Raw genomic sequence first — 72,089 nt, 5'->3', positions numbered from 1 at the left:
GCCTGGTGCATGGGTGGGGGCCAATTGGACTGCCCTAAAGGGGGCCCAGGATTGGGGTAGAGGTCCCCACTGGAGGGAAGGGCCTGCAGGGGTAAGGGGCCATGGGATTTGCAGGCTGTCCCCACCTTGATCAGTGTGGGGATCCTCATTGGGGATGGGGCTGGCCTGGGTGAGGGGCTTCTGGCAATTTTCAGGTCATCCCTGCCCCCAATCAAGATGGGGGTCCCTGTTGGGGGCGGGTCCAGCCTGGGAAGGGGCCACCAGGGATTTTCAGGTTGGCCATACCCCCATCTGGGTGGTGGTACTTGCTAGAGGGGTGGGGTTGGCCTGGGTGAGGGGCTACTGAAGGTTTGCAGGCTGGCCATGCCCCTGATCATGGTGGGGGTCCCCACAGGAGGCCAGCCTGGGCAAGGGGCCACTTGGGGTTTGCAGGTTGGCCACACCCCTGATTATGTTTGGGGTTTCCTCTGGGGGGCGAGGTTGGCCTGAACTTGGAGCTTCATGTGGTTTTCAGGCCAGTCACACCACCAGCTTTGTCAAGTAGGACATCCAGAAGATGTGTGTTCTATCTGGTCTAATTAGTAAATTACCCTTTTATTGGTATAGATAAAAGGTTCAGTCTCTCAGGTCTCCTGGGCTGGGTGTTATAGGGAAGCCCCCTTCTTGAGATATTTGGATTCTCCTGATGTAGTTGGGTCTTGAATATTATTGTCCCATTTGTGGATGGAGTCTCCTCTCAGGGTTTCTGATTATGTGGCTTGCTCTCTACCATGTTGTGCCAGCTATTGTGGAGGTCCTGACAGAACAGCACAAAATTCAATAAGACCTGACACAGAAAGAACAGAACACAAATATACACAAGACCCTTACAACCCCAACAAAAGTGACCACCAGAGGAAAGAGAATTAGGAAAGAGAAATGATATTATGAATTATAGAAAAAAAAGAAGGAAAAAATATGGGGAGAAAACTTAACAAAAAAACAAATGAAACTAAAAGCACAAATAAAAAAACACCTAGAAAGGGGTGGAGCAGAGTATGTTAATATAGAGCTTAGAAAAAAATAAGGTTAAGGAATTGGAGGAATAGGAAGGGCCACAATTTAGAATAGAAGTCAGAGAAAATAAATCAGAAGACAATGCTGAAATCAGTTTGGTTCAGTGGACTCAAGGGTCCCAGGTTTGATTCTGGTCAGGGGCATGTACCTTGGTTGTGGGCATGTCCCCAGTGGGGGGTGTGCAGGAGGCAGCTGATCAATGTTTCTCTCTCATCAGTGTTTCTAGCTCTCTATCCGTCTCTCTTCCTCTATGTAAAAAAAATCAATAAAGTATATTAAAAAAAAAAAGAAATTAGAAGACAAAAATTTTTTCTCAAAAAGAATAGAGGAGAGAGCAGATAGGCCTAAATTTACCAAATGAATCAAGTTAAAAAATCAGAAAAAGAAAACAGCAGGATAAAAGTGAAAAAAAAATTGAGTAGTGAAGAAAAAGAAAAGAGAATGGGTAATTGAGTAGAAGCAAGGAAGAGGAAATTAGATATAAGACTAGAGACTAGAATTATAACAAATCAATAAAGTAGATAGATGATGAAAATCAATTTTTTAATAAGTGAGAAAAATGAAAGGAAAGAGAAGAACTAAAAAGGAGAATGAAGAAGGAGAAAAATGGGAGAGGAAAAAAAAAAGAGTAGAAGAAAAAAATGCAAGAAATAAATAAAAGATGAAAAAATAAGGTGCTCTGCCGGAAACCAATCACTGTCTCACTAATAGAAAGAGGCTGTTCAACCTTGAAGCTCTGAAAGGTCAGAGCCAACCACACCCTATCTAATTGAGACAATAGTAACTGAGGCAACTTCCCCATCTTGTAATCATGTAAATTCTTACTGATATGATAATCCACTTATTACCTGCCTAAGGGCTATGGGTCTATCCCATAGCAGCCTCAATAAAAGGGATAGCAAGGCCAGAGCCTAGAGAGTCTTCCCACTAGAGGTTGAGTCCCGCCTGGCCCCCCATTTGTCCCAAATTAACTCTTTCCTAGTCTCTTCATTTTAGTGTGTGGCCTCCTCCAGAAACTGGACCCTGAGTGGGCCCTAATCATGCAGGTCGTGTTAAGGGTTCCCACATCTGGCGCCTTCAACACGGGACTTCTGGAGGAGAAGGTATTTTTCGCCTAAGAGCGAAGAAAAGAAAAAAAAATACACCAAGAAAAGGTGTGGAAAAATACACCAATAAAAGGTGCGGAAAATTCACCGGAAAAAGGTGAGAGAAATTGATCGCACTCAAAGCCCATGGCCAGCTGCAAAATCTTGAACTGTAAGTAGGGTGGGAACGTCTTTTTTAGCCAGGCTAATGGGGAAGAATTAGGTTATAAATATAAAGTAAATTTTATTATTAGAATTTTCAGAAAGTATTCTTTTATAATTTTTAACATAACCGTTGGTTTTAGATCTTGAGTATTTGGCAAAAAGTTGGTAAAAACAAAAAAAAAACTGTTTCACCATGGGGAACATAATCGTGAGTTTGCTAGAGCCTTTTAAAGAGGCTGAGGAGGAGCTTCCTCCCCTGGTTCCCTCCGCTCCTCTCAGAGAGAAGCAGGAAGAAAAATTGAAGGAATGGCCTTTATGGACCCCTCCATCTCCATGTCTTAATCCTGAAACATTTAATTCACCAAGAGAATCCTCTCTTCAAAAAGTCATCAGAGAAGGAATAAAGGACATGTCGGTGGAAGAAAGGCTTGCTTTTCTTATTATACAAGTAGCTGACTCACAGAACCCAAATCAGATAATAAGAAGCCATGAAAAAATTGATTTTAAAATGATAAAAACTTTAAGAGAAAGTGTTTTTCAAAATGGTCCAAAGGCTCCTTTTACAGGAGAAATCATGAATAATATTTCTGATGCATTCTTAACTCCTTCTGATTGCTATACTCTGGCTCATGCAACTCTGGATGGAGGAGATTATTTACTTTTGAAAGGAGAATACTTGGAGAAATGTCAAGAGCAAGCCCACACAAACCGAGGGCCGAATGCTCAAATAACTTATGAAATGCTGGCAGGACTGGGACAGTATATGGATGTAAAAAATCAATTACATATGTGCAACAGGCATATGAGCAAATAAGACTTTGTGGAAAGAAAGCCTGGTATGCTTTACCAACAAAAGGGGACCCACAGGGAGCTTTTAGTAAATGTATGCAGGGACCTACAGAGTCATTTTCTGATTTTGTAGCTAGTCTCACTCCAGCAGTGAGATGACAGATTCAACATGAGGTAGTAGGAGATATTTTAATTCAGCAATTAGCTTATGAGAATGCCAATGCTGATTGTAAAATATGCCTGACGCCTCTGAGAAGAAATAGTACCATTACAGAGATGATTCAAGCATGTCAAAATGTGGGCTCAGGGACTTTTCAAGCAAATTTACTCACTGTTGCGGTAACAGGTAGAAATAAGAGGTGTTATAAGTGTGGAAAAATAGGACATTTCCAAAAGGAATGTAGGCATTTCCAAAAGGAATGTAGGCATGAACACTCTGCCTCAAGATTTAAGCATTTCTCGATGTCCTAGATGTCAGAAAGGGAACCACCGGGCCAGTTCTTGTAAATCAAAATTTCATAGAAATGGGCAGCTGGAGAAACCAAGATGGCGGCATAGGGTAGACACCCGAATGCAGCCTACCACAACAAATTTGAATTTAGAACTGAAAAACAGGGGAGGCATTGCCCTGAAGCACCAGACGGCTGGCTGAGAGGAGACTCTGCCATCTGGGAAGGAGAGAGAAGGCACGCTGAACCTCAGGAACTGTGAAGGTACGGAGAACTGTGTGTGCGAAAAGGCGCTGGCTTAATCCCGGTGTGGAGAGGGCGGGCCGGGCTGAGTTCGCTACTGGCTTACTCCTGGCGCGGAGAGGGAGAACAGCTAACGCGGCTGGCTTTCTTGTCCAAGAGAAAAACAGAATCACCCTATTGCTCTGATAAATGGCCCCAGACAGGGAGAAGTCAGACTGTCAGGCAGTGGGCAGAGATCTCTTGGAGGTGTGTGAAGCCAGAGGCCATTACTGCGGGACTTGGGGAGGAGCCGAAGAGAAAACAAAGTTTGTCTGCACCAACCCGAGACTCCGCCCTACCTGTGGCTGAGCACAGAAGCTCTCCCAGGGGCTGGCTTTCTCTAGGGAAGGACTTGCAGGAGTCCGGGGCTTGTCTGCACCTTTACCAAAGAGGTGCGTGCGCGCCTGCAACCAATCTTCCAAAACTCTCCGCAAACAGGACTTTTCTAAGGCAAGACTGACAGGGAACCAAAGATTGTCTGCGCCACCCCGAGACCCCGCCCTATTCAAGCAGAGTATAGAAACCCTCCTAGCTGAGACACTGCTGATCCTCACAGCCAACTGGGTTGGAGATCAACACTTCCCAGTGATACCAACAATAAGCAAGGCTTAACAACAAGACTGCACACACAGCCCACAAAGGGCTACACCAAGACTGTCCACCGCAGGTAACTGGGAAGGCTGTGCTACTGGGCTCTACCAGAACACCTAGCACACAAAGCTATTCCATCAAATCAGGGAAACAACTAAAATGCAGACAAGAAGAAGGACACAAAGGAAGGAGATGGAGGAAAAGAAAAGATTGGACATTGAGTTCAAAACTACAGTTATAAGGTTATTCAACAATATCCTAAAAAAGGCCGATAAAATAAATGAGACCTATGAGGATATGAAAAGGGAGCAACTAGAAACAATAAGGGATCAACAAGAAATGAAGAAAACATTGTCTGAAATAAAAAATATTATACAAAGTCCTAAAAATAGACTGGAAGATCGCAAGAATCAAGACAAAGATTTAGAACACAAAGAGCCAGAGGACACTCCTCTGCAGAAGGGAGAAGATAAGAGAATCCAGAAAGTTGAAGATAGTGTAAGAAACCTCTGGGACAATTTCAAGCGAACCAACATCAGAATTATGGGGATTCCAGAAGAGAGAGAACAAGATACCGAAAGGGTACTAGAAGAAATAGTGACAGAAAACTTCCCCCACCTGGGGAAAGAAATAGACTTACAAGTCCAGGAAGCCCGCAGAACCCCAAACAAAAGGAATCCAAGGAGGACCACACCAAGACATATCATAATTAAAATTCCAAGAGCAAAAGACAAAGCCAGAATATTAAAAGAAGCAAGAGAAAAGCAGGTAGTGACCTATAAAGGAGCACCCATAAGATTGTCAGCTGATTTCTCAACAGAAACCATGCAGGCCAGACGGGAATGGCAAGAAATATTCAAGGTGATGAATAACAAGAACCTACAGCCAAAAATAATCTACCCAGCAAAGCTATCACTCAGAATCAAAAGACAGATAAAGAGCTTCACAAATAAAAAAAAGCTAAAAGAGTTCATCACCACCAAACCAGAATTATATGAATTGCTGAAGGAGGTTATTTAGGAAGAGGAAGAAGATAAAGATAAAAATTATGATCAACAAATACGTAGCTATCAACAAGTGAATCTAAAAACCAAGGGAATTTAAAAATCTGATGAACAATATTAACGGGTGAATATAATAGAATCAGAGGTATGGAAGGGGAGTGGACTGACGATTCTCAGGGAAAAGGGGAGTGGGGGTGCGGGAAGAGACTGAACAAAAACTGTGCACCTATGGATGAGGACAATGGGGGATGGGGAAAGGACAGAGGGTGGGGTGGGAACCTGGTGAAGGGGAGCAATTGAGGGGGGAAGAGGATCACATTTGTAATAATCTGAACAATGAAGATTTATTAAAAAAAAAAAAAAGAAATGGGCAGCTGCTAGATCCAGATAGATGGCATGGTCAGTTGCAGGGAAACGGCCAAAGGGGTACCCCCCAGCCCTTTCATCAATAGGGGAAATCTGCCCTCCAAGGCCCACAATGGATTCTCTCATCCCAGCAACTCTAGGAAGCGCGGGCCTGGATCTTAACAGCACTATAGCAGTCACCTTGACCCCCGATATGGCTTGGCAAGGAATTTGGGGACCAGTGCCACTAGGAACTTTAGGATTAATCTTAGGGAGGAGTGGAAACACTCTAAAAGGATTAACTGTTCTGCCTGGAGTCATCGATTCAGACTATGAGGAGAAGTTAAAGTTATACTAGAATGTAATCATATTACCGTATGCAAATTACTTCAGGACAAAGAATTGCTCAGATACTACTTCTACCTTATGTTCAGCAAGATGAGGCTATAAATAGAAAAAGAAGGATGCAAAGATTTGGAAGCTCAGACATCTATTGGATACATGAAATTAGCAAAACCCATCCCATGATTAATTTAAGAATAGAGAAAAAACAATTTAGGGGTCTAGTGGACACTGGAGTGAATGTTAGTGTTATAAATAAAGAATTATGGCCTCCAAATTGGTGCATGGTAGAAGCTATAGGCTCAGTTAAAGGGGTAGGAGTTCCTGATAATACACAACGTACTGCTGCAGTGTTAAGGTGGCAAGATGAGGAAGGACAGACAGGATAGTTTCAGCCCTATGTCATCTCTGGAATTACAGTCAACTTATGGGGCCGGGATGTTTTAGAAGGTTTACAGGCACGTATTGTTACCGGCAAAGGAAAGCAGTTAACAACTCAGATTGGACATCAACCTTTCTTAGGAGTGGCTACTGCTCAGTCTCCACACCTTCATGCTGATCTTATACAATGGAAAGATGATAAACCTGTATGGGTGGATCAGTGGCCATTAACCAAGGAGAAATTAAGTCATATTCATGAATTAATACAAGAGAAAATAGAGGCTGGCCACATAGAACCTTCCAATAGTCCCTGGAATACACCTATTTTTACAATCCCTAAAAAGACCACAGGAAAATGGCGATTGTTACATGATCTTAGAGCAGTTAATGCTACTATGCATACCATGGGAGCTTTACAACCTAGACTTCCAGCACTTTCACAAATCCCTTTAAATTGGTAGATCTTAAGGATTGTTTTTTCACCATTCCCTTGGCACCTCAAGATAAAAAGAGATTTGCATTTTCAGTGCCATCTATTAATAATATAGAGTCTATGAAAAGATATCAGTGGAAGGTTTTACCTCAAGAAATGGCTAATACTTTGTGTCAAAAATATGTGGCTCAAGCTGTTCAGCCTTTAAGGGACAAAGATTCCCAATGTTACATTATTATTACATGGATGACTTGCTCTTAGCAAGCCCACGGGAAGAACAGACCTTGGCCATGTTTTTCCAATCACTCAACAACAGGCAAAACAGATTATTAAGGAATGTCCAACTTGCATGTTACATCTACCTCAAGGGTCTAACACAGGAGTCAACCCCAGAGGTTTGCTAAAAGACCATATCTGGCAAATGGATGTAACGCATTATAATTCCTTTGGACTCCTTGGGGCATTACATGTCTCCGTAGATACCTTTTCAAAAGTCCTATGGGCTACTGCATCTACAGGAGAAATGGCAAAACAGGTCATTAATCATTGCCTAGCTGCTTTTGCTGTCATGGGAATTCCAAAAATTATTAAAACTGATAATGGGCCTGCTTACACAAGCTGTCAATTCCAGGAATTTTGTAAAAGGTGGAAAATTCAGCATATTACAGAAATACCATATAATTCACAAGGACCGGCCATTATTGAACGACAGCAGCAGCGGCTAAAATCCCAACTTGAAAAGCAAAAAGTGGATGATGGAGAAATCACCTGTGGGTAGGCTGCACCAAGCCTAATTACTTTAAATTTTTTCACTTGTGATGATGAAGGAAATACATTGGCATCAGAATAAAACAAAAGAAAATGGTCTAGTTAAATGGAAGGATCCCAAATCTGGTTTATGGATGGGACCTGATCCATTATTAACCTTTGGCAGAAGATATGCTTGTATATTCCCAGAAAAATTTTCCAAACCTGTGTGGATTCCTGCTAGAAATATTAAACTGCAACAGGGACTCAAGAGAGAAACTAACCAGACTAATGAGGACCTTGTGCCTGGAACCACACCATGCAGTTGCTCCTTTATGTGTGAAAATTAAATAGAGGTTTCTGGCTTGCACCAAAGTTAGAGGAATATCGTTACTTACTCCTCGGAGAGGTGCAGAGAATGTACAGTTTGAATTTGAATTGCCATTGGATTAGAACAAAGAATAGCCCTATATGGTATTTTTCCTGGTTTATATGCTAAAGAATGTGGTTTCTTGTTTAAATTAAAATCTTAGTTTGTATTTAGAATTTAAAATCTGTAATAAGGAATGAAACTTCACTCCTGAAAGAGCCTCTGGTGCGGAGAAATTCAAAGGTGGCAGGAGAGGGCAAGGCTATCTGCTCTCCTGCAATGAGATTACTTAAAGTTTTCTTTAAAAATTATAAAAGAATTAGCAGGGAAATTCTGATCTTGGCTAAATTGGGTGCTAGTTATTCCTTAAAAAAAAATTGAGATAAATTGAGATCTGTCTTTATCTATTAAGCATGAAAAAATGTGTGGCCAATTTTGTTGCTAAAACTTCTCCCAAAATAAGCAGGATGTGGGATAAGGGAGAGACAAGTGGCGATCCAATATGGACGCCTCTCCTCAAGAAAGCCACCATAAGAGGCCTCATATTCGCCATCTTTCCTTTTTCCAGCTAATGACTTAAAGCTTTTACAAATTCATGATGCATCGGGGACTTCTGTGCTCATGTAAAGCAAAAAGACCAGTTTAAAAACAAGTGTGCATAGTTTTTGAGCTGGGCTTGACACTTTTCTGTGTACAGAATAAAAACCTTGGAGATTTTTAGCTTTAAAGATGGCAAAGATGAACTGGAGACAAATTAAAGCTAATTTCCCATGGCATTTTAAGCAGTCCCTTTTGAAATTCCCACCCTGAGGCAAGTAACCAGCAGAAAGTAGATAACAAGCTTGCATATGAATGGCTGATGCAAAAACTTAGTAAATCATATATGGATATAGATATTTGTTTGATGGTTTTTTCCATGTTAAAATTTTAAGGCCTTAACAGAGATGATTTTTTAAAAGCTCCAAGGGCCCGGAGTAATACAATAAATTTATTCTCTCTTCTTAAAGGAAAACTTTTTGAAACAGATATAATATACTTGAAATTGCATGGTATTATTCTACAATGTCATTATTATTTTTGATATTTTACAACAGCATATTGTACAATTATTCCAAACAAACTTAAAAATCTATTTTTTTTAATGTTTGGCAGCAATTTAAAAGGACATGAAAGGATTTAATTCCTTCCACTGTGTGGAAAGCCTCACTAGGAAGGCACTTGAGCATTCTATATTGGCCCTTCTTGCATTATTTGCAAAGAAGAACCCTCTTCTCACAATTCAATTGCCCACAACTGTTGCTTGAGTTTTCAGTTCATGCTGAGGTTGAATCCTCATGGTGAATGGTACCATGGATCTGTCTCTCGCACAATGGCGTGAGCTGGGCCTTCCCTGGGAAAACAAAAACAAATACAAAACAACAACAATAACAAAACAAAATAAAAACAACAACAACAACAAAACCTGGGTTCCCCAAGATATGTGATCTGTGCCAGGGCCCTGCCAGCAGGCAAAGGGATCACAAGGCAGGTGCTGGACATGGAGGCCATAGGGGCATAGGCTACCAAGGAGATAGAACTGAACCTCACATCATCCTGCTTGGCCCTGGAGGATGGCTGGTTAGTCAATGACGGGTAAGACTCCTCAAGGGAGGGGCAACCTAAGACAGGCACAGTCGCAGGGGGCCATCAGGAGAGAACTTGGGGGTCAACAGAGGTGGGACACAGATCCTCACCCCCCAACATTGCAGAGGCTTGAACACTCACCCCTTCTGAGGGAGGTCTCCTGCCCCAGGGCTGCTTCACATGTCCAGCTCAGATTGAGACCCAGCTACAAACGAGAGACTTAATCCAGCTCATATTGAGACCCAAGCAAGAGAGAAGTGGCTGATGGCGACTATCCTTTATCTATTCTAGCCTAAATCCAGGAATGCTCAGGGTTTTCTCAAGGATGCATATAATCCTTTCCATTAATTTTTACAGAGTAAACTAAAATTGTTGTTAAAGTATTAAATTTGAGTAAAATAGTCAAGTTTTCAGATAAGTTGATATTCAAGAAAATTTAATTGTACAAAAGGCTGTTTCTAAAGTATTAACCAAAATATCTATTGGTAGTTCATTTCATGGTAAAATTGCTTAACATGCAACGAACCCTAAAGCAGCCATAGTTTTTGTGCAAAAACTTAAAATTTAAAAGCTATCAAAACTGCATTATATATTTAAAAAAATTCCAAAAGCCTCCTAATTAAATAAGAAAAAGGGGGATAGTGGAAAAATATCATGTAAAGAAAAAAATGTCCTGTAAGTAAATTACATCTAAAAAAAATTTTTTTTTTCATTTGAAAACCAATTTTCATTTGAAATGCTATCAGCAAGACAGCCATGAAAAACACACATGGTATCAAATAAGTCAAAGAAAAATTGTTTGGGAAAAAAATTAAAAGGATCCCAAGTAAAATTTATAGAAAAGATTCCTTTATTAATTTTGGTCTTCAGATAAACAACTCCAAGGCCATATGGATTCCTGCAACAGAGAGGAATTAGCAGGAAATACTCCACATAATTGAAGAAAAGAGGAGGAAGTCCAGACATCAAAGATGCTGACGCTGACGATGCCTTGCCATGCCAGCAGTCAGCGGCTATGCGACACTGCAGATTGCCTAGGACCAAAAAAGAGACAGTCGGACCTGCATCGCCACCATCCAGATATTATTGCAGACATGCACATATGAAGAACTTTTGGACTCAGAACTTTTGGACAATGAAACTTGGACTTAGAACTCTTAGACTTTGAAATTTGGACTCAAACATTTTATTGTTCTTATATGTTTATTTCTGGTTTGCAAGATTTTTTAAAAGAAAGAAACGGAGGAAATGCCGGAAACCAATCATTGTCTCACTAATAGAAAGAGGCTGGTCAACCTTGAAGCTCTGGAAGGTCAGAGCCAACCACACCCTATCTAATTGAGACAATAGTAACTGAGGCAACTTCCCATCTTGTAATCATGTAAATCCTTACTGATATGATAATCCGCTTATTACCTTTGGTGTTTCCCAAAGCTGTTTAAGGGTAATGTGTGTATCCCATAGCAGCCTCAATAAAAGGGATAGCAAGGCCAGAGCCTAGAGAGTCTTCCCACTAGAGGTTGACTCCCGCCTGGCCCCCCATTTGTCCCAAATTAACTCTTTTCTAGTTTCTTCATTTTAGTGTGTGGCCTCCTCCAGAAACCAGACCCTGGGTGGGCCCTAATCACTTGGGTCGTGTTAAGGGTTCCCACGGTGCTCTTTGCTTCAGTCAAGTTTTAATGTCACATAGTAGTTGGCTTAGAACCCCAGTCTTCTGTTCTATTTGCCAATTATGGGCTTCCTGTTTTGTACTTAGGTGCTAACCACTGTCAGGCATTGTCTTTTGCCTTTTAGCACCCTGCTTGAAGTTCCAAGGGATCCACTGGTCCACTGCTTGTCTCAATAGGCCTTGGTTACAAGCAGGGGTGGCCAATCTGTTCTCTTTGCCTGTCCTCCAGCTGTCAATCATAAGCACTCAAGAGTCTGTTTCTGACAGGGTTTTAAGTGGAGTTAGTGCTGTTTTGCTTTCAGGGAATATGATGGGTGTGTTTTCTTGTCCCAAAGCTACTCCTCTGCAAATAGCCCAAAATATTACTCTGTCTTTGGTTGGACTGAGATCCTTGAATGGAGACCAATGGTGTCATCTGGGACACTGAAAATTTTATCAGTTTGCTTCCCAGTCCAGTCAAGGAGGGCTCCTTGAGACTGTCAAACCCTTGGACTCTGCCTTTGTTTCCTCTGTAAAGCTCAAAATGCAGGGTGTGGCAGGCTGTGTCACCTGCCCTGAGGCTACTGTTAGGGGCTAGCTGCTCTAGGGAGAAACGGGCCCTTATGTGCTTAGGTTTGGAAGCCTTAAGAATGTCCCAATGCAAGACTCCTGGCTACTGCTTTTCCATGTCTCCTTGCCCTGCTTCTCCTCAGTCACCTCAAGTGTGGGCCTCCCTCCCTGAAAAGCCTTGGGTGAGTGGTTGCAACTAAAAAGTCCTGTGTTTTGGGCTTAGAGAATAAAAACAAAATGAATGAAACTGAAGCTTTCTCTCCCACCAGCACTGCATTGCTTTTCCCTTTCTTTCTTTTTAAAGAATATATTTTATTGATTTTTTACAGAGAGGAAGGGAGAGGAATAGAGAGTTAGAAACATTGATCAGGATTTGCCTGCAACCAAGGTACATGCCCTTGATTGGAATTTAGCCTGGGACCTTTCAGTCCATAGGCCCACGCTCTATCCACTGAACCAAACTGGTTAGGGCTGCTTTCCCTTTTCATGGCGCAGTCTTTTGTGGCTGTTGTCTCAGGTCCAGACTCCCCAGCAGCCATCAGCCCTTATGGCTTTTCTTTTTCACAGTTGGATGTTATGCCTGCCACTGTGGGATGCGGCTGTGTTGCTCAGCCTGGGACGGGCTATTTTTCTGAGCGAACAGATACTCCTGTAATTGTTGAATGGAGCAGAGACCACCCAAGAGGCAGAGACCCCTACCCGGGAAACAACTACAACTAGCCAATTGTGGAGTCAAATAACAAATTTTATTACAGATTCGAATCTGGGCTGCCGCAGCCAGGATGGAGCAGGCAGCAAACAGCAGCCAGCAGTTACAAATCCAGCTTTTTATGCACATTTCAAAAAAAAAAGGGGGTGGAGGTCGTTTCTATGGTTGCATGCATTGGCCAGATGGCCTAATCTCCCTTCTTGGTTTGTCCTGTTCTTTTAGCCTTGACTAACAGTCTGCTGATTTGGCCTTCAGCCTTATCTACCCCAGACTGTTGATTTGGCCTTCAGGTCCAGGAGGGGTTAGTAGCAACTTTCTACCCTCCAGGCAAGGTCAGTTAGTTTCCATTCCTCATTCCCCACTGCTTTTAGTTCCTTAGCAGAGGTCAAATCCTTGGCCTCTTTTCTTTGTAAGCAAGCAAGTTTACAAAAGCAAGAAATCAGCAGTTAGCTAAACAGCTGTCTCTTCAGTTTGCACGATTCGGCTGTATTGGGTGGTTCCATCGGTTGTGCGAACCAACACCCACCTAGATTGGAGGGGAACACTTGCTCTTCCCCAGCCTACAATCAAAATCAGGGGTACTGTCCTGACCCACCATCCCGAGTCAATTTGACTTTTAAGGGGTCTGAAGTAGTCTCTACCCGCCATGTCCCATTGTCGTCCTGAGGCGGTGCTTTCTTCAACCGGGTGTGGTGAATCCAGGCAGTCTTTCCCGCCACTCGAGCTGCTGTTGGTGTGCTGATGATAACCTGGTAGGGTCCCTCCCAGCGGGGTGTCAGCTGCACTGGGTTAATCTTCTTCACGTAGACCAGGTCACCAGGAGTAAAAAGCTGCTTCTCCGCTGTGGCTGAGTCTGGATTTGGTCGAGTCTCGTTCACTGCTGCTCGACTCTGGGTTCGGGATGCCTGCAAAGCCTGCAAAGACTTGAACAAAGTTCGCTGTTTAATGCCAGACAGGTGCTCTAGCCCCAGGCGGGGTACAACGGGTGGCTTCAGCCCGTATAAAACTTCAAAAGGGGAGTACCCTTCCCTGCCCGGAGTGCATCTTACCCGGAGGAGGGCTTGAGGAAGCAAACTCACCCAGTCACCACCAGTCTCTACTTTCATTTTAGTAATTGTTTCCTTTATAGTCCTGTTTACTCTCTCTACCTGTCCTGAACTCTGAGGGCGATAGGCACAGTGGATTTTCCACGTTATTCTTAATGCCTCAGCCAACATCTGAGTTAATTTAGCTATAAAGGCAGGACCATTATCTGAGCCTAATCGGAGGTATAGTCCGAATCTGGGAATTATTTCATTAAATAAGTGCTTTAAGACTACCTGGGCTGTCTCTCCCCTCGTAGGGAAAGCCTCTACCCATCCTGAGAAGGTGTCAATGAATACCAGGAGGTACTTGTAACCTCCTCTGGCTGGATTCATTTCAGTGAAGTCAACTTCCCAGTGTTCTCCTGGCTGCTCACCCCTCAGGCGGACACAGCCTCCTTCAATCCGAGGGCTAGGGTTCGCATTCACTGTGGCACAAACGGTTACGTCTTGTGCCATTTTGTATATACCTCGGATCAAGTAGTGCTTCCTTATCAGTTCAGCCAGCTTGTTCTCTCCTAAGTGGGTGGCATGATGCGTTTGCTCCACTATCTGCCTCCTCACTGCTTTTGGGAGTAGCACTCTCCCTTTTGGCAACTGATACCAGCCGTTTGAGGACTTAGTCCCCCCCTAGCTTCCTAGCCAGTTCATCATCTTCCTTTGAATATGAAGGGACTATGGCTGGCTGGTCTTCCTTGACCGGGGAGGGGGTGACCGATAATGCATGTGCCTGCCCCTCCTGGGCCACAGCTCTCACTGTTTCATCCGCAAACTGGTTCCCTTTTGCCTCCAAGGAATCACCTCGTTGGTGGCCCTTACAGTGTATAACGGCCACCTTGCGGGGTTTTCATACGGCCGCTAGGAGAGATAATATTGTATTTCTGCTGCATGTTTAATGTCCTTCCCTCCGGCCGTGAGGAGGCCTCTCTCCTTATAGATGGCCCCGTGCACATGAAGAGTGGCAAAAGCATACCTGCTATCAGTGTAGATCACAAGTGTCAAACACAAGGCCCGCGGGCCAAATCCGTCCCGCCAGGCCTTGCAATGTGGCCCGCACCCCGCTGTCATCACTGCATTCCGCTGCGTTTCCATCACAATGACAGTTTATGACTGTTCAGTAAACCATTCGGCCCGTGATTTAGGCTGGATTTTAGATTTTGGCCCCTTCTCTGATTGAGTTCGACACCCCTAGTCTAGATGTTGAGAGCTTTTCCTTCTCCCCACTCCAAGGCTTGAGTGAGGGCTATTAACTTGGCCTTCTGGGCGGAGATACCTCGTGGTAGTGCCTGAGCCCAGATCACAGTGTCCAAAGTGACAACGGCTGCACCGGCCACTCTCTCTCCGCGCAGGAGGTAGCTGCTGCCATCTGTGAAAAGAGTTACCTCGGCATCCACTAGGGGTTGGTCCTTCAGGTCCGGGCGGGCAGTGGTTAGAGTGTCCAGATAATCTCCACAGTGGTGGAGAGGCAACGTCCCGTCCGTCTCCGGCAACAAGGTGGCAGGATTGAGCGCTGATGTCTGGCGGAATTGAATGCGGGGAGGGTCTAACAACAGTACCTGATACTGTGTGATCCGGGCATTCGTCATCCACCTGTCCGGAGGGATGCGGAGCAGCCCCTCAAGGTTGTGGGCTGAAGTCACCTCCAGGTTCTGGCCAAACGTCAACTTGGTGGCTTCTCGCACAAGGAGGGCGGCTGCTGCAACAGTTCGTAGGCACCCCGGCCAGCCAGCGGCAACAGGATCCAGTCTCTTAGACAAGTAAGCCACTGGCCTTTTCCAGGGTCCTAGAGTTTGGGTGAGCACCCCCTTTGCCACTCCCTGTCCTTTGCCACAAAAAGCTGAAAGGGCTTCTCCAGGTCAGGTAGGCTGAGAGCCGGGGCTTGAAGGAGGGCCTGCTTAAGAGTTTGGAAGGCCTCTTCCTCCTTCTCTGTCCAAATTAAAGGTCCTGCTCCCCCAGCCGTAGCTGCGTGGAGGGGCTTAGCCATTTCTGCAAAGCCTGGTATCCACAGGCGACAATAGCCCACAGTCCCTAGGAATTCCCGGACCTGCCGCTTAGTCTTCGGGACTGGTATCTGGAGGACTGCTTGGACTCTGCTCTCTGCTAAGGACCGAGCCCCTTCCTTTATTCGAAAACCCAGATAAGTAACTTCCTTGCTGCACAATTGGGCCTTGTGGGCGGAGACACGGTATCCTTGTTCACCCAAGGTCCTTAACAAATCCTTAGTCACCCTAATGCACTTGCTTTCTTCCTTGGTTGCCACTAGGAGGTCATCTATTAATACATACTGAAGGAGTGTGGCTTCAGGGTGCCTGGCACGGAACTCTTGCAAATCTCGACTCAGAGCCTCATCAAACAAAGTGGGGGAGTTCTTGAACCCTTGGGGTAGTCGGGTCCAGGTCAGTTGGCCCGAGTGCCCTTCCTCAGGGTCTGTCCACTCAAAAGCAAATAGCAACTGACTCTGAGGGTTCAAAGGAAGGCAGAAAAAGGCATCCTTCAGGTCCAGGACACTGTACCACGTACGGTCTGGTGGTAAAAGGCTTAAGAGAGTGTACGGGTTAGGCACGATGGGATGGATGGTTTCCACCCTCTTATTTACTTCTCTCAAGTCCTGAACCATCCTGTACTCTCCTGTACCCGGCTTCTTAACAGGCAGGAGAGGGGTATTCCAGGGGGACTGTACTGGCACAAGTATCCCTGCTGCTTTAAACTTCTAGATGTTTTTCTTCACTCCTCTTCTTGCTTCCAGGGACATGGGGTACTGTTTTACCCTCACTGGCTGGGCGGTGCTGATAAGCTGGACCTGAATGGGGGGCTGGCCCTTGGCCAACCCGGGGGGGTTTGTCTCTGCCCAGACCTCTGGTATTTCTTTTTGCCATCGGGCTAAGGGGTTTTTCCCCCAGGGGGCTTCTTCCTCAAATAGAAGGTATTCCTCCTCTGCAGGAACAGTAATTAGGAGTTTGCCCCCGTTCAGCTCCACCTGAGGCTCGTTCCTCTCATCAAAGGTGATAGTGGCCCTTAATTTGTGGAGAAGGTCTCTTCCAAGAAGGGGGTCCGGGCACTCTGGCATTACAAGGAAGGGATGGGTTACTAGGCCTTTTCTCAAGTCCATAATTCTTCCCTCCGACAAGGGATAACTCTTGGTAGTGCCGGTAGCCCCTACTACCCGCACTTTCTTGGAGGTGTAGGGGCCCACTGGGGCCTGTACTACAGAATGTGTGGCCCCGGTATCCACAAGAAAGTCAATGAGTTGCCCTCCTACCGAGAGTTTTAGCCTGGGCTCCCGGAGGGCGGAGGGGCCCCAAGACCCCTAGTCCACCTCCTCCACTAAAATGGGGACAGGGCCTTTTGTCTTCTTTTCCTTTAGCTGGGGGCAGTCTTTCTTCCAATGTCCCTCTTCCTTGCAATAGGCACATTGGTTCTTGCCTAACGATTTCTGCCCGTAGCCCTTGCCTTTTCTAGGTCCCCCTTTCCGGTCCTTGCCTTCTTTGGCAAGTAGGACCTTGGCCATTTTCTGAGATAACTCTTGGGTAGTTTTTACTGGGTCTTCCCTCTGATCGTATACCTTCTGGGCTATGGCCACCAACTCAGAGAGAGACTTGCCCTGGAAGCCATCTAACTTCTATAACTTCTTCCTCATATCTGGTGCTGACTGGGAAACAAACTGGAGTACCACAGCAGGTTGGTTCTCCGGAGCCCGAGGGTCAATGGGCGTCCAGGTCCGGTAGGCCTGGAGGAGCCTCTCAAGGTAGGCCGTCGGGCTCTCATTAGGGCCCTGCCGTATGTCAGTTACTTTAGTAAGATTCGTGGGCTTGCGAGCTGCCGCCCGGAGCCTCCTCAAGAAAACCTGGCAATACTGGTGGAGAGCTTCCTCTCCTCCCCGGGCATTTGGATCCCACGCAGGCCTGTTTGAGGGAAATTGTCTCTCAATTTCCAGCTCATTCGCCGTGACCTCCCCTCTCTGGTCCCGCACCTGTTTTCTAGCTTCAGCTCGGATTCTTTCTCTCTCTCCTCCGTGGTGAAGAGGGTGCGGAGGAGTTGTTGGCAATCATCCCAAGTGGGCTGATGTGTATAAAACACGGATCCCAGGAGGGTGATAACTTCCTCTGGAGCCTCAGAGAAGGATGGATTCTGATTTTTTCAATTATAGAGGTCTGAGGTGGTGAAGGGCACATAGGTACGAATTGGCCGTCCTATCTCGTCTCTCTCACCAGTCTCCCTCAGTGGAAACACACCCACGGGAGTTTCAGGAGCCCCGAACCCCACCCCACTCCTCGTGTGGTGGGGACTGCTGATAGTGGAATCGGTTCTCTCTCTCTCCTCCCGCGGGGCCTCCTGGGGAGGGGCTGTCGGGTCTCTCTCCTCCCGCGGGGCTTCCCGAGGGGCCTCCCGGGGAGGGGCTGTTGGGACTGGAGGCACCCGATATGGCGGCGGGTTCTCACCACTTCTGACCCGCTGGGGACTCTCAGGGGGCGTCTGAAGGACCGGGACATTCTTTCCTCCACCAGCTCCCTTTGCCAAAAACACCCGGGCAGTCTCTCTCTTCCCTCTTTTCCTTCGGCAACCACAGTCCTTCAGGTACGAGGGCTGATCCACAATGATGTCTATCCAGGTGTCTATGTAAGGGATCTGGTCAGGGTGCCCGGGGTTTCCATAGCACACTGTTCGGACCCTAGCTGCAATTGACATTTCAAATGTCCCTACATCTGGCCATCCAACACCAAAAGTGGGCCACTCTAACTCACAAAATTTTCCAAGATCATAAACATTCACTGTGACCCCGTAGCTTCCAGCTCTTTTCTTAAAGTCAGCAAAATTCTTCATCAAACACTCAAGAGGGCTCAAGGGGCCCTTTGAATTTTCCTGTCCCATCTTGGCCGTGAGGGAGAGGACAATTAGGATTCCAGTGACCAGAGACCCAACGAAGGTCAGGGGTCCCATGCAAGCACGGTCGCGGGCGCAAAGGTGATCTTCACTGCCTTTCGGGGTCCCAGCAGGGTAAGAACAGGCGTCCCCCAGGGACCAACCGAGAGTCGTGGCGCAATTCACACACAACAACAATAATAACAACAAACAGCATTCCTAGAAGTACCAACAACCAGACATACCACAACATTCTCTCAGTTTCACCCACTCAAACAACAAGAAACCAAGACCGCAGGTGGGGCGTCCCCCACTCCGGCCGGATTTGAGAACTTCTGGCAGCATCTCGCCGTTCTCTGATCCCAAGCGCTCGCGAGCAACCAAGAACAAGAAACACAAGGAACGATTGAGGCCTCTACTTACCGGCGCCGTTCAAGTAGTCCGGACGACGAGAATGGGGCATCTGCCCGTCTGGGGGTCTCTATATCCCGGACGAGCCCCCAAAATGTTGAATGGAGCAGAGACCACCCAAGAGGCAGAGACCCCTACCTGGGAAACAACTCCAACTAGCCAATTGTGGAGTCAAATAACAAATTTTATTACAGATTCGAATCTGGGCTGCCGCAGCCAGGATGGAGCAGGCAGCAAACAGCAGCCAGCAGTTACAAATCCAGCTTTTTATGCACATTTCAAAAAAAGGGGGTGGAGGTCGTTTCTATGGTTGCATGCATCGGCCAGATGGCCTAATCTCCCTTCTTGGTTTGTCCTGTTCTTTTAGCCTTGACTAACAGTCTGCTGATTTGGCCTTCAGCCTTATCTACCCCAGACTGTTGATTTGGCCTTCAGGTCCAGGAGGGGTTAGTAGCAACTTTCTACCCTCCAGGCAAGGTCAGTTAGTTTCCATTCCTCAGTAATGTAGCTTCCTCCTCTCCCTTTTAGCCTTACAGCCTGCCACCCCTCCAGAGACCTCACCACCCTTCCTTGTAACCCTTCCTTCTGGTCTTTCAGTGTCTTCAGTCCTTCATTGCTAGAAGTTGCCTCTTCAGCTGAGCCTCACTTGTTAATTCTGGGTGGATGTTCTCCAATTTAGTTGTATTTCCAGTCTGGCCCTGGGACAAGGTGCATGACAGGTCTGCCTATTTGGCTGCCATTTTAGCAGGACCCTGTGGTCTTATTCTTATCACATGCTCTCCTCTTCTATCATTCTTAGTTTATAATTTTTATGTAAGTCTAGGACAAGGTTAGGCATTCTATGGTCCTTGGGGAACATCATGAGATAAGGTTGCTAAAATTCTACTGGACCTAGCTATTCATGGGCAAAATTAGTGCCTCATTTCCAGTCTTCTTGAAATTTCTATCATTTTCTGATGGGAAATATAAGGACAAGCTTCTGTGAATTGTTTTGAAAATGAATCATGATTGTGAAATCAGATGACAATATACTGGCTTTTAAAAAAATATTTTTTTATTGATTTCAGAAAGGAAGGAAGAGGGAGAGAGTGGTAGAAACATCAACGATGAGAGAATCATTTGATCGGCTGCCTCCTGCAGGTCCCTCACTGAGGATTGAGCCCACAATCTGGGCATGTACCCTTGACCAGAATCGAACCTGGGACCTTTCAGTTTGCAGGCCGATGCTTAGCCAAACCAACTAAGATGACAATATACTTTCTATTGATTGCATGGATTAGCACTGTGGGAAGTCTTATAGGAAAGAACATGGGATTAGACTAAATGTGAGCCCAAATACACACAATGCATATCCAGCACTTTGCCTTGAACTACCAGATGGATAAAAATCTGTTCAGGGATGTTTTTCTGTGTGGGCTATTTAAAAGGATATAAAAGATTACTGACCCAAGCTTTGACTGTGGGGAAGTTGTAGGCATGTGTTCAGTTATTAAACACATATTTCTAAGGGCTTCCTGTAGACTTTCAGTAAGCAAGTGCCTGCTTATGTGATATGGAAGTTTCATAAAGGCCATAAAAATTCAAAATGATGGTCAAGATAGTTGGTCAAATCCAGCTGTTTATAGAAATACAATAATACCATTTAGCCAAGTCATACCAAATGGTACCATCTCTCCTGGGTTCTTCTCCAACATGGCATGCCAAGCAGAAAAGCAAAATTTGAGACATGGACACCCAAAGTATCAGATCTGATGATACCAGTAAAAATTCTACAATATGTGAAGATGTGTTCTCCACATCATGGACAGAATTAAATGGGCCAGGGAATTAAAGCTTCCAGAACAGTGTCATGTATATGAATTGTGCACAAAGAAGGAGCCACATATTAAACCCGACAAACTCTGGGGAGGCCTGCTTGGCAGTCTTACAAACTCAAGAACATAAAGTAACCACATAGAATGATCAGAAATTGAAACTCCCTAACTAAAAGCAAATCATTGTCAGTAGTTGTATTCTAGGTTGGTATATTCTTTAACAAAGGTCCATCATAAATTGAGCCTGTCTATTGTGTTTTTGCATCTACAATAACCTATCTTTGTAATGTCAGAGTGATCCCTTTTTCCTAGGCTCCTCAGAGCACAATCTCTCACCAGGGCACAGAACAAAGAACCCCCTCATTGTTATCTTGTTCTTCCACATACCATCTCTATGTTCTGTAAATGTTAATTGTTAACTGTCCTGAATCCACCAATGTAAAAGAAGTGTGTGTCTCTTTTTTACTTTTTATCCAATCCCAGAGGTTTCTCCACTTTGCTTTCTCCCACCATTTTTACTATCTTATCATCAGTGGATTTCCTGTAACTCTCCTTAGGCCTCCTCCTTTGATTCTCACCTATAAAATAAGCTGCAAAGTTGCCATTCTCTGAAGCATTTTCTCAGTCTGTGGAGATTTTTCTTTCCAGTAAATTGTTGTCAGTTTGGCTCAAATAAATTCTTATAAGACTTTTTGTCTGGTCGACAGAATTGAGAATTACTTTTCATCAGAGGGAGATGGCTACCTTCTGTCATCAGGGCCTGTCACTCTTAACTGTTCACACTGCCATTTTGTCAAGCAAAACACCATGTGGTGCAGCCCATCAAATCTTCATTCTCTGGGCACAGAGTTCAGTTGGTGGTAATGGCCAAGCAATTCTTCTCTATTATTGAGACAGGCCAGTAAGCCAGGACAAGCAGAATGGAGAAACTGAGACAGAGAACTGAACAAACTGGCCAAGAAATTTACAGTAGATACAGAAGGCCACCTATCTATGTCTCAGTTGTATTTCAGCCCCAGGCTCAGAAAAGCAGAAAAACCAGGTGGGCAACACTAGAATTAGCTGCAAAGACAGATTGGTCAGTATCTTGACCCTAAAGAAACATACCTGGAAAACTGATGAATATTCTGCTGAAACCCTCCCCAGAGACTTCCCTTAAGATTCCTACCTGCAAGAGAAATAAAAGCCTCAAGACAAAGAACCCAGTGAGTTATCCTTCCCAGGAGCACTACCCTTCCTCTCTACCTTCTTCCCCCACAAGATTGCATCTCCTAAACTCTAAGGGACCCAATGAGGCTTCCAACCAGGGAGTAATGGGCAGTGGCAGTTCATCTCTGGCAACTCCCCCTGAACCTGTCCCTAAGGTCCATTTTTCTCTGACTTCTTAGTGAGCCAAAGTAGACTAACCTAGGCTCATTACCCCACCTTGTCTCTCTTCTATTGATTCTTCTATTCTATGCCTTTCTTGTTTTGCCATTCCCAGCTTCACTAAGTGTCTTCTAAAATTCACCTAGACCAGTATTGTGAAATCTTTCTGGCATTAAGTCAAGAACCCACACACTACTGGCCAGCTTTAGGCAGACCCACTCAGGGACAGGTTCCCTTTATACTCACCATCATGAATAAAAAGCCATGAACTAAAGCAGTGGGTCTAAAGACCACCAGAATCCTATATTCTGGACAGAGAACATTTGGGGGGAAATGAAACAAAATATCCATAATTAAAATAGTGAGGAAAAGGTAAGTGTGGATGAACCCAGGTGTTTATTGTTAAAATCAGAAACATATCTCAGTATAATAAATTTCTAATTTCTTATGTTGTACTAAAAGTTCAGCAAATGAATTAGATGCTGAAATAAATGACAAAAGGGGCATTGGCTGCAAATGAAGAAAACAATATATTTCCACATGAAGGCCAGGAATTTAGGTATTTATTGTATTGGAATTTGACTTGTGGCATTAAAATGAAGATTGCCTCCCCAAAACTATAAGTGGGACAGGAAATTGCAGAAGAGACTTTTCTGCATAATAAATTGTGTTCTAACAATAAAATCTTACATAAAAATAAACAGCTAACAAGGCAAAGGAAAATAAACAGTTCAACAAATCAATAAAACATTTTGTGCTCTTGAAATGGATGTGGCACAATGGGCTTGAGCTGAAAGGTTGCTCCTTTGAAGTAAATAAAACTTCATGCTGTGCTGTGACTGAAAAAAATCTGTAAAAAGACAAGGACATATCATCTAAAAACTAATAAGGTGTTCATTTTGAGCCAAAATTGCATCTAACTTCTCAGCATGTTGTTATGCCCAGATTTCGTGATCCCCAAAGGCCACCAGGGAGCAAAGTCCGATGCAAAAGCAAAAGAGTCTTTTATTCAGGCTAGCCCGAGCTTCAATGCCATGTACACCGACACAGTGGTGAAGAAGAGAGAGAGTGGGTTTCTCTAGAACAAAGGATTTATAGGGGTGGTGAGGTTACTGCTTTGGCTAACCCCGATTGGTTGGGTGAGGGCTAGGGTCCAGTGACAGTGACATAGTTATACAAAATGGAGGACACATTACAAAATGTAGTCAGGAGTTGGCCCCACCCTGCCCCACAGTACAAATTGGAGTCAGGAGTTAACCCTTTCCTGCCCTCTCAATGTAAGTAGGCAAGAACTGAGCCAAAGGATAAAGAACTGACATAAAAATTTGCTTGTTCAGAACTCAGACACAGCCATAGAAGATAAAGGGGTTGGGGTGGGGACTAACTAACTATATAGCAGAAAGATGCAGAATAAACTCTTTAAGTGGAGAACTACTTTATTTCTCTAAATTTTTCCCCTGTTGGACTTCCTATATTGTGCACGCCAAAACAATGTATGTATAAAACTGTCCCATTCTACTTCATTCACCAATACATGGCAAAAATTAAATACATGAGCAGAGAAGTCACCAGTGGAAAGTTGCTATTCTTCTGCCTAATAGTTTTCTGTAACCAAGAATAAAAATAACAGCCTAAATTTGCTTTTGTGTGTGGCAACATGTACTGAGAGACTCATGTCTGCCCAAAGCACCTGTCCAACTTCAGAAAGAACTAATGTTACAGGATGTTCTTATTGTAAGTAAAAGCCACCATAATTTCTTTTTCATTCTGTTTAATGCAAACAAAGCAGCTATTTTTATTGCTTTTGATAAATACCAAAATTGAGAGTGATGGACTAGTTCTGAAATTTGTAAATATTATTTTACATATTGTACACAATATGCACACTAGCTCCAGCTTCTGCTTGCTATCTGTGCAACCAGGCATGGGCTGTACCTGTGGCAGGGAAGAAGGGCAGGGAGAAATCTCTTTTACATTTGTGCTTAATGGACTAGCAGCTACTCCAAAAGAAGACCCTCCCAGCCACCTGATAACCTTCTGCAAGAGAAAGGGGTGGAGAGCCAGGGTCCATCCCTCCATACTACCATGAGTTATTTATTCTAGGTGTTTGCATACAATTAAGCACTAAAGATGTGGGAGCCCCTTTCACATCCTGCAAGGTTCAGGGTTCCTGTTCAGGATTCCTGTTCAGGGTTCAGGTTCTGGAGAAGGTAGCACTCAAAATGAAGAGAGACTAGCTGAAACCGGTTTGGCTCAATGGATAGAGCGTCGGCTTGGGGACTGAAAGGTCCTGGGTTCGATTCCGGTCAAAGGGCATGTGCCTTGGTTACGGGCATATCCCCAGTAGGGGGTGTGTGAGAGGCGGCTGATCGATGACTCTCTCTCATTGATGTTTCTAACTATCTCTCTCCCTTCCTCTCTCTACAAAATCAATTAAAAAAAAATGAAGAGAGACTAGAAAAGAATTAATTTGGGAAATGGGGGCCAGGTGGGAGTCCACCTGGGGGGAGGACTACCACTGCTCTGGCTTTGGTATCCTTTTTATTAAGGTTATGAGACACCCATATCCTTTAGGCAAGAAATTCCAATAATAGACAATCAGCAAGAATTTTACATATGATTAACAGATGGAGGTTGCTTTAACTACCAATGTTTCAACTGAAAAATGAGTGATTAGATCCGACCATTCAGAGCAATTAAGGTTGACCCGCCTTCTGAATTTCCTTTCAACATTTTTTTATTAGTGACAATGATTGGTTTCCTGCACACTTTCCAAACCTGATGTGCAAACTCAGGGATCTTGTTATAATGCAGTGTGTGTGTGTATGTGTGTGTGTGTGTGTGTGTGTGTATTTAGTAAACATTCCTTGAATGAATCCACATGCTCTTTCTGGGTCATATTTTACTTTGAGCATTTTTTTTAAATGAGTGGCCTAAGTTATCAATATGACACCTGCATGGGGTTTGTTCTGGCCAAGTGGCCAATCTTTGGAAACTCACTTGGAAAGCAGAAAAATGACATTTATAAGTAGACTACTTTCAGTTTTAGAGTGAATATTATACTACCTTGAAGTTCTATTTCTATGACTGAGTTGAGTTTGAGAGTTAAAAGATTAACTTTGTTGTATTCCTTTTGCCTCTCTCTGCCTCCACAAGTAAGTGCCTGGAGGCCAGGTTCTATGTCTTGAATTTCTCTTATTTGTTGTTATTCTTATAAGACCTGGCTAATTATCCAAAGGAAAGAGCTCTGTGGGTAATTGCTGATTTAATTTGGTTTTATACAATGCAGATTCTGATGCAAGAGGTCTGAGGACTGAAATTCTGTGTTTCTAGCAAGCTCTTAGGAGATCTTCATGCAGCTGGTCCACTGATCACACTTTGAGAGGCAAGGCCCATTGGACAATAAGGTCAATGAACCCCCACTGTGATGAGTCCCATTCTCCCTATTGATAACTAAACACTTTTCCCCATCTTTTCTGCCCCTACAAATCTCAACCAGAACCATCCTTACCCTGAATAAAACTCCTCACCAAACTAAATCCCCACAGATCCCTCATAAAAAAGGGGGAAAGAAAGGGATATATTATATAATCCTTTTTTTTTTTCTTGTGGACCCTGAGTTCCTTTAACTTGATTCATTCCTCCCCAAGGAGAAGAGGCCATTCAGCTAGTGTGGGAGTAGGAATTATAATATTACTTTCTAACCACTCCATGTCATGCTGTGTGCTTTACTCTCCCAGCTTTCATTGATTTGGCTTATAAAAACCAGTACCTTCTGCCCTAACTCCATATAATTTTCTAGCCATTCCATGAAATAGCCACTGTAACCCCTCTACTACAGATGGGAAACTGAGGCTCAAGAGATTACATATCTTATCCAAGAACATAGAACTAGTGAATAAACTTATAGGAACTTGAGTCTAGGGCTGATTCCAAATTTTGTGGATAAGCTATTGTATTTGTTTCTAAATCTCAAGGAGCTTCATTCCTTCTGTCAATAGACGTAATGTTGATATTCAGTTGACTAAAAGCAACTCTATCCACCGTTCTGATGGTCTGGCCTGCTGGCTCATCCCAGCAGATTGCATGCAGCTTTTTATCATGTTGAAGTGCATAGGAATGAATAACTTCTAGGGAAAGGCTTTTTAGAGAAACAATTGCCAGGAAACAAAAAACAAACAAACCAACAAACAAAAAAAACAGTTTCTGTCATCTTTTCCATATCTCATGCAGCTGACAGCCTTTTATTAGATAGATGCTGTGGTAATGAGGTAGAAGTCACACTGAAGGCATGGGGTATTATATTATACTTCCTTATCTGTTTAAACAGACTTGAATTACTGCAGAGCCATGTGGATGACTCAGAGAGTTCCTGTTAATGTGATGTCATCTCTACTTTATAACAGTTGACTTAGGGACTGGTTGATTTTCTTTTAAAGCATTTTTTAATCATGGACCAAAATGCATCTCCACATTTTCAAATGTAGTCTTTCAAAATACAATGAGTGTTGTCTCTCTTGACTGACTAGTGCTAGGTGAGGGATGGGCCAGAGGGTTGATAGGCAGTGGGCTGGGCATCTCTCAGTAAATACAGGAAGGAATGGTTTCTAAGCACCAGACTGCCAGGGACAGGTCCTCCATGGAGAGAACTGGTTTTCTCCAAGGAGAAATTCCTGCAAGTTGAAGCTCCAGCCTGGGGGTGAGAGGAAGTGGTCAGAGCAAGGTCCTGCATGCTCCCAGCTTCAAACCCATTTTCCTGAGTTCCTCATGAGAGCTGGGACAATGAGGTGCAAGCCAGGTGAAGTGAAAGGGTTCTCAAAATGCTTTAAGACCACTTTCTAGCTAAGAATAGCACAGGACAGCTTTTACTTCCATTGGGAGATTATTTTATTGCATGAGATGTGGAAACAGATGATAGAAGCTGGGTTTTTGTTTTCTGGCAATTGTTTCTCCAAGAAACCTTTCCCTAGAAGTTATTCATTCCTATGCACTTTGACATTATAAAAAAACTGCATGCACTCTGCTGGGATGAGCCAGCAGGCCAAACCATCAGAACGGTGGATGGAGTTCTTTTAGTCAACTGAATATTGACATTATGTCATTAGATTGCATTGATTTGGCTTATAAAAACCAGTACCTTCTGCCCTAACTCTATAGTAATTTTCATTATAAATTGTAGAGACATATTTAAGGACATAATCTACTTTCTATATTAATAAATTTTTTTGTTTATGATTTTCCAAATGCTTTATTTATTTTTTTTTTAAGAAAAATAAATCTTTATTGTTTGTAGAGGGCCAAATGGGAAGACACCTGGACATTCTATAGATTGTTGTTGACTGGGCCTGGGATATTGGCAGAATCATGTCAGTTGCACTCCCAGCCCTGGGTGTGTGGAGATGTTCTTAGTTCCTGGTTTGTGTTTGTCCAGGAGGAAGGAGTGGGTGGAACCTGGGCACTCCCAGGCTTCTTGTTTTCCTGTGAAACCCCTTGTTGGATTGGAGTATAAATAGATGTGCTGCATGGCTTAGGAGGTTGTCAGTCTGTCTCTCCAGCAGAGGAGGTCAGCGGCCCTCCCAGCTCCCAGCTTGAAATCTATTTCTATGTCTTCTCTCTTTATTTCTAATATTTCCCAATCCCTGGCCACCTCCATTTAGAACCGGTTCATTCATCTCTCTTTCCGTGAAGGACACAGAAAAGGGAGATCTCTGCAGCTTCAGGCCCCCACAATTGTTCATATTATTACAATTGTTCCTCTTTTTTCCCCTCCATTGCTCCCCTCCACCAGGTTCCTACCGCACCCTCTGCCCTTTCTCCACCCCCCACTGTCCTCATCCATAGGTGTACAATTTTTGTTCAGTCTCTTCCCGCATCCCCCACTCTCCTTTTCCTCGAGAATCGTCAATGTATATTACATAATTATTTTTATAAGGACCCATAGAAAGTCAGCCAAAAGATTTACTGAGCACTTATATGCCAGATATTGTGCTAGTATTGTGAATAAAGTAGTTAACAAAGAAATCACATGAATCAAGCTTATAACAGAAGATAAAAGTTTTTCCTAGTTCTCTATAGCAGCGTTTTTCAACCGCTGTTCCACGGCACACTAGTGTGCCGGGAGATGTTGCCTGGTGTGCCGTAGGTGCAGACAAGACAAGAATTTTATAATTTTTCACTATTTTGTTTACTTAATATTTCATAATAAAGTAATTATAAAATACTTTCTTTGTGTTTATTTGATTCCTATTCAAGAGAATTACTTTATATATAGTCAATATAGGCACAAAGTTAAATTTTTTAACATTTTCTAATGGTGGTGTGCCTCGTGATTTTTTTCATGAAACAAGTGTGCCTTTGCCCAAAAAAGGTTGAAAAACACTGCTCTATAGGCAAAGCTGTCCCTAAGCAACTTTCTTTTTTACTCTTTCTACTAGGAGGCTAGAGCTTCTGTTTTGGATTCACCTTTAGCAATTACACAGGACTCATGGGATGAATTGTTATATACCCATGGCTTCATGTTATTTTTCCATTGATTAATCTTTTTTGTATTTATATTTGTGGGCCACTTCACATTATAAATAAAAGAGAGGCTATTATTAAATAATAAAAGAACCTAGCCTGTCATTGGGACCATAAGTTTGGAGATATTAATGATTAGATGTGGTCTCTAATTAGATGTAGAAATAAATCTGACTAAAAAGGAATTCTAAGCCAAAATCGGTTTGCCTCAATGGATAGAGGGTCGGCCTGCAGACTGAAGGGTCCCAGGTTCAATTCTGGTCAAGGAAATGTACCTTGGTTGTGGCATATCTCCAGTGGAGGGTGTGCAGGAGGCAGCTGATTGATGTTTCTCTCTCATTGATGTTTCTAACTTTCTGTCTCTCTCCCTTCCTCTCTGTAAAAAAAAATCAATAAAATATATTAAAAAAAAAAAAAGGAATACTAATTAGTGTGAGAGCAGTCCTGGCTATGTGGCTAATGGGGTCAGGGGTTAAATGTGTCAACAAAAAGAACAACAACAACAAAAAAGAACTCTTAGAAAAATAGAAAAAGAAAACCAAATAAAAACAAAAGTGAGCAGCCCAGCTATTGTTGCTGATTAATAGGACCAGACCAAGGTGTGAGTGGTTAGGTCACTGATGCTGATGTGGGGATCAGGCTTAAGTTCCTTAGGGTCGCCGGCTGGCTAGAAACTAGAATTTAAAGGTGGGAACTCAAAAGTGAAAGCACTGCTTTACAGATGGATGGAGAATAAGGTACAAAGACAAAGCATGGATGAAACCAAATCTATAATTATGCAGTAAGCCACTAAGCCAACTAGGAATTTTTGGTTGTAAGTAACAGAAACCTACTCTGATGAATTTAATGGGGAGAAGGGAGAAATTTATGGATGCATTTGTGGCAGCTCACAGAATCTAAAGAAAAAGCACATAATAGGTTTGCAAGGGACAGGTTCTTTTCTGGGGGCGGGGGGAGGGGAAGGACATCTCTCTAGGGTTCCACTGTTGGAATGAAAGGGCAGCAACTGTTGTCCATCTTTTAGTCTTTCTTATGAAGATTAACATTGCTTGGCACACAGTAGGACCTCAATACATAAATTGAATGAAAGATGGAATGGATGGAACTTTCATGGAGAGAACATCTAATTTGCTAGCCTGAATCACATATATGATCCCTGTGAGGAGGGGAAGGTCTCACCAAAGCCACATACAATAGAGTATGGTGGTTCAGACACAGTGAAGAATGGTTGGGGGCAAGCAGAATCCCAGAAATGCCTGCTACAGGCAGCAAAGAAATGGCTGGTGGATTAGAGAAAGTGGTGTCTCCAGTCACGGTGGGGAAACATCTCTTGGTTGCATAGCTCTAAACATCTATTAATTTCTAGAAGGAAAACTTCCAGAAAGAAGCATGCCAACCTTCATGGCTTGGGTGGGACCCAAGAAGTAGACAGCTGAATTAGCTCTAGAAAGAGGTGAAGTTGCTGAAAGGTGGAGCATGCTTAGATGAGTCTGGGGAGGAGAGTGGAACTCAAAAAGGATAACACCAGGGTGACACATTTGATAATTAGCTACTTAAGTTCTTGAAATAAGCTTACTTACTTCCTGAGAGCACACTTCTCCCATTACATCCTTTTTCTGCATATTAACAAATTGCTTTTTAAAGTCTGAAGTTAAGTGTTAGGTCGAGGCAGGGAGAAGCCCAGAGCCTGATACAAGCATCTGCAAGGTGGATGGTGACAAAGATACTGGCTAGCAGGCGCCTTCCTAGGGCCTTCTTAGACTCCTGACCTGAGGCAGGAATTCCACACCTCTCATGCCCTCTATCTTCCCCTCCCTAATCAGCTGTATAAAAGAAGTACCTATGCCACTTTTTGGTGCAAACTTCCCTGGCCCATCCTCGGACCAGCAAGCTTTGCCTGGGAGTGCAGATTAAAACCTCCCCCTTTTTATTCGCCTGGATTCCGTGTCTTGCTTCTGCGTCACAAACCTCTCAGCTGGGACCTTACATTAAGGATACCCCTTCAGGTATTGCAAACCAGGACACATCTTGGTTAGGTGGTCATAAGTCATCTCTCTCCCTGGGCTCAACCCAACTTACCCCCTTCTATTTTTTAAATACTAGAGGCCTGGTACATGAAATTCGTGCATGGGGGAGTACTCTCAGCCCTGCCTGCACCCTATCCAATCCAGGAACCCTTGGGGGATGTCCGACTGCTTCTCGCAATCTGGGACCACCTGCCTGCCTGATCACCGCTAACCCTCTGCCTGCCTGCCTGATTGCCCCTAACCACCTCTGCCTGCTTGATCACCCCTAACCACCTCTGCCTCACCTTGCACCCAGGACTCAGGATTCCCTCCTTCGGCCGGTCGCAGGCACCTGGGACCTGGGCTTCCCTTCCTCTGGCTAGCTGCAGGCACTCAGGACCCATGCTGGCTTCACCTGGGCTGGCGGCAGCTACAGAGGACCATGGGCAGGTGGCAGCTACTAGCACCCAAAACCATGGGGCGGGTGGCTTGTCCCTCTCCTGGGCTGCAGGAGCAGCCACTGGTGCCCAGGACCATGGGGCATGCAGATTGTCCCTCTCCTAGGCTGCAGGTGCAGGCACAGCCACTGGCTCCTGAGACCACAGGGTGGGCGGCTTGTCCCTCTCACGGGCCTCAGCCTGGCTGGTCCCCTTTCCTCTCTTGTGAACTCATTTGTGCCTGGCTGTTCCCCATTCCTCTCAGTGTTGAGTGTCTGAGCCCTTATGGAATTAAGGCATGAGGGCATGATGACCATTTGCATATTAGCTCTTTATTATATAGAATGACAACTTCATCTGCACTTGCTATATCATCTACACGGCATACTCCTCCCTGTTTCCACCAGGCTGCCTCCTTATTCCATACAAGGGTCACATCCCCAATTTATAGATGCTTCCAGTCACTCTTTGTGAATTGATTTATAGTATTTCCTCCAAAGCACTTACTGTTCTCTAAAATAATATTATCTGTTTAAATGTGTGTGTTTACTGAATGTCTCCTACATTAGAATGTAGATTCCATGAGAGTAGGGACCAGGCCTGTTTTTTTCACTTCTGCATCCTGAAGAGTTAGATCAGCAGCTGGCACCTTGTAGGTGCTCAACAAATATTCATCAGTATTAAGTTATTCTTTATTCCTAGAATAAACTCAACTTATAGTGTTGTCTTTATTCCCACACTCAATTAGATTTGTTTTGCTGGTATTTTATTTATGAGTTTTATGTACCTAATACTGTATATATTAATCAGTGAAAAGGACCTATTTCCTACTCTGAAATCCCCCTCTGGTTATTAACTGTTTAGTTATTATGAGTTGGGGAAGCATTCCTTGTTTTCTATTCTCTGGAAGAGTTTGTATAAGATAGAAATTATTTAACTATGAGGCTGGCAGAACAATCTTTAAAGCCCTTTGGGCCTGTTTTTTATTTTTTATTTTTTTATGGGGAGACTTTACATGACTGATCCATTTTCTTAATAATTGTAAAACTATTCAGGCTCTTTTCTTTTCTTTCCTTTTCTTTTCTTTTCTTTTCTTTTTCTTTTCTTTTCTTTTCTTTTTTCTTTTCTTTTCTTTTCTTTCCTTTTTTGGGTTGATAAGGAAAGTTCTCCCACACCCATGAAACTTGACCATTTCATTTAAATTTTTGAGCAAAATTAAGTATAGTAGTTATACCTGGAGTTTATGTGTTCTATAATGGATTGATGTATTCAATATATTGTTCAAATAATGTAAAATGTAAAAGGTCCACCACAGGCCTAATGATGACAGTGTATGATAAATCAAGGATTATAATTAATCCAATTTGGTATATTCAGTTTCCTTTGAAAATGCAGTATTTACTGAAAATATGAGTGACTGAATCTATCTTGGTGCCCAGAGGCAGATACTCCCCAAAGGTGAATCTTTCAGATCTCCAGGAACACAGACAAGCCTCGATGGAAACTGTCCAGTCAACTCAGTCTTATACCTTTTTTTTTTTTTTTTTTTGCTTCAGAATTTTATTTATTTTCTATTTTTAAAAAAATATATATTTTATTGATTTTTCACAGAGAGGAAGGGAGAGATATAGAGAGCTAGGAATATCGATGAGAGAGATGCATCGACCACCTGCCTCCTGCACAACCCCAACTGGGGATGTGCCCGAAGCCAATGTACATGCCCTTGACCAGAATCAAACCTGGGACTTTTAGTCCGCAGACCGATGCTCTATCCATTGAACCAAACTGGTTTCGGCAGAATTTTATTCATTTTCTAAAATAAATCTTTATTGTTAAGATTATTACAGTTGTCCTTCATTTTTTCCCCATAGCTCCCCTCCACCAGTTCTTATCCCACCCTCTGTCCTTACCCACTGTCCTCATATATACAATAGATGTACATTTTTTGTTGTTTCTTCCCGCAACCCCCACACCCTCTTTCTCCCATAGAATTGTCAGTCCACTCCCTTTCTATGCCTGATTCTGTTATATTCACCAGTTTATTCTGTTCATCAGATTTTTTATTAACTTGATTTTTAGATTCACCTGTTGATAGATATGTATTTGTTGTTCATAATTTTTTTAATATATATTTTATTGATTTTTTTTGCCCCCCTCCTTCCCTCCCATATATACCCTCCCTCCCCAGAGTTTTATGTCCATTGGTTGTACTTATATGCATGTACACAAGTCCTTCGGTTGATCTATTATCTCCCCCAGATCTTCCTCCCCTCCCCATTGTAATTTGACAGTCTGCCTGTTGCTTTACTGTCTCTATATCTGTCTCTTGGTTCATCAGTTTATAATGTTCTTTATCATCCACAAATGAGTGAGGTCATGTGGTGTTTCTCTTTAATTGATTGGCTTATTTCTCAGCATGATGTTCTCCAATTCCATCCAGGTTGCTGCAAATGATGAGAATTCCTTCTTTTTTATGGCAGCATAGTATTCCATCGTGTAGATGTACCATAGTTTTTGGATACAATCATCTGCTGAGGGGAAACCTAGGCTGTTTCCAAATTCTGGCTATTGTAGATTGTGCTGCTATGAACATAGGGGTGCATATATCCTTTCTGATTGGTGTTTCTAGTTTCTTGGGATATATTCCTAGAAGTGGGATTACTGGGTCAAATGGGAGTTCCATTTTCAGTTTTTTGAGGAAACTCCACACTGTTCTCCACAGTGGTTGCACCAGTCTGCATTCCCACCAGCAGTGCATGAGGGTTCCTTTTTCTCCGCAACCTTGCCAACACTTGTCTTTTGTTGATTTGTTGATGTTGGCCATTCTGACAGGAGTGAGATGGCACCGCATTGTTGTTTTGATTTGCACGTCTCGGACAATTAGTGACTTTGAGCATGTTTTCATGTGCCTTTTGGCCTTCCTTCTGTCTTCTTTTGAAAATATTCTATTTAGATCCATTGCCCATTTTTAAATTGGATCATTCATCTTCCTTGTATTTAGTTGTATAAGCTGACTGTAAATGTTGGAGATTAAACCTTTATCAGTGGTATTATTTGCAAATACTGTATGTTCTCCCACACAGTGGGCTTTCTTGTTGTTTTGTTGATGGTTTCTTTTGCTGTAAAAAAGCTTTTTATTTTGATGTAGTCCCATTTGTTTATTTTCTCTTTAGCTTCCATTGCCTTAGGGGAGTATCAGTGAAGAAGTTCTTTTGGCATACGTCTGAGATTTTGCTGCCTGTGGATGCTTCTAGTATTTTTATGGTTTCCCGTCTGATGTTTAAGTCCTGTAACCATTTTGAGTTTATTTTTGTGAATGGTGTAAGTTGGTGATCTAGTTTCATTCTTTTGCATGTGTCTGTCCAAATTTCCCAACACCATTTATTGAAGAAACTGTCTTGACTCCATTGTATATTCGTGCCTCCTTTGTCAAATATTAATTGAGCATATTGATTTGGGTTGATATCTGGGTTCTCAATTCTATTCCATTGATCTATATGTCTGTTCTTGTGCCAGTACCAGGCTGTTTTGAGAACAGTGGCTTTGTAATATAGTTTGAAGTCTGGTATTGAGATCCCTCCTACTTTACTCTTCTTTCTCAGGATTGCTGTGGCTATTCGGGGTCTTTTATTGTTCCAAATGAACTTTTGGAGAGTTCTTTCGAGGTCAGTGAAATATGCCGTTGGTATTTTAATGGGGAGTGCATTGAACCTATAGATTGCTTTAGAAAGTATGGACATTTTGATGATGTTGATTCTACCAATCCATGAACATGGTATGTTCTTCCATCTCCTTACATCTTCCTCTATCTCTTTTTTCAGTGTCGTGTAGTTTTCCGAAAATAGGTCCTTTACTTCCTTAGTTAAATTTATTCCTAGGTATCTTAATTTTTTTGGTGCGACGGTAAATGGAAGTGCTTATTTAGCCTCTGTTTCTGTAGTTTCACTGTTGGTGTATAGCACATGTGTCAAACACAAGGCCCGCGGGCCAAATCTGTCCCGCCAGGCCTTGCAATGTGGCCCGCACTGCGCTGTCATCACTGCACTCCGCTGCGTTTCCATCACAATAACAGTTTATGACTGTTCTTTAAACCATTCGTCCCGCGATTTAGGCTGGATTTTAGATTTTGGCCCCTTCTCCGATTGAGTTCGACACCCCTAGTGTATAGGAATGCCATGGATTTCTTGGCATTAATTTTGTATCCTGCTACATTGCCAAATTCATATATTAAGTCAATTAGTTTTTTAATGGAGTCTTTTGGGGTTTTTATGTACAATATCATGTCATCTGCAAATAAGGATAACTTTACTTCTTCTTTTCCAATTTGGATGCCTTTTATTTCCTCCTCTTGTCTAATTGCAATGGCTAGTACTTCCAGTACTATGTCAAACAGGAGTGGCGAGAGTGGGCATCCCTGTCTTGTTCCTGTTCATAGAGGGAATGGTTTTAGTTTTTGCCCTTTGAATATAATTTTGGCTGTGGGTTTATCATATATAGCTTTTATTATGTTGAGGTATGATCCTTGTACTCCCACCTTGTTGAGAGTTTTTATCAGGAAAGGGTGTTGGATTTTATCAAATGCTTTTTCCGCATCAATTGATATGACTATATGATTTTTATCTTTCAATTTGTTTATGTGATGTATCACGTTTAGTGATTCGTGGATATTGTACCAACCTTGCATTCCTGGAATAAATCCTACTTGGTCGTGGTGTATGATCTTTGTGATGTTCTTCTGGAGTCGATTTGCTAGAATTTTGTTTAGGATTTTGGCATCTATGTTCATGAGGGATATTGGCCTGTAATTCTCTTTCATTGAGTTGTCTTTATCTGGTTTTGGTATTAGGGTGATGCTGGCTTCATAAAAGGAGTTTGGAAGTGTTTCTTCCTCTTGTATTTTTTTGAATAGTCTGAGTAGGATAGGTTTTAGTTCTTCCTTGAATGTTTGGTAAAACTCTCCTGTGAAGCCATCTGGCCCTGGGCTTTTGTTTGCTGGAAGCTTTTTGATGACTGTTTCAATTTCTTCCCAAGTCACTGGTCTATTGAGATTTTTAGATTCTTCCTGATTGAGTTTTGGAAGTTTGTATTTTTCTAGGAATATGTCCATTTCCTCTAGGTTGTTCAGTTTGTTGGAATAGAGTTGTTCGTAGTGTTTTGTAACAATCCTTTGTATTTCGGTGGGGTCTGTTGTTATTTCACCTCTTTCATTTCTGATTTTGTTTATTTGGGTCCTCTCTCTTTATTTCTTGGTTAGCCTGGCTAGAGGTCCATCTATCTTGTTTATTCTTTCAAAGAACCAGCTCTTGGTTTTGTTGATCTTATGTATTGTTTCTTTGGTCTCTATGTCATTTATCTGTGCTCTGATTTTTGTTATTTCCTTCCTTCTGCTTACACTGGGCTTTTCTTGTTGCTCTTTTTCTAACTCTTTGAGTTGTAGATTTAGATCACTTGTTCGCCTTTTTTCTAGTTTTTTGCAATAGGCTTGTAAGGATATGTACTTCCTTCTCAAAACTGCTTTTGCTGTGTCCCATAGATTTTGGATAGTTGTGTTTTCATTGTCATTTGTTTCCAAGATGTTTTTAATTTCTTCCTTGATTTCTTTGGTAACCCAGTCCTTGTTTAATAGCATGCTATTTAGTCTCCATGTGTTTGATTTTTTTGGATTATTTTTATTGTAGTTAATTTCTAGTTTTATGGCATTATGATCATAGAAGATGCTTGATATGATTTCTATCTTCTTGAATTTGAAAAGACTTTGCCTATGTCCCAAAATGTGGTCTATCTTTGAGAATGTCCCATGCGCACTTGAGAAGAATGTATATTCTGTGGCTTTGGGGTGGAATGTTCTGAAGATGTCAATTTATTCCATCTGGTCTAGTGAGTCATTTAGGATTGATATTTCTTTGCTGATTTTTTGTTTTGATGATTTGTCGAAGGGTGACAGTGAGGTAGTAAAACCTCCTACTGTGATTGTATTGCTATTAATCTCTCCCTTAATGTCCTCCAGCAGGTTTTTTTTTTTAATGTATTTGGGTGCTCCTGTATTGGGTGCATATATATTTACCAGGGTTATTTCTTCTTGTTGGATTGTTCCCTTTAGTATTATGAAGTGGCCTTCATTATCTCTTGTTATGTCCTTCACTCTGAGATCCAATTTGTCAGATATAAGTATTGCTACCCCAGCTTTTTTTTTCATTTCCATTTGCCTGGAAAACTTTTTTCCATCCCTTCACCCTCAGTCTGTGTGCATCTTTTTTTCTGAGGTAGGTTTCTTGTAGACAACAGGTGTATGGGTCTTGTTTTCTTATCCACTCTGACACCCTATGTCTTTTGATTGGAGCATTTAATCCATTTACATTTAAGGTTATTATTGATAGGTACTCATTTGAAGCCATTTTTATTCTATATCCGTGTTACTTCTTCACTTCCTATTTCTTTATTTTTACAGTAGACCCATTAGCATTTCTTGCATTGCTGGTTTGGTGGATATAAATTCCTTCAGTCTTTTTTTTGTCTGTGAAGCTCCTGATTTTCCCTTCAATTTTGATTGATAGCTTTGCTGGGTACAGTATTCTTGGATTCAGACCCTTCCTTTGCATGACTTTGTATATTTCATCCCATTCCCTTCTGTCCTGATATGTTTCTGTTGAGAAATCAGTTGCTAGTCTGATGGGGGTTCCTTTGTATGTCACTTTCTGTCTCTCTCTGGCTGCTTTTAAGATTCTTACTTTGTCGTTGTTGTTTGCCAATTTAATTATAATGTGCCTTGGCGTCTGTCTTCTGGGATTTATTTTGCTTGGGTCTCTGCGAGCATCTTGGATTTGTGTGGGTTTTTTCTTCTCTATCTCAGGAAAGTTTTCTGTCATTATTTCTTGAAATACTTTTTCCATGTCTACCTCACTTTCCTTTCCTTCTGGAACCCCTATTATTCGAATATCATTTTTTTTTTTTTTGTATTGTCCCAAAGCTCCCGTAGGCTCTCCTCCTGCTTTTTAATCTTTTTTTCTAGAAGCTGCTCTAATTGGGTATTTTTTTCCATCTTGTCTTCTAGCTCACTGATGTGGTCCTCTGCTTCATCTAGTCTACTCTTAATGCTTTCTATTGAGTTCTTCATTGTAGTGATGTCATTTTTCATTTCTTCTTGGTTCTTCTTCAGTTCCTCTTGTTTCTTCTTCAATTCCTCTTGGTTCTTCTTCAATTCCTCATGGTTCTTCCTCATTTCTTCTTGGTTATTGTCAAATTTCTCTTCTGTTCTTTTTAGCCATCCTATGATCATTATTCTGAATTCTTGCTCTGGTAGGCTGCTTGCCTTCGACTCCTTTACTTTGTTGTTCATAATTTTTATCTTTACCCTTTTCTTCTTCCTCTTCTTAAGGAATACCTTTTAGCATTTCATATAGTATTGGTTTGGTGGTAATGAATTCCTTTAGTTTTTTGTGGTCTGTGAAACTCTTTATCTGCCCTTCAATTCTGAATGATAGCTTTGCTGGGTAGAGTAATCTTGGTTATATGTTCTTGCTGTTCATCACTTTGAATATTTCCTGCCACTCCCTTCTAACCTGCATAGTTTCTGTTGAGAAATCAGCTGACAGTCGTATGGGTGCTCCCTTATAGGTAACTGTTTTTCTATTGCTGCTTTTAATATTCTCTCTTTGTCTTTTGCTATTGTCATTTTAATTATTTGGCTCCCTCGCATAAAAGCAGCAGTGTCTTGGTGTGGTACTCTTTGGATTCCTTTTGTTTGGGGTTCTCTGTGCTTCCTGGACTTGTAAATCTATTTCTTTCACCAGGTGGGGGAAGTTTTCAGGCATTATTTTTTCAAATAGGTTTTCAGTATCTTGCTCTCTCTCTTCTTCTGGCACCCCCATAATTTGGATCTTGGTACAGTTGAAGTTGTCCCAGGGGCTCCTTACACTATCTTCATATTTTTGGATTCTTTTTACTTTTGCTTTTCCATTTGGTTTTTTTTGCTTCTTTGTATTTCAAATCTTTGACTTGATTCTTGAAATCTTCTAGTCTGCTGTTGGATCTCTGTATATTATTTTTTATTTCAGTCAGTGTATGCTTAATTTCTAGTTGGTATTTTTTCATATTCTTAATTTCAAGTTGGTCTTTTTCCATATCCTCGAGGACAAAATTATTTGTCCTTTTCTAGAAAATTCTTGAAAAACCTTATAACCATGGTTTTGTACTCTACCCTGTTTCCCCGAAAATAAGACAATGTCTTGTATTATTTTTTGCTCCCAATGATGCGTTAGGTCTTATTTTTAAGGGATGTTTTATTTTTCCATAAAGAAGAATACAATACACATTTATTGTTAATTGAAAATAAAGGAAATTTATTACCTGTATACGGCACAGTAGTACGGTAGTTGTCAACACAAATCAGACAAACTGAATCCTACAGTATCAAGAATTTACTCATTTAGTCAATGACAATCATGTCATCATCTTCTGGAACATCATCATAACAATACAATTCCTGAATTTCCTGGTGAATTTCTTGTGACTCCATTTCTTTCAGAACCAGTGGACCAAATCTCTCATGTTTAGCAATAGCACTGTCTTTAAATGAGTACTTCTTGTCAAGTTAGCCTGCTTGCAGTGCATTTGCAATTTTACTGTCAGTGATTTTCTCCCATGAATTCTTCACCTAAGTCACAACTTGCAGTTTAGGTTTCACAAAGTTTCCACACTGATATCTCTCCATTTTATTTTCAATGTAGTCATTAATTTCCATGTGAAAATTGTCTTTGAATGGCTTATTTATTGCAATATCAAGGGTCTGGAGATAGGCTGTCATTCCTGTAGGAATCATTACCTGATCTATTTTTCTTTTGTGAAGAAATGTCTTCATGTCTTTAGCGTGGTGAGTGCTGGCTGCATCCCAGACTAGCAGACCTCTTTGGCTCCCTCGCATAACAAGCGGCAGCATTAAATCAACCCACTTCCTTATAACTGCTTGTGTGGCCCAGACTTTTTCAGTTTCAAGAATAAAAATACCCAAAACACGTTCAATCTTTTCCTTCTTGCCCTTAGACATGATTAAAGGTGGGATTTTAGTGCCATCCAGATGAACTGCCAAAATACAAGAAACACGTGCACTTTTGTAAGAAGTGGAGGGAATGTACACTAAGGAGGCACCCTGCTGTTCAATTGTTTGAGATGATTGGGCCATTAACACTGCAGTTTCATCCATAGCAATCATGTTGGAAAGATTGTATTTAGAGAAGTCAGCATAATCAATAAAGGACTTGAATGCAAGTTCTCCCTTAATAACTTGAGTATCTTCCAACCTAAACAATGTTGTACATCTTCTTAAAGATGGTTCACTTTGCTGAAGGAAATTATAAAGCCAGTGTTATGATGCTTTGAAGTCTTTGGGGGCTATGTCAAACTGTAGTGCCATTGCAAGGCAAATTCTTGAATCTGAGCCCTATTCACAACCAAAGCCTTTGCTCTCCTGTCAACAACCCATTCACAGATCAGGTCTTCCAGCTCATAAAATAATGGTTGCTGACCTGATTCACACTTGCACTTTTTAGCATTTCCTTTGTCCACTTGTTCAATGAGGTTACCATACTCTGCTCACCATTTTCAGACCAATTGAATACTCAACATCTTCTCTTTGCAGAAAGCAGTAAAATTTTGGCCCCAAGAGCCTTCCACAATTCCTTTTTCATACTCCACAGAGTAGCTTTTTCTTTTTGTGCTCATTTCTAGGGGTAAAAAAAGGAATTGGGGTATCAAGGTGGAGTTAGAGGAATCACTTAAAATGACACAGGGGGACCAGAGGGGGAAATCAAAATGGCACAGGGAGAATCAGAGGGGGGGGGGGGGATTACCATTTTAGTAACCCCTTTTGATCCTTCTGTGTCATTTTGATTGCTCACTCTGATCCTCCTGTATCATTTTAAGAGATCCCCCTCCCCCCACCCCTGTGCCACTGAACACCTTCACCAGACATCGTCCCTACCCCTTTATCAGATATTTATCCCCTGGAGCCTGCCTGAGGACTGTCACTGGGCTTGCTGGGGCCTGTATCTGGGCTGGAGCAGGGTCTGCCACTGACTGAGAACCTTCAGTCATCATGAGGGCGGCTGCGAGCATCAAGTAGTGTCGCCAGAGACAGACCAGCACTCACCACCTTTGCCGAGTCCCATCCGCTCTAATTCTCCTGTTCTTCTACACGCATCTGTGAAAGTCTCCTCCTCTCTCCTACCCCGCACTCACTGCTCACTCCAACCTCTGCTCCACCTCCACACAGCAGTGATGTCAGGACTCTGCGTAATGTCACTGGTTGCTAGATGCCAGTTGGGGCGGCCCTAGCGACCAGTTTACAGTAAATTAATTTTCATTCTGAGACAGAGCCTGGGGGGGGAGGGCTTATTTTCAGGGGATACCTTATATTTCACTCGGAAGGAAACCTGTAAGTAGATCTTATTTTCGGAAGATGTTTTATTTTCAGGGAAACACGGTATATCCAGTCATTTGCTTTCCTTCATTTTTTTCAAAATGTCTCCACATTTTTGCTGCTAACCTGAGTTGATAGAGTGACTTTGTGTGTGAGGTGTCCTATAGGGCCCAGTGGCTCAGCTTCCCCAGTTATTTGAAGTGGATACTCTTCGTGCACTCCTTCGTGGGCTGTGTGCACACTCTTGTTGTTGGTATTTCTGGGAGGAATTGACCTCCAGGCCAATTGGCTGTGAGGATCAGCTGTGTCTACTCTGGGAGAACTTCTGTGCTGGAGACACCCTTATGGAAGAAGACTTTCAAAAGCCTCTGTGCTCAGATTGAATGGGACAAGTCTCAGGGTGGACTAAACATCAATGGTTTCCTGTCAACCCTACCCTGAGAGGCTCCTGTGTCTCAGTGTCCCATTGTAATAATTGCAACCACCTCTGAAAGAAAGCCACCCTCGATTTTCACCTGCTGCCAGACAGCCCAGTTTCTCTCCCAATGAATTTGGGTCCCCAGAGTCTTGCCTGAAACTGAGTTAAGGGCAATCGGGAGCTTTTGTCTCCCTCCTACTTGAGAAAGCCAGCAGTGTACTCAGCTGCGAGCCCTCTCCTAACTCCTACTTTGTACCTCTGCCTTCTGCAGCTCCTCTGAGTCTCAGTGTGCTTTTCTCTTTCCTGACAGTCCAGTTTCTCCCTGTATGATTCTGGGTCCCAGAGTGTCATCCATAACTGGAGTTCCGAACAGTTGTGAGCTGTTGTCTGTCTCCTGATTGAGAAAGCCAGTTGTGTACTCAGATGTCAGCCATCTCTGTGAGTGCGTGCCTTTGTATCTCTGCCTTTACTTCCACAGCTCATCTGAGTTTCAGTGTGCTTTTCTATTTCCTTCTAATTGTAGAATTTCCACTCAGCCAGCCTTCCTGTGGTTCTGGATGATGTCCATTTTGTCTTTTAGTTGTAGTTTTGAAATTGTTGTGTGAGGCAGAAGTTTAGTTGTTTACCTAGGCCGCCATCTTTGTTTCTCCCTCAGTCTTATATCTTTTTTAAAAATATATTATTTTATTGAGGGGAAGGGCGAGGAAGAGAGAGATATAAACATCAATGATGAGAATCATTGATTGGCTACCTCCTGCTCACCCTACAATAGGGATCAAGCCTGCAACCCAGGCATGTGTCTTGACTGGAAATCATAGGTCAACATTCAACTACTGAACCTTGCCAGCTGGGCTCAGTCTTACACCTTCTCCCAATTCAGACTATGAAGGTCTTGAAAGTTCTCTCTGCTGTATTCCACAGGTTGGTTGCTGGGCCTATAGAACTCCCAATATGAGCCCCCTTTTTTGTCAAGGGTTAGGAAAAAAACACATAATATTTCCAACAGTAGTTTCTAGACACCAGAGAAGAGTGAAGCAGCATCCTGCAATAGAGCTGAATTAAAGACAGCCCAGTGGAATGATACTCCTCTGCCAATGAAATTACTGTGGGACTTAATATATGTCTAGGTCATCACCATGCTACAAGGATAAATGCATTAAAAAGAAAGTAATTTCTGAGAGAGAAACCAATATGACAGCATAAGGTATACACCTGTACGTGTTGCCTCTCACAACCACACTAAAAATACAACTGAAAGACAAAATGTCTATCACCAGAACTATTGGAAAGCTGGCTGAGTAGAAGTTCTACAATTAGAAGGAAAGAAAAAAGAGCATTGAGATGTGCACAAGCGCAGAAAAGCTGAGGTATGCAGGCACGCAAATCAGCCTGGTAGCTGGTGACTGGGTGCGCTGTTTCTTTCTTTCTTTTTTTAAAATATATTTTTTATTTATTTTTTACAGAGAGGAAGGAAGAAGGATAGAGAGAAACATTGATGACAGAAACATTGATCAGCTGCCTCCTGCACATTCCCCACTGGGGATGTGCCCACAACCAAGGTACATGCCCTTGACTGGAATCAAATCAGAGACCCTTGAGTCCACAGTCTGATGCTCTATCCACTGAGCCAAACTGGTCAGGGCTGAGCTGTTTCTTTCAACCTGAAGGGAGATAAAGCTCCCCATTACTCTGAACTCAAGTTTCCAGAGAGATTCTGGGGACTCAGACCCCTCTGGGGAGAAGCTGGACTGTCTGTCATTGGGTTAGAAAGTGAGGGTGGCTTTCTTGCAGAGGTGCACACAGGATTCATTTTTTATTGTGCTGGGCCTTGCAAATGTGGGGATGCAGAGACGGCTGACTGGTAGCCATTACCGTTTGCCATACCATAGTGACTCCTTGAGACACCATCCTGTCCAATTTACAAACCCACCCAAACTGTGTGCAATGGCCTGCCCTATTGCAGCTTAAAATAACAAACTGCAGTTCTGATCAGGCCAGGATAAATGTACAGACTTCACTGTAGCCCCTGCTGGGTGGTCTCAGACAGTAGCTGACCTGCACACTATTAGAGATCCAGAAGCCAGTGTACCTAGTGGTCAGCGAGAGATAACACCAGATTTCAACTTCTCACATCCGTAAGTGACACATTCAAGAGGCAGACTCAGTGAGCACCAAAGCCCCACTAAAGCAAGTCCTGCCCCATAAGGGTGTCTCCAGCACAGCAGTTCTTCTGTTATAGACATAGCAGGTCCTTACAGCCTGGAGGTAAATTCCTCCCAGTATACCAACAGCAATCAAGGCTTAACTACAACAAGACTGTGTACTCAGCATACAAAGGGGTGCATCAAGAGTATCCACCTCAGGTGATTGGGGAAGCTGAACCACTGGACCCTATAGGTCACCTACCACACAAAGCCACTCCATCAACACAGGGAAGCAGCCAGAATGTGGAGACAAAGAAACATGTCACGAATGAAAGAAATGAAGGAAAGCATACTACTGGGTGACATAGAGTTCAAAACTACATTTATAAGATTATTCAATAATCTGCTAAAAACCTCTGAGGAACTTAGTGAGACCTTTAAAGATCTCAATGAGAATTCCAAAAAAATGGAAAAGGACCAGTCAGAAATTAAGCATACACTGTCTGAAATAAAGAATATACAGAAATACAACAGTAGATCAAAGGACCCAAGAATCAAACCAAAGATTTGAAACACGAGGAAATAAAAAACATCCAACCAGAAAAACAAAGAGAAAAAATAATCCAAAAATATGAAGATAGTGTAAGGTGTCTCTGGGACAACTTTAAGCATACCAACATCTGAATTATTGGGGTGCCAGAAGAAGTGAGAGAGAAAAATATTGAAAACCTATTAGAAAAAAATAATGACAGAAAACTTTCCCTACCTGGTGAAAGAAATAGACTTACAAGTTCAGGAAGTGCACAGAACCCAAACAAGAGGAATCTAAAGAGGACAACACCAAGACACATCATAATTAAAATGCCAAGGGCAAAAGACAAAGAGAGAATCTTGAAATTAACAAGAGAAAAACAGTTACCTACAAGGGAGTATCCATATGATTGTTAGCCGATTTCTCAACAGAAACTATGCAGTTCAGAAGGGAGTGGCAAGAAATATTCAAAGTGATGAATAGCAAGAACCTACAACCAAGATTACTGTAGGGTGGGGTAAGGTAAAGCTATCATTCAGAATTGAAGATCAGATAAAGAGCTTCACAGACAAGAAAAAGCTAAAGGAGTTCAGCAACACCAAACCAGGATTATATGAAATGCTGAAGGGTATTCTTTAAGAGAAAGAAGAAAAAGGTAAAGATAAAAATTCTGAGAAGCTGAAACCAGTTTGGCTCAGTGGACAGAGTGTCGTCCTTCCAACTGTAGAGTCCCAGGTTTGGTTCCTGTCAAGGGCATGTACATTGGTTGTGGGATCATCCCCAGTAAAGGGTGTGCAGAAGGCAGCTGATACATGTTTCTCTCTCATCAATGTTTCTAGCTCTCTATCTCTCTCCCTTACTTTCTGTAAAATATCAATAAAATATATATATTAAAAAATTGATAAAGAACAAAATGACAACAAATACATACCTATCAACAAGTGAATCTAAAAATCAAGTGAATAAAAAATCTGATGAACAGAATAAGCTGGTGAATATAATAGAATCAGGAGCATAGAAAGGGAGTGGACTGACAATTCTCAAAGGAAAGGGGGTATGGGGGTTTCCTGAAGAGATTGGTCAAAAATCTTACACCTGTGGATGAAGACAGTGGTGGGGGAAAGGGCATGAGGTGGGGTGAGGAGTCAGATGGAGGGGAGCTATGGGGGAAAAAAGAGAAACATATGTAATAATCTGAACAATAAAGATTTATTTAAAAAACAGAAAAGAAAATTGTGATACATCTACACAATGGAATACTATGCTGTTATAAAAAAGAAAGAATTCTTACCATTTGCAATAGCATGGATGGAATTGGAAAACATTATGCTAAGCAAAATAAATCAGTCAGAGGAAGATAAATATTGCATGATCACACTCATTTGTGTAATATAATGAACAACATAAACTGATGAACAAAAACAGATCCAGATACAGAAAAGCATCAATCAGAACATCAAACCTCAGAGGGAAGGTAGAGGAGGGTGGGGTAAGGGGAAGAGATCAACCAAAGGACTTGCATGCGTGCATATAAGCCTAATCAATGAACACAGACACCAGGGGGGTGAGAGCATGCTTGTGTGTGTGGGGGCAATAGGGGAATAAGGACACATATGTAATACCTTAATCAATAAAGAAAAAATTTGCAAATAAAGAAAAGAAAGGAATTTCTGGAATAAAATGTTGCAAAGTTTGCTAGTTAGGAGAGGGTGGAGATTATCAGGACCACAGGGGGAAATTATATGAACTCTGCTGGTGGCTGCCTGGGTGTTTCTGTATCTACTAGGGTTCAGGAATCTGGAGAAGGGGCTGTGAGTAAATTAAATAAACTAGACATAAAATATAAATTTGGGAGTCATTTTTTGGGGGAGCTAGGGAAGTCTTAGTTATAGTAGCTATGTTCCTTGAATCTCTGGACCCCTAGCTTTTTATTAACACACTAGAGGCCCGGTGCACGAAATTCATGCATGGGGACAGGGGAAGTGGGTTGTCTCACAGCCCAGCCTGCACTCTCTCCAATCTGGGACTCCTTGAGGGATGTCCGACTGCCTGTGGGATCGGGCCTACACCAACAGTTGGAAATACCTCTCACAGTTTAGGGCCTCTTGCTCCTTACCACCCGCCTGCTCACTGCTCCTTACCATTCAGCTCACTGCTCCTTAGTGCTGCCAGGGAGGCAGGAGAGGCTCCCACTACTGCTACTGCACTCGCCAGCCATGAGCCCTATCTTTCTGTGTAGCTGTCTGTGGGCTAACTGTTCTCTTCCTTTTCGCTTAATGTGAGCAGCATGTGAACGCAGAATGCACTGTTGTGGAATGCAGTGGGCTGCCCGGAGCTCAGGGGAGTGGTCAGGCCAATGGGGTGAGAGGTGGGCACAGAGGATCCTATCTTACCCAATTGTGGGGTGGGTTGACCAGCCTTCATCTGCCTGACCCCACCCAGGGAGGGACTGAGTAGGGTGTCTGCCTCTCCATTCTCCATCCTTCCATCTGTAACACCTGTCACCCTTGCCAGGCCTCCCCCAAAGTGAGTTCGGCTCAATCCCTGAGTGTAAAAGGGCAGGGGTGGGGTAGGGTGGCTCCACTCCAGTGCCCCCTGGTTCCCAGCGGAATCAGGACCTGATCTCAGGATTGTGGCCACAGCTGTAGAACATACCTTGTTTCCCCGAAAATAAGACAGTGTCTTATATTATTTTTTTCTCCCAAAGTTGCGCTAGGTCTTATTTTCAGGGGATGTCTTATCTTTACATGCACTAGGTCTTATTTTCGGAGGATGTCTTATTTTTGGGGAAACATGGTAGATCTGTTTCAAGAAAAGTTGGGAATGCAGACTTTCGTATGAGCCCCTATTCCAAAAGGTGGCAGTGTATTCACATTGTGTCAAAGACACCTTCAAGAGTAATATATGATAAGTGGGTAAATTCAGGGACAAACCAGGCCATTTCATTCAATCTCTCTGAGGCAAATGGGCAGAACCAAGTTTCAGCTTTTCACAGGACATTTCTGTTTTCTTTCTTTCTTTCTTTCTTTCTTTCTTTCTTTCTTTCTTTCTTTCTTTCTTTTTCTTTCTTTCCCTTCCTTCTTTCCTTCCTTCCTTCCTTCCTTCCTTCCTTCCTTCCTTCCTTCCTTCCTTCCTTCCTTTCTTTCATTTCTTTCTTTCTTTTTTTTTCAGTAGTCTGTCTCCATTCTTGTTCTTTGGGATTTTTTCACCATCAGATGATTGGGGCAATCCTCTTAAGATACAACATTCCAGTTGCATCCAAATGATGATTACAGTGCCCCTCAGAGGGAGGGAGCTGACAGATGGGGAGCAGGGAATTCTGAAAACTAAAGTAATGGCAGAGATGCTAAGCCTTTCCTTCACATGTCTGACACCCCTCTTCAGCTGGCCTGCAGGCCAGCTGTCTGCTGGACCTTTACCACTAGATAACCTGGCAGGCTGCCCTGGGTCCTGCAAGGTGGTGTACTGGGCTATCTGGGCCTGGGGGGAATCTCCTTCTGTGCCAGCCACTCCTGGTACATCTTCTGCACATGGGTGCTGGTCTCTGGGGGCCACAATGGCATGGCAGTGTAGATGCCTTCTACCTGCCACAGCAGTGCCCTGTCTGCACCCCTTTCCTCCTGCTGTTTAGGAATCTCTGGCACAGGCCAGGACTTCCACGAAGTGGCAGAGGAACTTGCCCCTCTATAGCTTCAGGACCACTTCTGGATGTTCCGAAAGCTGTAAGCAGCCTCAAAACGTAGCAGAACCTCTCCGTTCCTTTCCTGGAAGTCTTTGTTCCTCAGCATGCAGTAGGTGAGCACTACCACATCCTTGTTGAACAGCTCCTTGGCCATGTGCCTGAAGATGCGTGCCAAGTACCTGTCGGAGCTGGTACCCTCGTGGAGCCTCACCTCCTTCTCCTTTATGTCTCCAAATAGAGTGCCCATGGCAGTGTCATTTTAGGCGAGGTCACTTTGCTCCATTATCTGGACAATTTCACCCGAGGTTAACATGCAGTCAGCACCCGGGGAACTATGTAAAGCTATGGGAATATCTTCTTGAAGGGCCTCCAATTTCTTGACATAACATGGGACCACAATGACATGGAAAATCTTGTCTGGGGATACGTTCTGCTGTCTGGAGAAGTAATCCTTCACCAGAGAGCCCATGACCTGGGAAGACTTGTCTGTGCAGAGGTGGGAGTGATGGGCTGACTCAGCAAATGTTCTGCATATTGGTCCCAGCCGGGGCAGGCAGAGGTCAGCAAGGGTAACCGTGGCTCTTCTTCACGGTGCTGGCAGTACCGATGCACAAATTCCTTCTGACTCTCCAGGATGCTGAAGTCTATAGCTATCTCATGTCAAAGACAGTGTATAATACCTCAAGGCTTTTTTTAAATTTTTTAAATATATTTTATTGATTTTTTACAGAAAGGAAGAAAGAGGAATGGAGAGTTAGAAACATCGATGAGAGAGAAACATCAATCAGCTGCCTCTTGCATACCCCCTACTGGGGATGTGCCAGCAACTCAGGTACATGCCCTTGACCAGAATCGAACCTGGGACCTTTCAGTCTGCAGGCCGACACTATCCATTGAGCCAAACCGGTTTCGGCTGCCCCAAAGCTTTTAAGAAAGCTGCGGAGTCTTCTGGATGCATCAGTGACACTGAGGCTGAATTTAGCAGCAAAATAAGGCAGAGACTAAGGACACACAGACACTGCCAGCACCTTGTGCTGTGAGGTATCACATTTATTTTTAAGGTTCAGAACATGGAAGAAGTCCTTGGTGTTCTGTTGAGAAATTTGGACTCTTTCCTCTGCAGTCACACAACTGTCATATGCCAGACAGTCACTTAGAAATATCTTGGCATCGGCCAACTTATGGAATTCTCCCTTCTCTTCGTTCTCCTGAGCCAGATTCCAGACATTGACTGCGGCATTCTCGTGGTCATTGTTTTTTTTTTTTTTTTTTTTTTTTTTTTTTTTTTTTTTTTTTTTTTTACTATATTCCTTCTGGTGCAGTGATCACACTTCATCTGGAGTGGGGTTGGTGGGTGCCAGCTGAGTGACCTGGAGGAAGCACAGGGAAAGTAGTCAGTCACTGTTGGTCACCACTAGCACTGCAGGCAGTATGCTTTCTTCCTTATGGAGCATCTAGGGAAGGGAAGCGGCCACAGTGCCTGAGGCTGAGTTTCAGGAGGCTGGCAGAATTGTCAGGATTGTGCCGGCAACACTGTTCTGTTGGTGCCTGGCCTGTCCTCTGGAGATTGTACCTGCAAGACTACTAAGGAAGCCAGTTCCCAGTTCTACCCACCTCTGCCACCGATTGATTGGAGTTTGAAGGCTGGGAGGAGAGACCAAGAGGCCTGCCTTCCAGCTGCTTGCCAGTCCCTACCATGCCACTCACTCCAGTTCCCTGTTAGCCATCCCCTGATCAATGGGACCTGTGGGCTAAGGGAGAGACCAACCGGTCTGCCTTCCACCCACTCACCAGTTGTTGTGGCCATGGATTCATTGGAACCTGAGGGACCTGGTTCCCCCGTTAGCCATCCCCTGATCAATGGAGCCTAAGGGCCGGGGGATGGATTGGTCACTCGTTCAGTCATTACGGATCCTGGGTTTTTATATATTAGGATTTTTAACTATAGCAAAGCAGATATACATATCAAAGGTCAGGTTTGGTAAACAGTTGAAGATTTCAAGTTGGGGGAACTGCCTTTGACTGTTTGGCAGCAGGCAATAATATATGCAGATTTTCAGCCCTGCTGAAAGATTCCATTCAACCTTTTGAAGACTTTCTGCATTTATTATGACCCTTTTGGAATTAGCCTCCAGTAGGTGGCATTATGAATTTTTCTGGAAAATGAGGTAAGTCAAGTGCTTTGAACGTTTTTCTACCCTGAACACCCATATGAGTTAAATCACCTTTTCAAATCCTTGCACTTAGAATCCTAATAAAAGTAATATGAAAATTAGCCATCACTCTGCTATATCCACAAGCCATGCCCACCAGCCAATCAGGAGCAAGTATGCAAATTAACTCAACCAAGATGGCAGTGGCCATGGAGCAAGCAGGAGGCTTGGGTTTCCCTGGCAATGGAGGAACCAAGTTTGCCACACAATCTGGGCAGCCCAGGTCTCCACTCAAGGCTACAAAGTTTTAATTATAGAAGATAAATAAATCCCAGGTACCAGGGCCTCCACTTGGGCCACCAGGGAGCATAGCCAGCCTGAAAACTACCACAGGCCCCCCACTCACCAAGGGAACCCCACCCTGATCTGGGACACCCTTCAGGACAAACCAGCTGACCCCCACCCATGCACCTCCTATCTAATAAAAGAGTAATATGCAAATGGACTATCACTCCAACACACAAGATCAAGATGGCTGCCCCCATGTGGTCAAAGATCTTGCCCCCATGTGGACACAAGATGGCTGCTAAAGATGGCCAGCAGGGGAGGGCAGTTAGGGGTGACCAGGCCTGCAGGGGAGGGCAGTTAGGGGCAAACAAGCTGGCAGGGGAGCAGTTAGGCATCAATCAGGCTGGCAAGGGAGTGGTTAGGGGGTGATCAGGCTGGCAGGCAGAAGCTGTTAGGGGCAATCAAGAAGGCAGGCAGGTGAGCAGTTTGGAGCCAGCAGTCCTGGATTGTGAGAGGGATGTCCAACTGCCCGCCCATTTAGGCCCGATACTGGGATCCCTTCAGACATCCCTTGAGAGGTCCCAGATTGGAGAGAGTGCAGGTTGGGCTGAGGGACACCCCCCTCACACACACACCGTGCATGAATTTCGTGCACCAGGCCTCTAATATTCTAAGACTAACTGAAGAATAATGTTGCAAACAGCAACATTTTATCATCTGGTTGAGAGAGGCTGTCCAAAAATACACAAAAGTAATTTTTCATTAACTTTTTCAAATTTCTAAAACTACTTATGACAGGAGGCAAACAAAATGCCTCCAAATATGCAGCATTTATTGGCCCACAAGCTTCTGGATTCCTCACGATCCTGCCAAGGCCTCAATGGGGTCTAATCAACTGGGTACTGAACACCCCATCACCTTCAATTACTAAAGGATATTGCAATTGTCCCTGTTTTATAGATGAAATCACGGTATGGCTTCTTTGGGGGGGGAGAGAGAGAGAGAGAGAGAGAGAGAGAGAGAGAGAGAGAGAGAGAGAGAGAGAGAGAGAGAGAATTTTCTCATCTTTAACGAAAATAGTAAAGTAACTAAAAAAAGATCTACTTCGAAAATGGTGTTTCCAAAAAACGGTGTTTCCTTTAGGGCCAATTCATTTGATCTCATCTTTGAGACCAAGAAGCAAGACAAGTATTTTATTGTAAATTAAAACAAAGAGTCATCTCCCTGCACCCCTGTTCTCGAGGAAGTCAGTCACAAGGGTCTCAGCATTCCAAGCCGAGTTGGTGAAAACATCTGGTGGAGTGTAATATAATAAGCCCTAAGAATCCCTATGCATAGGTGGAGGAAAACCTGGAGAAGACACCGCAGGTTCAGTCCCTAGAAAACGTCTTCTGTGATCCCGGGGTCAAAAAGATTTATTACTTTCTCGCTGAGGGAGAAACATCAGGCCAGCAGAACCCGGGAGTCCCAAGTAGAAAGCCTTCGGGCTGCACTTTGCGGCCTAGGAGCACTTTGGCCTGCGGGTGCGTCCTGGGTTTCCAGAGGACCTAGGTTCCGACTCCTAAAGAAGAACAGAGTGGGCAGCCGCTGGGAGATTTATTCTTTACCAGAAAACAAAACTGTGCAGATGAGCCCGGCAGCTCAAGCAGAATCCAAATTACTCAGAGCCCGGCCCAGCGCTGCGAGCCTCCCGTCCGCGCTCCAGAGCTCTGCGCACGCGTGGTTGCGGCCTCCTCAGCGCAATGGCCACCAGAGTAGCCCCGCAGTAAATCGTGGCCCAAGTCTCCCGACCTCAGAGCCCTGCGGCGGGAGCAGGCGTTGAGAGGGGGCGGGAGCAGCGAAGGGGAGGAGCCGCAGCAACAGACAGCAGCGTGCACCAACCCCGCACGCCGGGCGGGTGCCGCGCGGAGGCTGGCCTGGGCGTGTTGCAGGCTCTCAGCGTAGGGGCGTCTGATAGCAGCATCCTCCCTTTCGCGTGGCGGCGGCGACAACGGTGGGGGGTTCCTCTTCCCGGACAACTTGTGGGCCTGAAGCGGCTACTGCCAGGATCGGAGCGGGTAAGGGAAAGCTGCGGCCCACGGTTTTATAGCGGAGAGCTCTGTGTACAGGATCCTTCCGGGACGGTCAGAGGCTAAGGAGCGGCGGGGGCCGACTACGCCTGCTGGAGCATCCTCTACGTAATGGAAGAAGCCGCCGCCGCTGCTGCAGGGTTGCGGTGCGCCCAATCCACTGCCGCCGGAGAGATGGGTAGAGTCGGGGTGCGGAGGTCAAGAACGAGAGAGGCGGAGCCTCTTTGCCCTGAGCTGGGTCTCGTTTAAGCCCCTTCCCCTCAGCCTCCCCCAGTGGGCATCCGAGCCCGGAAGGAAGCTGCTGTCCTGAGAAGGCAGAGAATACGTAGCAGGAGCTGGGCGCACTGGGTTCAGAGGAACGTGGAGCAGAGCTCCAGGCCTGGTGAAAGTTTCCCTTCCCCAGTCACAGGGCGCCCGCTTCCCGGAAACTGCCCAGGGCTTGGGCTTCCGAGTCCCGTGGCCCCTTCCGAGGCACCCGCAGACAGCGCGGGAGAAATCGAGGAACGAAAAACAACAGCAGGACAGACCCTCCGGGCCGAGATCCCAGGCCGCTCCAGGTCGCGCCCGCGGCTCCAGGTGAGCTGGGGAGCCAGGCAGACTGGAGGGTGGGTGGTACTTAGGCGGAGGCGGCGGCTGGGAGAAGGATTGAGGCGCACCAGTTTACTTCGCTTACCCTCGCAGGTCTTTCTGGGAGCCGCTGCCATGGGACAGCCAGTCCTGGGCGCCGAGGACCAGCCACCACTGCTGCAGCCGCGCCCACCTAGGAGCCACGGCCCCAGTCCTCGCGCCCGAAGCCGGCCCACCGCGTCCCCCACCCGGGCTGCAGGGCCGCCTCCGCCACGCCGTAAACCCTGAGTGTGCCTGTGATGAGCCGCAGCCCCCTGGGAGCCCTGTCCCCGGGCGCACCTCCCCGTTGCTCCTGGCCGCGCCTGCCGCCTCAGCACGCTCCTTGCTCCCGCCCAGGTCCCAGCGCGCCGCCGCTGGCCAGTGTCGCCCCTCGGAATGAAGGTGTTCCGTAGGAAGGCGCTAGTGCTGTGCGCGGGCTATGCGCTGCTGCTTGTGCTCACCATGCTCAACCTCCTGGACTACAAGTGGCACAAGGAGCCGCTACAGCAGTGCAGTACTAATGGACAGCTAGGTGCTGCGGCAGGGGTGGCTGGGGACGGCTGGGGGCACCCAAGACCTCCTCAAGCTGTGTCGCGTCGTGAACACACCCACTTGGATCCTCGCATCCCGTACCACTCCCCCGCTGCAGCCAAGGCTGGGGCAGTAGCCTCTTCCCGAAATAGCACTCGCAGCACCAGGGGCAGTGAGATCAAACGGCAGTTGGTGTACGTGTTTACCACATGGCGCTCAGGCTCGTCCTTCTTCGGGGAGCTCTTTAACCAAAATCCCGAGGTATTCTTCCTATATGAGCCAGTGTGGCACGTGTGGCAAAAACTGTATCCGGGGGACGCCGTGTCTCTGCAAGGGGCAGCGCGGGACATGCTGAGCGCTCTCTATCGCTGTGACCTCTCAGTCTTCCAGCTGTACAGCCCCGTTGGCAGCGGGGGGCGCAACCTCACCACACTGGGCATTTTTGGCGCTGCCACCAATAAAGTTGTGTGCTCTTCGCCGCTCTGCCCTGCCTATCGCAAAGAGGTCGTGGGGCTGGTGGACGATCGTGTGTGCAAGAAGTGTCCTCCACAACGCTTGGCTCGCTTCGAGGAAGAGTGCCGCAAGTACCACACGCTCGTCATCAAGGGTGTGCGAGTCTTCGATGTGGCCGTGTTGGCGCCGCTACTTCGCGACCCGGCCCTGGACCTCAAGGTCATCCACTTGGTGCGTGATCCTCGTGCTGTGGCCAGCTCACGCATCCGCTCGCGCCACGGTCTCATCCGTGAGAGCCTGCAGGTGGTACGCAGCCGGGACCCGAGAGCCCATCGCATGCCATTCCTGGAGGCTGCTGGCCACAAGCTGGGTGCCAAGAAGGAGGGTGTGAGTGGCCCAGCAGACTACCATGCTCTTGGAGCTATGGAGGTCATCTGCAACAGCATAGCCAAGACACTGCAGACAGCCCTGCAGCCCCCTGACTGGCTACAAGGCCACTATCTAGTGGTGCGGTACGAGGACCTGGTGGGAGATCCCGTCAAGACCCTACGGAGGGTGTATGACTTTGTGGGACTTCTGGTGAGCCCTGAAATGGAGCAGTTTGCCTTGAACATGACCAGCGGTTCGGGCTCCTCCTCCAAGCCTTTTGTGGTGTCTGCCCGCAACGCCACACAGGCAGCTAACGCATGGCGGACTGCCCTCACCTTTCAGCAGATCAAACAAGTGGAGGAATTTTGCTATCAGCCTATGGCTGTGCTGGGCTATCAGAGGGTGAATAGCCCCGAGGAAGTCAAAGACCTCAGCAAAACCCTGCTCCGAAAGCCCCGACTTTGAGGGTTTCCCGGGAGGCCTGACTGGAGGTGGGAGACACACACAGGAAGACTGTTGAGGTGGGAGACAACCTACCCACACGAGACTGTGGTGTGTTTAAACAGAAACAGTCCAGACTCAAGCGGAGAAAGCCCACACATTCTATTATAGATGTATAACATAAATAACCACACAGACACTTGCTGTCAATGTTCGGAGTCTTGCTTTTCAAGAACAGTCTCAATGCACACACATCTCAGAAAAGGCGAGACTTGAAAGTTCTGACCAGCTGCCTTCCTGTCCTCTTGTTGCCTTTTCTCCCTTTCCCTTTCTCCCAGGTCTTATCCTCTCGCTACCTGCCCTGCATTTTGAAGTGGGATACTGATGAAATCAAGATCCAGTAACCAAAATCTTGTTTACAAAATTTTTGTGGTATCTGTGAACATGTAGTAGTGAGCATAATTTGGATGTGGGGTAAGGAGATAAAAAAAAGGCAAAGTGGCCCAGGAGCAGTAAACCCCATTGGGAATAATAAACCAAGGAGGTATTCATTTAAAGTAGACTTTTCTATAAAAGCAAATGTTATATGTGAGTATTAATAAAGAAGATAATAAATAATACTAATTTTTATTAGTATTGCCTCCATTACTTTGGGTTTACCTGTATTATCTGTGTAGCTTCAGATGGAATTTGCTTCCCGCTCCTGAATTTCCAGTCTGTTTCCTAGAGAACAGTTAAGATGGATGGGAGCAGATTCTTACTCCCTGGGAGTTGTTTTCTTACATGTAAATCATAGTCTGTTAGGTGCCAAGGAATGGGGACAAATCTTCAAATTCAAAACCAAGCCAGGAGCACAGGAAGGAAAAAAGCATTCAGTGTTAATTAATGAGTGTAGACTGGAGAATCCTGAAGCAGAGAAAAATGTTTCAGTCCTGAGTTTAGTCCAGAAAAAATATTAAGAAAAAAAAGAAAAGCATGTAATTAAAAAGTATTTCTGATTATTAAAACACAGACCTCAAGTGTTAGTGTGATCATATTGTGACAATGGTAGCAACTTCTTGGGTTAGAAAAGTAAGAGAAATATATGTGTATAGCATGTCTTTCTGCTTCTGACACAGGGAGGGATATGAAAAGAGTTTCACCTGAGAAGTGTAAGGGCACTCACAGACTTTTCCTTGCTTTTGATCCAAATTAGTACAAAAGAGAATGAATTTATAATAGTTTATTTTGGATGCCCCTAGTGTATGCTGCTTTTCTTTATCATAGTCCTAAAAGTAAAAGTGCAGAGAAACTATAACATGTGCTGACAGTATAAGGTTTCAGCTGAAAGTTTCTTTTAGATATGAAAATGAACTATGAGCTAGTATGTTAAATTTTGAGATTTGGTGTTTTCCAAGGGGGAACCCATTGCAATTTTCCTCAGTGGCATTGCTGCTGCACTGAGCCTATTGTGTGGGAGCATTTTGCAGAATGGCATATTACAATGCTATGAAACCTAAAAAGAAAAAAGAGTCAGTGTAATTACATATTACATTAAGTGGGATACAAATTCAATATAATGACTGTTACATGTATTGTGAGGTCTCTGCAGGCCAATTTGTATAGGTTAAATGCTGAGGATTTTATTTTAAGGAAAGAATGTTAAAAAATATGTAGATGGGAAATATTTTGACATAAGATAATTCGTAAGTGTAATTTTCATTATGTGAAACCTATACTGTTAAGAATTCCAAGGGAAGCAAGCACAGAGGTTTAAACAAGATATTTAGCAGTGTATTTTAAATGAATTCTAGAATGGGTGATTTTTAATTTACTAAAATAGTTTATAATATTGTGTTTCATAAGTTCTATTACAGCTATAACATTGTTCATGTTTTCAATGATAGCTTCATGGTAGTGCCTATGCTGAATTATCTTCAGCAGCAGAATATTTGTAATAGCTTTAATTTAAGAATACTTTAAAATTAAATGAACAAAATAAATATTAATGTTGGGTGAGTATAGATGGAACAGATTTATGAGGAAATTAAGACAGCATAATTAACAAACAACTACTCAGAATAAAATAACCATTTAAAAAGAAATTCATATGGCATTCAGCTCTTGTCACTTAATCACAGTAAAATTCATGCTTAGTTTTTCAGTGAAGCCTTTTTAAGCAGTTGAATTTGTTCTTTTCTCATTATATTGAAGCACTTTGATTGCATTATAGTGGAATTACAATGTTCTGGGACCTTGATTTAACAATATAGTAGATGCTGCATAGAGCCCTTACAGCCTGCTGAGTATTTGTGGCCTCTGCTCAGATGAAATTTTAAGCTAAACACCAACAATTCTCCCTTGCTATGTTCAAATCAGGTTTTCAGTTGTGATTCTCTTGTTTTGTAATAGCTTTATTCTCTCCACTCCCACTCCTTGGGCTCTGTAATTTGAAAAGATGAATTGCTGCTCCTGGAGATTTGTACCTCGCTGCATTCTAGGAAAGTGAGACAGGTGCAATTCCCCCTAACAACCCAGATAGTCCTTTCAGTGACATTCAGCTCCCACAGGCTGGAGAAGAAGAGCAGTGATTTTTTGCATTAATAAGCTCTCAAGCCCTTGGTGCAAGCAGACCTGTGCCTCAACAAATTACAACAGAGCCTGTGGCCATTCTGAGGCAGCAAAATGTGAAAGAGGTTCACATTTCCCATCAGCAGTAGGAAATATTTCCATCAGCCAGAGGAAATATTTTTCAGAGTAGGTTATCAGAGTGATTTTTAATTAATTAATTTAATTTAAATTATTTATTTTTAAAAGTATTACATATGTCTCCTTTTATCCCCATTGACCTCTACCCAGCCACAGCTCAGAGGATAGCATGCCTGATTTACCCCTTTGACTTTGAAATGCCTTTATCAATGAGAGAGTCCTATTTATAAAATGAAGTACCCATTGCATTTAATCAACAATGTGTGTTTGGCACAAGGCAGCAGCACAGGCTGGAGCTTGAGTTTCAGGGCTCAGAGGTCCTCAAAGACTTCCTTCAGTCTGACCCTGGGCACCTGGCAGGCAAGGACCGGGGCAAATTCTATTTTCCTTCGGTGTCTATCACAGTGTGAGTGCTTGATGAATATTTATGATGTAAGTGAATGGAATATGTAACTATCAAATTTTTAAAGTCCTCAGAAGAGAAAGAGGAAGGATGCGTTACTTCTTTGGAGAGAGTGTTAGGCAATTCATCAAAGATTACTGAAGGAAGTAGGCCTTAGGTTCTGTCTAGATGTGGGGAGTGGGCAATAAAAACATTTTTAAGATTTCCAGAATGAGCTTGCATAGACGAATTAGAAATAAAAATTCAGAATTTCTGAATGTGGAGAGAGAAGTTTCCAAATGAGAAATTTGATTTATGCTTTTTGTTTTCCCAAGAGCAAGTTCAAGTTAGAATTCATATACCTGCAAATTTGAAGATTGCCCTAGTGCCTAAGGGAGGGCTAGAAAGTTGTTTATTATTGCAGAAACCATGTGGCATATATTTATAGATTTGAGTGCTATAAATGTGCAGTTCAAAGGACTGTGAGGGGGATTTCACCCAGACATAGGAGTAGCTACTTTCAAGAATTTGTGATAATGTGGATGCTGAATGAGACCATGGCTGTTGTTTCCATGCATCCCTGTCCAGTCCTGCCCTGTTTTGGCTGGGATTTCTGTTGTACACACTACAGTGTGGCTGGATTATGATGTCAGTTTGAAATTAATGTGAATTTGAGTGAGGCCATAAATTAATATTCTCTGGTTCTAAGCAATGAAATAAAGATCACATTTGAAACTCAGTCTCTAAAGATGACTTCAGAAAGACCAGGAGGGAAATAAAAAGGTGTGTGTTCTTCATAGTCATGAATAAGGATGAGGCATACTTTACTACTCCCCAACTTTCTTCCCTCTCTGTGCTCCTGTGCTCATGCATACAATGGAGTATCTGAATGGTCTTTAGGTCTGGAGGAGAGAATATGTTTATGCCAGCTAATGAGTATGTGGAGAGGGATACTTGATCTCTGGCTTCCAGAGAGCGAGTGGCCAACGATTCTTTCCAACCGTATAACAGTTCTGTGTCAGGACCTACTGTGAACAGGTAGAAAATAAGTGTGTGATGAGATGTTCCCAGGTAAGTGCACAGTTTACAGAGCCCTTTAGTTACTCACTTGAAGGAGGGCCCTTTCAAATCTGTCGTGGCTGAGAACGTAATTTCAGTCTCCCTCCTTTCTGGGCCCCCTAGCTGCTACTTCTGCAGTTCAGGTAGAGCCACTTAGCCAATTGCCTATGGGCTCTGGTACAAGTGTTTAATAATTGAAATTACAGGGCTTGACTTTTATTACATCTGATGCAATTCCACCCTTAATCAAACAATGCTAAAGAAATTGTCAAATGCTGAATAACATCAAGTTTGCAGAACAGAAAACTTTAGGAACCGGTGTTTGGGGATGGTACTGTTTATAAACTTGAAGGAGGCTTGAAGGGGCAGGAGCCTGTCTGTACACTTGTCAGGTGGCCAAGGCCAAAGTGTAACTTTTGGTTGAACCAGTTGTTTGTAATCAGAAGGCAAAGTGTTTTTGGACTGCTTGAATTTTCGATTTGTGGCAGTCTTCTGCCAAGGGAATGAATGTGAAATTGATTACTGTAACCAAAAACTACTCAAACTATTCAGTAATGGTTCCAATCCCAGGTGCAGAGACAGGGCTTGATGGAAATTCACCTTGAAGCATTTAGTCCTTAGACAGGACCAATTATGTAATTTTTGGAGCTCCATGCAAAATGAAAATGTGGAACCCCTTGCTAAATTTATTAAATATTTCAATTGGGCAAACGGCAAGGAAGTGAGGCCCTTCTGAGTGTGAGGCCCACGAACTGCGTCCAGATGCAGATTTTGAAAAGCCTGACCACAGAGTAAATAATTGAAATTACAGAAAGAGTAAATAAGGGTGGTCTTATATGCTCCTGGAAAGTGGTTGTAAAGCTATAAATTATTATGTGTAACTATAATTACAGAAAAAAAAGTCCTAGCGAGACAAGTACACTTTGTATGTTGCAATTCAGTGAGTACACACAGGACTAAGTCCCTGGAGATTGCAGCAATGATGGACATTGTCCTCGAAGTCATCAATGGGTCTTGATCCTATTCAGGTCCCAGATAGTCTATGCTTTTATGGAATCCATCTCAGAACAGGTCAGACATCTTGACCTCCTTGTCCTCAGTAACTGGATGCTGGCAAGGCCTGCTAATGATAATGTGCCTTCCCTTTTGGAACTACTGTGAGACTCTATTTGCATTGTGTATAATATATAGAGAAATTCTGTATATGGAAAAGCAAAATTCAAGTCACAATAAACTGAAGGAATAAAGGTCAAGATGTCTTAAGCCAACTGTCATGCCTCCTCAATGTGCTAAGTAAGGTCAACTAAATTGTCTTTTATTATAGACTAGAGGCCTGGTGCACGAAATTCATGCATATGTGTGTGTGTGGGGGGGAGTGGATGGTGGTGTCCCTCAGCCCCGCCTGCACCTTCTCCAATCTGGGACCCCTTGAGGGTCGGACATTCCTCTCACAATCCAGGACTGCTGGCTCCAAACTGCTCGCCTGCCTGCCTCCCTGATTGCTCCTAACAACTTCTGCCTGCCAGCCTGATCACCCCCTAACCAATCCCATGCCAGCCTGATTGATGTCTAACTGCTCCCCTGCCAGCCTGTTTGCCCCCAACTTCCCACCTCTGTAGGCCTGGTCACCCTTAACTGCAGGCCTGGTGCCTCCCAAATGCCCTCCCCTAATTGCCTGATTGCCCACAACTGCCCTACCTTGCAGGCCTGGTCCCTTTTAACTGCCCTCCCCTGCTGGCCATCTTGTGGTGGCCATCTTATGTCCACATGGGGGCAAGATCTTTGACCACATGGGGGCAGCCATCTTGATCTTGTGTGTTGGAATGATGGTCAATTTGCATATTACTCTTTTATTAGATAAGTTGTGATATGCCCCAATTTCCTCTGGGTAACAGTTTTCCTTTCTACACCTCTTCTGTCTCCCATTTCTTCTCTACTTTGTGAAAAGATCATGGATCTTTTTGAAACTTATTTATCAGCCCTGCTCCAAGACACAGACTGCCTTTCTGCTCCCTATTCCCACTGCTGCCTCATCCATAAGTCTCCTGGTGGTAGTGACTGCAGACATATGAAAATGGAAATGTAATCTTTAGACCTCCCAATTGTTTCCTGAAGTTTTTTTCTAAAACATCACGTTGGCAGTGAACTCCACATGGCCAACACCAGTACACAGCTTCAGCCTGTGCTGCAGTATATATTTCTCTAGTGGGCCCTTTAAAAAATTGTATCATTTCTGTTTAACTGTAATTTAGTTGTTACCTTCCTTTGCAGGGACTCTATTTCTGTTTCAAACATTAAAAGACCATATTTGGCAGGCATTACTTGGTATTCTTTTCATCCATAGGAATTTGCCTTCTTTTTAGCTTGTCTGCTACACATGAAGTTCAGGACATCATGGACTGTTGCAAACTAACTCTACAGACTCTTTGACAAAGTGTCTGCCCTTCAATCCAGTCTCCTCTGCCTTCTTGGATTATATCTCTTATTTAGCACTCACTTCATAAAGACCTACAAATGAGGTGAGGCCCCAGAACTGAGAAGATACACACACAAATAGGGCCTGTTCTTTCCTGCCTAGAGAAAAAGTTGGCTACAAATAATCCGACTGCCCATTTAGGCCCAATCTTAAATGAGCAGTTGGACATCCCTCTCACAAACCAGGACTGCTGGCTCCAAACTGCTTGCCTGCCTGCCTCCCTGATTGCCTCTAACCACTTCTGCCTGCCAGCTTGATCACCCCTAACCCCCTAACTGCCAGCCTGATTGATGTCTAACTGCTCCCCTGCCAGCCTGTTTGCCCCCAACTTCCCTACTCTGCCCTAATTTCCCTCCCCTGCTGGCCAAATTGTGTCCACATGGGGCAGGATCTTTGACCACATGGCGGCAGCCATCTTATGTGTTGTAGTGATAGTCAATCTGCATATTACTCTTTTATTTGATAAGATAGAGGCCTGGTGCATGGGTGGGGACCAACTGGTTTGCCCTGAAGGGTGTCCCGGTCGAGGGTGAGAGTTCCCTTGACGTGTGGGATGGCCTGAGCGAAGGGCCTGTGGTGGTTTGCAGGCCAGCCATGCCCCCCAGTGACCCAAGTAGAGGCCTTGGTATCTGGAATTTATTTGCCTTCTACAATTAAAACTTTGTAGCCTGGAGTGGAGCCAAGCCTCCTGCTCACTCTATGGTGGCAGCCATTTCTGTTGGAATTTATGTATCTTCTATAATTGAAACTTTGTAGCTTGGAGTGAAGGCCTGAGCTAGCTATGGATGCAGAAGCTTGGCTTCCTCCATTGCCTGGGGAAACTCTAGCCTCCTGCTCTTCCAGCTCAGTGGCTGCTGCCATTTCTGTTGGAATTTATTTACCTTCAATAATTGAAACTTTGTACCCTTGAATGGAGGCTTGGGGCTGCCAGGGTGTGTGGAAAGCTTGGCTTCTTCCATTGCCAGGGAAACCCAAGCCTTCCTTCTGCTCTCTGTGGCCGCAGCCATCTTGGTTGAAGTTAATTTTCATATTCTCTCTGATTGGCTGTTGGGCGTAGCTTGTGTGTGTAGCATAGTGATGGTTAGCTTGTATATTACTCTTTTATTAAATAAGATTGCATAGTGTATTCATCACCCCAAGACCCTTTCCATCAACATTTTCCCCTATATATGATATTATACTTTCCCCCAACCCCTTCTTTTTAATAATCATCAGATTATTGTTTGAGTCCCCCCCCCCCCCAATCCTTTCTCTTATTTCACCCAGCCTCACAACTCCCTCCCTTCTGACAACTGTCAATCTGTTTTCTGTCTTTCTATTTTGGTTGTTAGTTTATTTTGTCATAAGATTCCATGATACTTTCTCTGATTGGCTTATTTCACTTAGCATAATTCCCTCCAGGTCTATTTATGCTGTCACAAATGGTAAGAACTCATTCTTTTATACAGCTGATGGGCACTTGACTGCTTCCAAATCTTGGCAAATCTGAACATATAGGTGCATATGTTCTTGTTTCTGGTATTTCTGGTTTCATTGGATATACTAGTATTGCCAGAAGTGGAATCATTGGGTCATAAGGCAGTTCCATTTTTAATTTTTTGAGGAAACTTCATATTTTTTAAAAAATATATATTTTATTGATTTTCCACAGAGAGGAAGGGAAAGGGGTAGAGAGCTAGAAGCGTTGATGAGAGAGAAACATCGACCAGCTGCCTCCTGCACACTCCCTAATGGGGATGTGCCCACAACCAATGTACATGCCCTTGACCAGAATTGAACCTGAGACACTTCAGTCTGCAGACTGACGCTCTATCCACTGAGCCAAACCGGTTTTGGCTCATATTGTTTTTAATAGTGGTTGCAACAGTCTGCATTTCAAATGGTTCCCTTTTCACTACATCCTTGACAACACTCTTTGATTTTTTGATGATAGCCATTCTGACAGGTATGAGGTGATATCTCATTGTGGTTTTAATTTGCAACTCTCTAATGATTAATGACATTGAGCATCTTTTCATATGTTTAATGGCCATCTTTATGTCCTCTTTGCATAAGTGTCTTTTGCCCATTTTCAATTGGATTCTTTGTTTTTTGATGTTGAATTTTGTAAGTTCTTTATAAATTTTGGATATTAACCTCTTATCAGATGTATCATTGGTGAATATGTTCTCCTATTTAGTGGGTTGTCTTTTCATTTTGTTGATGGTTTCCTTTGCTGTGCAAAACTTTTTAGGTTGACACAGTACCATTTGTTTATCTTTTCTTTTGTTTCCCTTGCCTGAGGAGTTATATCAGAAAAAATATTGCTAAGAGAGATATCTGAGATTTTGCTACCTATATTTTATTAGAGGATTTTTATGATTTTAAGTTTTACATCTAAGCCGCCTATCCATTTTGAATTTCATTTTGTATATGGTGGTCTAGTTTCATTTTTCTTTCATTTTGCCTGTAGCTGTCTTCCCAACACCATATATTAAATACTATCTTTACCACATTGTATGTTTTTGCCTATCAATTATTTATTTATTTATCCCCCCCCCCCCCCCCAAGTGAATGCCTTGATAATGGACCAAGTTGGACATAGTTTAATCTCAAGGACACAGGACAGAGACCTGCCTGCTGGTCGCCTTCTGGAACTTTACTTACTGAACATAAAGCCACATACTTAACATGGATGGACAGGACTGCCCATGCTGGGGACCCTGATGTCCAGCTGTCACAAAAGGTTCATGGAGCTTCCCATGTCCCTTAGGCCACTTTGCTGAGATGGCCTGTAGAGCGAGAGGCACCGGATTCTCAAACCACCAGGGCGAGCCCAGACGGGTGGCTCAGTGGTTGGAGCGTCATCCCTGTGCACCCAAAGGCTGCAGGTTTGAGTCCCTGCCAGGGAAAATGAGGGAGGCAATCTCTCTCCTTTCATCTCTAAAACCAGTAAAACAGATCCTCGGGCAAGGATGTAAAGAAAATTAATAAACAACGGCAACAAACAATACCGAGGTGAGCACTAAACCCTAGTGGGAAGGCTGAACCTCAACCACTCCAGCTGAACTCATCTGCTCAGCTTTTTGGTCCTGGAGCCCTTCCCTCCTGCCCCGAGAGGTGCAACAATGTGGTGCAGGTGCAGCAATGCAGTGCAGGTTCAAACACTGGGCATCACCAGGCCTCTGCCTCATGCTCCTGCCGTGAAGTGATTTACAGAGAAGGGGCTGCCATGTGTCCTGCAGGCCAGCTCCACTTGAGGGCACAGAGGGCTTTCTGCTTAGCACAGCTGATACCTACAAATAACACCAAGAGACATGCAAAAACTGCGAGAACTGGATGTGAGAATGGGCGTGGCCACAGGGGAGCTGCCACATGGGCTCCAAGTCCAGGCATACAGGGCCTAGAGTTTCTGCTTTCTGGCTCCCCTCTCTGGATTCACAGCTGGTTCCTTGTTAGGCACCGAACAGTCTTGTGGCTTTTGGTCCAAACGGGGCTCTTAGGAGTCTTTTTACATCTTTTTATCGGTCTGTGAAGAGCTAAGTTCAAACGCAGGAAACGGGCATGTCTCAGGTGCCAGAACATCGGAGAGAAAGTGGATGGCACTAGCCATGCCTTCAAATAGTGAATAGGGTCTGTCGGGGATGTGGCACCCGTGGTGGGGCACCATAGTCCAGACACCACTCTACAAACTTGCAAGTGCGGTAGAAGTATTTCCTGTCCTTGGTGAGGGGATACAGGGATAGGAAGGAGTAGCCATTGCCAGCCGTCCTCTGGCTGAGCCTGTAGCCTTTGCGCAGCAGGCCTCACTGCCAGATCATGTCACACTCCATGGCATCCTTCAGGTACTTCTCAGTGAACACCTTCTAGGCTTGCATCAGCATATGGATGACCCCCGAGGCCTTGTGGCACCAGTGGACCAGTCAGTCTGTTTTGTTGCTTAGAGACGAAGGGTAATTCCTGGAGCAGAAGCGCTTGTGGCAGACATAATCAATGCTAGACTTCACCATCTCAGCCAAGGTTCCGGTCCACTTTTGCTGCTGGCTGCATTAGCATGTAATAAATGCCAGCCATGCCATGGGTGGCCCCCACGTACTGCTTCTTGTGCCACTGGTACAGCAGGGGGCAGCACTCAGCCTTCCTCTCCTCCCTCGACAGAGCTTGCCGGACTCAATAATAGCAGTGACATCTTAACCAGTTTGGCTCAGTGGATAAAGCCCCGGCCTGCGGACTGAAGGGTCCCAGATTCGATTCTAGTCAAGGGCTGTACCTTGGTTGTGGGCACATCCCCGGTGGGGGGCTGCGGCTGATTGATGTTTCTCTCTATCACTCTCCCTTCCTCTCCGTAAAAAAATAAATAAATAAATAAATAAATAATTAAATAAATCAATAAAATATATCTTAGCAGTGACGACCTCTCTAACAGCCGACTCTACCCTGCCGGCCATAAGTTCTGAATCTTGGCAGACAATGGATCTCTGGAGCTGCAAAAGTATTGCGATGCACTCCTGGGACTCGCACTTCTGAGTTTGTGGTCACCACTGCTCCCAAAGCCAGCGGCCCAGCATCTGTCTCCTCAGAGGAACGTGACCCTGTAGCCCAGGGGTCTTCAAACTACGGCCCGAGGGCCACATGCTGGCTGCAGAGGAGTCTGATCCAGCCCGCCAGGTTTTTTGGGCAGTGAGCGCAGCCGAGGTGTTACAGTTCGACCTGCATATACACTGTCACTGCACGGCCACTCGGACCCCTCTGCCTCTTTAAGAGCACAGTGCCTGCTGGGGCTCAGAGCGTGTGACGTGCCGCCGCACAGGCACGTCTGTGCTGTGCTGCACGGCAATGATGTAAAAAGGTGCCCGCTTCACCCCTGGCAACGTGGTGTCTGTGTGCTGTGCCTGCCTGTCAGTGAGGTTCTTTTCCTCTCCCTCCACTGCCTTCACCAAAGGTCGGTCGAAAGTGCCATAGAAAGAAATTTTTGCCAGATGGGGGGTTTCTGCCCGATTGGGGGGTGGGGGGTTGGTGACTCATATGAAAATTCCCCTTTGGGGGGGGGGGGCGTTTGGTGCTGAAATCAAAATTCTGCCAGTTGGGGGGTGGGCAGTGGGGGGTGGTTGGGAGGTCAGGGCTTCGGTGCTGAATTGCCGATATGGAAAATTCTGCCAGTTTTGGGGGGAAGGTGTTCGGTGCTGATATGTGAAATCAAAATTCTGCCAGGTGGGAGGTGGGGGGAGGTTAGGGGTTCGGTGCTGAATTGCCCATATGGAAAATTCTGCCAGTTTTGGGGGGAAGGTGTTCGGTGCTGATATGAGAAATCAAAATTCTGCCAGGTGGGGTGGGGTGGGGGGGGTGGGGGGGGACTTGGACCAAGTCTCTTTGTGGAAGAATTGAGACTGACAGCATGCCGCCCCAGCCAACAGCCTTTTTTTTTCCATGAGGCAACCCTGATCGCATCTTCCTACTAATATAGCCAGGCCCATTCCAAACCAGAAAGTCAACTCCAGTGTAAAAAGACGATTAAAGCCTTTTAAAGGGGTTTACATTAAAAATTTTATATGCATTTTGCATTTCCTTTTCAGTGTTCACATGCTGATTCCGAACATATCAATTTGGCCGTTATATAGGGAGATATAACCGAACCCCATCAGGGACTGAGCTGGTCTGCTTAGAAAAGCCTGCAAGAGGTAAGTGTCCACATCGGGGGCAGAGACCTACTAATGGGAGTTCATACACTGTGTGTGTGTATATATATATATATATACACACACTCACACACATATTAGTATTTTACTAATAGCAATTTGGAATCCCTAGGAAACAATGATGTCAAGAAAAAGAAAAATTGACTCCGAGTGTAGGATATTCAAAGAACAGTGGACTTATGATTACTTTTTCACGTGGTACAAAGAAAAAGCTGTGTGTCTGATATGCCAGAATATAGTTGCTGTGTTCAAAGAATACAATTTGCGACACCACTATCAAACTCAACATAAAGATAAATATGATTGTTTGGTCGGAGAAGTGAGAAAAGATAAAATATTAAAACTGAAACATACACTGACAACTCAGCAAAATACTTTTGTGAAGCAGAAGCAGCTAAATATTTCATCACTGCGGGCAAGTTTTCAAGTTGCCAAGCTAATAGCGCGCAATGGCAGACCATTTGTGGAGGGAGAATTTGTTAAAGAATGCCTTCTTTCTGTTGCCAAAGAGATGTGTCCAGAGAAGGCCGATTTATTTAGTACAGTGAGTCTTTCAGGAGCTACAATGACACGAAGGATTGAAGAAATGGGAGACAATTTGCAGCACTATTTGCAAAACTCTGCAAAAAAACTTTGCTATTTTTCCTTGGCACTCGACGAAAGCAATGATGTTCGTGATTCTGCCCAACTTCTCATTTTTATGCGTGGGACAAATGAGTATTTTGAAGTCACAGAAGAGCTTGCTGCACTGCAAAGTATCAAAGGTACAACCACAGGAGTGGATATATATGAAAAGGTTTGCCAAACTGTGAATGGTTTGGAGCTGGACTGGGCTAAACTAGCCAGTGTGACAACTGATGGTGCTCCTAGCATGGTGGGGTCTAAGAGAGGAGTAATTGCTCACATTAAACAAGAGATGGACAAACATAACCATCCTCATCCAATTGCCACACTGCCTCATCCACCAACAAGCGCTGTGTTTTAAATCACTGAAGTGGGACTCTGTTATGAAAATTGTGGTATCTTGTGTTAATTTCATTAGAGTTCATGCACCAAACCACAGACAATTTCAGGAATTTTTGTCTGAGCTAAATGTTGCCCATGAGGATGTTCTGTACCACACAGAAGTCCGTTGGCTGAGTAGAGGGAGAGTTTTGAAATGTTTCTATGACTTACTTCCGCAGATTACAGCTTTTCTACTTTCAAAAAACAAAGAAGTACCAGAGCTCAATGATGCAGAATGGAAATGGCACCTTGCCTTTCTGACAGATATAACAGAGCTACTCAACAGTTTCAATCTGCAACTTCAAGGAAAGGGGAAGCTCATCTGTGATATGGCATCGCATGTGAAAGCATTTGAAGTAAAATTAGGCCTTCTCATCAAACAAGTAAAGGAGGAAAACTTCAGCCATCTCCCAACAATTCAAAACCTGTCAGCGGACAAACCATTGGTTGCATTCCCAAAGAAAACATGTGTGGATTCACTGGAATTGTTGCAAAAGGAGTTTCAATTTAGATTCAAAGAGCTTCATCTCCATGAACAGGACATACAGCTTTTTCGTAACCCATTTTCTGTTGAGATTGAAAATGTCCTTACAATTTACCAAATGGAACTGGCTGAACTGCAGAATTGTGACTCTCTGAAAGACGCATTCAAGTCAAGTAGCCTTCTGAATTTCTATGCATCTCTCCTCTCTGAGACATATCCAAATATCAGGAACCATGCACTCAAAATGGTAGCCATCTTTCGTAGCACTTATGTCTGTGAACAGACTTTTTCAAGAATGAAACATCTGAAATCTCCAACCAGATCAAGATTAACTGATGCCCACTTGCATCACTTGTTACGACTAGCAGTGACAAATATGGAACCGGACATTGACCATCTCATTAGCCAAAAGCAGGCCCACAGTTCCCATTGAAATACTGGTAAGTGATCTGTTTATTTATAAATGTTCTTCATTTTATTTATATTGTATTTGTTACCTTTTTGCGAAATAAGATATGTGCAGTGTGGGTAGGAATTAGTAGTTCATACAGTCCGGCCCTCCAGCTCTCTGAGGAACCGTGATCTGGCCCCCACTTTGAAAAGTTTGAGGACCCCTGCTAGCCATTCAGATTCCGAAGAGTCCTCTTGATGTACTCCACGGACTGCAGCATTTTGGTCTGGTCACACGTCACCCGGTATAACTGCAGATACAGCAGGGTTATGCCTGTCCAGCCAGTATAAGCAGAGCAATGTGGGTCCTCTGTCTACAGCCCTTCTTCCATTTGCTGTAGCAGATCTTTGATTTTAGTCTGGATCCGCCTTGTGAAAGTGTGAATGATTTTCCCTTCGTCGTGAAACGGAAGGCCCAGCTCGTAGGGGGCAGCGGCCTTGTAGTCCAGGTAGGGGTTGGGGAACGTGTGCTCCTCCATCTCCACGTAGGCGCCCATGTGCAACCTGAGCCGCTTGGACATGGTCTCGCCATAACCACACACTTGGCCCAGCGCCGGGGCCGCGTGGGATGGTGCGCGCGCGGGGCCAAACCTCCGGCGCGGCGGTTGCCCGTGGACCGCTTGAGGACCCCGTGGAGGCCAGGCTTCCTTTAGGACAGGGGTCCTCAAACTTTTTAAAGTGGGGGCCAGATCACGGTCCCTCAGAGAGCTGGAGGGCCGGACTGTATGAACTACTAATTCCTACCCACACTGCACATATCTTATTTCGCAAAAAGGTAACAAATACAATATAAATAAAATGAAGAACATTTATAAATAAACAGATCACTTACCAGTATTTCAATGGGAACTGTGGGCCTGCTTTTGGCTAATGAGATGGTCAATGTCCGGTTCCATATTTGTCACTGCTAGTCGTAACAAGTGATGCAAGTGGGCATCAGTTAATCTTGATCTGGTTGGAGATTTCAGATGTTTCATTCTTGAAAAAGTCTGTTCACAGACATAAGTGCTACGAAAGATGGCTACCATTTTGAGTGCATGGTTCCTGATATTTGGATATGTCTCAGAGAGGAGAGATGCATAGAAATTCAGAAGGCTACTTGACTTGAATGCGTCTTTCAGAGAGTCACAATTCTGCAGTTCAGCCAGTTCCATTTGGTAAATTGTAAGGACATTTTCAATCTCAACAGAAAATGGGTTACGAAAAAGCTGTATGTCCTGTTCATGGAGATGAAGCTCTTTGAATCTAAATTGAAACTCCTTTTGCAACAATTCCAGTGAATCCACACATGTTTTCTTTGGGAATGCAACCAATGGTTTGTCCGCTGACAGGTTTTGAATTGTTGGGAGATGGCTGAAGTTTTCCTCCTTTACTTGTTTGATGAGAAGGCCTAATTTTACTTCAAATGCTTTCACATGCGATGCCATATCACAGATGAGCTTCCCCTTTCCTTGAAGTTGCAGATTGAAACTGTTGAGTAGCTCTGTTATATCTGTCAGAAAGGCAAGGTGCCATTTCCATTCTGCATCATTGAGCTCTGGTACTTCTTTGTTTTTTGAAAGTAGAAAAGCTGTAATCTGCGGAAGTAAGTCATAGAAACATTTCAAAACTCTCCCTCTACTCAGCCAACGGACTTCTGTGTGGTACAGAACATCCTCATGGGCAACATTTAGCTCAGACAAAAATTCCTGAAATTGTCTGTGGTTTGGTGCATGAACTCTAATGAAATTAACACAAGATACCACAATTTTCATAACAGAGTCCCACTTCAGTGATTTAAAACACAGCGCTTGTTGGTGGATGAGGCAGTGTATGGCAATTGGATGAGGATGGTTATGTTTGTCCATCTCTTGTTTAATGTGAGCAATTACTCCTCTCTTAGACCCCACCATGCTAGGAGCACCATCAGTTGTCACACTGGCTAGTTTAGCCCAGTCCAGCTCCAAACCATTCACAGTTTGGCAAACCTTTTCATATATATCCACTCCTGTGGTTGTACCTTTGATACCTTGCAGTGCAGCAAGCTCTTCTGTGACTTCAAAATACTCATTTGTCCCACGCATAAAAATGAGAAGTTGGGCAGAATCACGAACATCATTGCTTTCGTCGAGTGCCAAGGAAAAATAGCAAAGTTTTTTTGCAGAGTTTTGCAAATGGTGCTGCAAATTGTCTCCCATTTCTTCAATCCTTCGTGTCATTGTAGCTCCTGAAAGACTCACTGTACTAAATAAATCGGCCTTCTCTGGACACATCTCTTTGGCAACAGAAAGAAGGCATTCTTTAACAAATTCTCCCTCCACAAATGGTCTGCCATTGCGCGCTATTAGCTTGGCAACTTGAAAACTTGCCCGCAGTGATGAAATATTTAGCTGCTTCTGCTTCACAAAAGTATTTTGCTGAGTTGTCAGTGTATGTTTCAGTTTTAATATTTTATCTTTTCTCACTTCTCCGACCAAACAATCATATTTATCTTTATGTTGAGTTTGATAGTGGTGTCGCAAATTGTATTCTTTGAACACAGCAACTATATTCTGGCATATCAGACACACAGCTTTTTCTTTGTACCACGTGAAAAAGTAATCATAAGTCCACTGTTCTTTGAATATCCTACACTCGGAGTCAATTTTTCTTTTTCTTGACATCATTGTTTCCTAGGGATTCCAAATTGCTATTAGTAAAATACT

General features: G+C 43.9%; 1 protein-coding gene and 2 pseudogenes across 1 annotated transcript; 1 reads left to right on the top strand and 2 right to left on the bottom strand.

Moving 5' to 3' along the window:
• Positions 1-48,064: 48,064 nt before the first annotated feature.
• LOC118723016 lies at positions 48,065-50,083 on the bottom strand (annotated as a pseudogene).
• Positions 50,084-52,564: 2,481 nt separating this feature from the next.
• On the top strand, positions 52,565-55,816 carry CHST2 (carbohydrate sulfotransferase 2). Its single transcript, XM_036446299.2, is given in 4 exon segments — positions 52,565-53,362; positions 53,468-53,698; positions 53,701-53,744; positions 53,747-55,816. Coding segments are annotated over 3 exon segments (1,554 nt in total). The 5' UTR covers positions 52,565-53,362; positions 53,468-53,652; the 3' UTR covers positions 55,211-55,816.
• Positions 55,817-65,269: 9,453 nt separating this feature from the next.
• On the bottom strand, positions 65,270-70,054 carry LOC118724235 (annotated as a pseudogene).
• Positions 70,055-72,089: the final 2,035 nt, after the last annotated feature.

This window comes from Pipistrellus kuhlii, unplaced genomic scaffold, assembly GCF_014108245.1.
Source record: "Pipistrellus kuhlii isolate mPipKuh1 unplaced genomic scaffold, mPipKuh1.p scaffold_m20_p_2, whole genome shotgun sequence".
Taxonomy (NCBI): domain Eukaryota; kingdom Metazoa; phylum Chordata; class Mammalia; order Chiroptera; family Vespertilionidae; genus Pipistrellus; species Pipistrellus kuhlii.
The sequence above is the reverse complement of the archived record's forward strand: the minus strand, read 5'-3'. Positions and strand labels throughout refer to the sequence as shown.